The sequence below is a fragment of the Miscanthus floridulus genome, chromosome 14, assembly GCF_019320115.1.
Source record: "Miscanthus floridulus cultivar M001 chromosome 14, ASM1932011v1, whole genome shotgun sequence".
NCBI classification, from domain to species: Eukaryota; Viridiplantae; Streptophyta; class Magnoliopsida; order Poales; family Poaceae; genus Miscanthus; species Miscanthus floridulus.
In genome coordinates, this window is record NC_089593.1 from 72,352,852 (window position 1) to 72,423,088 (window position 70,237).

General features: G+C 50.1%; 2 protein-coding genes across 6 annotated transcripts in view; both read right to left on the bottom strand.

Annotated features, from left to right (window-relative positions):
* Nucleotides 1-20,921: 20,921 nt before the first annotated feature.
* LOC136504960 (uncharacterized) lies at nt 20,922-37,495 on the bottom strand. 3 transcript variants are annotated; one of them, XM_066500015.1, is made up of 17 exons: nt 37,221-37,495; nt 37,057-37,133; nt 36,396-36,461; nt 36,204-36,275; nt 35,710-35,782; nt 35,393-35,430; nt 35,193-35,303; nt 24,868-24,987; nt 24,698-24,778; nt 24,536-24,604; nt 24,339-24,416; nt 24,065-24,229; nt 23,302-23,409; nt 23,142-23,210; nt 22,996-23,058; nt 22,793-22,911; nt 20,922-21,693 (listed from the first exon to the last, which is right to left on the bottom strand). In XM_066500015.1, the coding sequence occupies exons 1-17, from the start codon at nt 37,252-37,254 to the stop codon at nt 21,216-21,218; spliced, it is 1,821 nt and encodes a 606-aa protein (XP_066356112.1). In that variant the 5' UTR covers nt 37,255-37,495; the 3' UTR covers nt 20,922-21,215. The 3 variants fall into 3 exon arrangements, with proteins under 3 accessions (XP_066356112.1, XP_066356110.1, XP_066356111.1); XM_066500013.1 differs by having other exon boundaries at nt 20,922-21,699; XM_066500014.1 differs by having other exon boundaries at nt 20,922-21,699; nt 24,536-24,600; nt 24,694-24,778.
* An 18,422-nt stretch (nt 37,496-55,917) lies between these two features.
* The window catches only part of LOC136504733 (uncharacterized), a 16,593-nt gene continuing 2,273 nt past the window's right edge, over nt 55,918-70,237 (bottom strand). Inside the window, exons 7-17 of one of the 3 annotated variants that reach the window (XM_066499715.1) lie at nt 70,208-70,237; nt 59,863-59,982; nt 59,693-59,773; nt 59,531-59,599; nt 59,334-59,411; nt 59,060-59,224; nt 58,298-58,405; nt 58,138-58,206; nt 57,992-58,054; nt 57,789-57,907; nt 55,918-56,689 (exon numbers count right to left, since the gene is read on the bottom strand). The exon at nt 70,208-70,237 is cut by the window's right edge and continues 81 nt beyond it. In XM_066499715.1, the coding sequence (XP_066355812.1) occupies nt 56,212-56,689; nt 57,789-57,907; nt 57,992-58,054; nt 58,138-58,206; nt 58,298-58,405; nt 59,060-59,224; nt 59,334-59,411; nt 59,531-59,599; nt 59,693-59,773; nt 59,863-59,982; nt 70,208-70,237 (1,380 nt within the window). In that variant the 3' untranslated portion in view covers nt 55,918-56,211. Of the gene's footprint in view, nt 56,696-57,788; nt 57,908-57,991; nt 58,055-58,137; nt 58,207-58,297; nt 58,406-59,059; nt 59,225-59,333; nt 59,412-59,530; nt 59,600-59,688; nt 59,774-59,862; nt 59,983-70,207 lie in introns of all 3 variants that reach the window. The other 2 variants (XM_066499713.1, XM_066499714.1) reach the window with 2 other exon arrangements.

Consider the following 70,237-nt stretch of genomic DNA (forward strand, 5'->3'; position numbering starts at 1 on the left):
AGAACATCGCCATCAGGAGAGTGACCTCATCATCATCATCAGTCTACGCCAGATGAGCCTCAGTCTTCTTCTCCTACTTGTGATTTGGGCACTCCTTTGCAGAATGACCTGTCTTCCCGCAGCGTCGGTAGGCGTTGGGGTCGACCTTCTTCTTTTTCTTCTCCGAAGAAGCCTTGCCACGGCATTTGCCATCTCCACCGTGGCTGGAGGAGGCTTCCTCGGACTTCCTCTCCTTCATCTGGGTAGACCACTCCTCCTCTGTCAGTAGCAGCTTATCACTATCCGTCGTTGCTGTCGCCTGCTCTAGGTGCTCATCCACCAGTCACATCCTCAATGGTGAGGGTGGACAGATCCAGCATCGTCTCTATGGAGAGAGCGATCTGGATGTACTTCGCCGGCATAGAGTGGAGGTACTTGGAGACCATCTCTTCTTCATTGATGGTGACACCGTGGCTCCTTAGCTTGCTGATGAGCGTCTGCAGGCAAAGAGAGAAGTACTCCACCGATTCACCATCCTTGAACTTGAGGTTGGCGTACTCCTGCTTCAACAGCTGGGCCGTCGCCTTCTTTGCACGGTCGGAACCGATGCGCATCGCCGCAATGGTCTCCCATGCCTCCTTAATAGAGCTCTTCGCCCCCAACGGCTCCTTATACTTCGCTGGCATAGCAGCGAGGATAGCCTCCAACTCTGACATGTCGTCTTCTTCGTTGTCGGTGCCCTTATCAACAGCATTCTAGAGCCGTCGGGCTCTGAGCTTGACCTTCATGGTCACCGCCCACTCGCCATAGTTGGTGCGAGTCAGCGTCGGCCAACTGGTGCCACTGACCTCCCGCACTATGCGCACAATGACCTCCTGTCGTGGCTGGACAGCCACAGCAGCGCCGCTGCTGTCGCCCAACTCCAAACCATCCGTTATCACCAGCGGTTAGTCCGACGACGGTGTTTGTACGGCTCTGATACTATTTGTTGGCCCCTGGATCTTTGAAACAGGTGAGCCGATCACTCACCGGTGTTGCCGACCACACACTATGGCTAGAGGTAGAAGAAGATATTGAGAACAGTGCACACACACTTAGCACAAGCACCAGCGTTGGCCGAAGTCCTGCCTTTTGGTTTGTGGCAACTGAACTGAGTATTACATAGCCCTTTGGATGAAATATATACAACTCTAGTTGTACCTCTACCAGGTACATAGTTGTTGGCCAACTACGTACTTCTGAGTACAAGAGTACACCAACTACCTACTCCTAAGGTACATGGTACACCAACTACCTACTTCTAAGGTACAGAGTATACCAACTACTCCTAGGAGTACAAAGCTTATTGTCAGCGTTTCGGACTGAGGGGGTCCTTAACCAACGAGTGAATTTGTGCTGCGTGCCCCTAATCCCCGATGGTGATGCAAAGAGACACAAGGTTTATACTGGTTTAGGCAATCGACGCCCTACGTCCAGTCTGAGAGATCGATCTTGTATTCCTTGCACCGAAGTGCTCGTAGTAGGGGGTTACAAGCTAGGTGAGAGAGGGAGCTAGCCCCAGGTCTCGGTGGGGGTGGTGCGAGCGGCTTGAGGCATTGTTCTCAAGCAGCGTAGAAGTGTGTGGTTCTATTGGTGAGTTCCTCTTTCTGCTCGTTGTTCTCCTGTCCTTAGAAATGGCCCCGGTCCCTCCCTTTTATACTCTAAGGGAGAACCAGGAACGTACATATGTTGCTACATAGCGTTCTATGAATGGGGATGGCGTGTCCGAGCCCTGCAGTCGGCCACTGTTGTGGTATGGTCGATGGAGTGGCTCTGTCCTTGTCGTGCAGAAGTGATGCGTCGATCATACTTGATCTTGTGCGTCGTGGGGCTCCAGTACAGCTTGAGGCAGGACATGACGGGTGACGTGCCGGTCATCGTGCGATGACATCGTAGGGAGCCGAGGCTCAGCAGATGTCAAGGCCGAGCCATCGTGGGGGGCTCAACGGACATAGATCCTCAGGCTACCGAGCCCCTGAAGCAAACTGCCGAGGCTTTGGAGGGAATTATTGATCCTAGGTACTGATTCCGAGGCCACAGTATCCCGGATGTGGCTCCCCACGCCGCGTTGTTCTCGGAGCAGGAGTTGGTAGCACAGTGAGGCATGGGCGTCAACCATGTGCATAGCGGTGGGCACAGTGGCAGGTAACCCCTGCCTAGTCCTGCCTCCCGCCCCATCGGCCATTCTGCTGTACTGTGCCGAGCATGCGGCCGATGTCAGTGGCAGCAGTTGGCTGAGTTAATGTGACGCAACGTTTTGTTAGAGGGACAGGTGAAGGAAGAGGCAGCGGAGTGTTGCCGAGCCCGCCTCGCGTGAGGCGGAGGGTCGGCGACCCAGCCGAGGCCTACGACGAGAGGGGGTCGGTCGAGGCCTTTGGTGGGGGATCGCCCGAGGCCAGCGGTGTGCGGGCCTCGAGCGATATGGAGAATTGGCCGAGGCCTTTGGTGAGAGGTCGCCCGAGGCCAGCGATGAGGGGGCCTTGGGCGAGTCGGAGAGTCAGCCGAGGCCAGCGGTTGTTAGCTGGTTTCGATCTTTACGAAGTCTAAGCAGTCGTTTTTTGGTTCTTGCTTAGGGTACCCCTTCTCATGGTATCAGACAGTAGCCCCAAGCCTTGGGGGAGTGGAGGCACCCCCCCTAAGGTTCTGACGAGAATTGGCTCTTGATAGTTCCTGTTGGGATGGTGTTTCGTACTCAAGGTTTTGGTGGGTGTGCGCGAGCGCACCCACCGGGTGTAGCCCCCGAGGCCCTGGAAGAGTGATTTCACTTCTTCAGGGGCTTTTTTCTCTTTTGAGTGAGGGGTTTTCATTGTGTTTGCCGAGCCCGTGGATGCGAGTTCGGATCACTGGGCCTCAACGATGCTGCGGGAAGAGCCCCTTTGCCTCTGCCTGGAGCGAGAGGGCCGTCAGGGGTTCCCTCGGCTTTTTGTACGACCCTCGTGCTTCCTTTTCGCTTGGAAGGAGGGGTGGAAGCTGCCATGCTACCCTCGGTGGGCGCGAGCGCTGGCATTTCCGGTGAGCTGTTATCGGGTAAGTCCGAGTGGAGGCCTGTACCCCGTTCGCTGGGGGTCGGCTAGCGGTCCGGAGACGCGCTCCAAGAGTACCGGAGGGTTTCTCTAGTGGGTGCTGAGGCCGTTCGCTGGGCCTCGGTGGCTCGGTGCCTCCCTATGGTGGGATCCCATTCGGAGACCTCCCTGCCGGTCTCAGACACGACACAGGGTGTCCCAAGCGTTTCGCTTGCTTGGGCCTCAGCCTCGTATAGGCTCGCCCGTAGTCGCCCCTGGCTCTGTTGCCCTGGGGCGGCTGTCGAAACCCCTAAGGGCCCAGCCTTCGAACCCCTAGACCGTAATGGGCTTGGGTCGCTTGTCTTTATCTTGGGTGCGGGAAGAGCCCCCGAGCCTCCGCACGGAGCGAGAGGGCGGTTAGGGGTCCTCCTGACTTTTTTGTCCGTCCCCCGCACGTCCTTTTCGCTCGGACGGGGGGTTGTTTGCCGAGCCCACTCGTGTGCGAGCCTGAGCCGCTGGGTCTCGGCAAAGTTGCAGGAGGAGCCCCCGAGTCTCTCGCACGGAGCGAGAGAGCGGTCAAAGGTCCCCCTGGCTTTTGGTTCGCCCCTCGCGCGTGAGGGTCTGTCTATCGAGCCCCCTCGGGTGCGAGCCTAGGTCGCGGGGTCTCGGCGTCTTTGTAGAAGGAGCTCCCTAGCCTTTGCACGGAGCAAGAGGGCCGTCAGGAGTTCTTTTGGCTTTTTGAATGACCCTCGCGCTTCCTTTTTGCTCGGAAGGAGGGTTTGTTTTGCCGAGCCCCCTCGTGTGCGAGCCTAAGTCGCTGGGCCTCGGCAATGTTTTGCAGGAAGAGTCCCTTAGCCTCTACGTGGAGCAAGAGGGCCATCAGGGGTTCTCCTGACTTTTTGTTCAACCCTCGCGCTTCCTTTTCGCTCGGAAGGAGGGGTGGAATGTGCCACGCTACCCTCGGTGGGCGCGAGCGATGGCATTTCTGGTGAGCTGTTATCGAGTAAGTCCGAGTGGAGGCCCGTACCCCGTTCGCTGGGGGTCGGCTAGCGGTTCAGAGATGCGCTCCAAGAGTACTAGAGGGTTTCTCTAGTGGGTGCCGAGGCCATTCGCTGGGCCTCGGTGGCTCGGTGCCTCCCTATGGTGGGATCCCATTCGGAGACCTCCCTGCCGGTCTCGGACACGACACAGGGCATCCCAAGCGTTTCGCTTGCTTGGGCCTCGGCCTCGTACAGGCTCGCCCATAGTCGCCCCTGACTCTGTTGCCCTGGGACGGCTGTCGAAACCCCTAAGGGCCTAGCCTTTGAACCCCTGGACCGTAGTGGGCTCGGTGCCCAGTTCCTTTGCCTGAAAGGAATCGAGTGGGGGTTATTTCTCTCCCTATGGCTAACAACGACAGGCGCGCCTTTTGAGGCGGCTTTTTTGGGGAGGCAAAATGGCACCTGCTGCTGCTGCGGTTGGACGCGATGTGGTGTCAGCCGACGGGACGTAATCGTATGCGCAATTAATGAGGAGGGAGTGGGCGCGTGGGTGGTAAGACCGGATCTAGATAACCGCAGCAGATTTTTGGGGGAAACTTCCTCGATTTCGTCGCCCACGATTTGCTCCCTTCCCTGCATAAATACGAAATGAGCCTTGCCCCTTCTCCCCTTACCTTGCCTGTGTCTGCCTTTGCTGCCTTCTAGCTATTGCTAAAGAAAAACAGAGAGCATCAGGAAGAAGGGAGAGAGGGGGGAGTGAGAGGCAGGAGGCGAGCCTTATCGCCGTAGTCATGACCTCCACCGCGCGCATGGCCAACATCGTGGTCCTCCTGGTGGACCCATGGGATCAGTCTGATGTGACCATGGGAGTGCTGCAGTCGCTCGTCGACGACGGTCTCCTCTGCCCGATCACCGATCCCAGCAGGCCGGAGTGGATGGCTCCGGGAGGCGAACCAGAGCCGAGGCCTCGCGATGGCTACATCGTGAGCTTCGTGTCCTTCCACGAGCGTGGTTTCGGCCTTCCGGCGGATCGGTTCATGCGGGCGCTCCCGCATTACTATGGCGTGGAGCTCCACAACTTCAACCCCAACTCCATTGCGCAGGCAGCCACCTTCGTCGCCATCTGTGAGGGGTATCTGGGAATCCCTCCCCATTGGGAGCTGTGGCTTCACCTATTTCGGGCGACGCATACCACTAGGCCGACGGGTATGACGGGCATGAGGAAGGCAACGAGGACCGGCGGCTGCACTCTCCAAGGGCGTCAGGACCGGCTGAACCTCTACATCCCAGCCCAACTCACGTCGTCTAATCATCGCTGGTACTCCAGCTGGTTCTACCTCCGCAATGACGACGGCGGGCTTCCTCCTTATACTAGGAGGGTAGTGGAGGTCCAGCCGAAGCACTGGCGGTATGGCGTCCTGAGCGAGGAGCAACATAGGCTGCGGCCACTGCTGAAGGCGCTGGAGAGGCTGCGTGATCGTGGCCTTACGACGGCAGTGGCGATGACGGCCTTCCATCACCGGAGGGTGCTGCCGCTGATGGCGTGGCGGCGACGTTTGTTCGAGATGACGCCGGACGAGCCGATTGACGGCATCCGGATGTCCGCCACGCCCCTCTCCGACGAGGAGGTTCTTCACCGGGTGAACGAGGCGGTCGAGGGGCAGCAGAAGATTGGCGGCTTGTCCCTGTTCCTGATGCGCCCGACACCGGGGGTACCTTTCCCTGGTGAGTCATGTGCGGCTGCAGCCTCCGAGGCCTCCTTGTTCCTCTCCTTGGCCTGAGCCCTTATTCGTATTCATCGTTTTTTGTAGGGGATGAGGGACATACGAGCCTCCCCACCGCTCGTCCCTAAAGACGCACAGCGGTGGGCGGTGAACCGGGCGTACGCGGAGGCCCAGAAGAAGAAGGACGCTAAGACAGCAAAGCGTAAGAAGAAGATCGTTGAGTGCGACGCTCTGGAAAAGCGTCGCCGGAAGCAGAAGCTCGAGAGTCTCCCAGTGGAGGCGTCTCCGTCGACGTCGGTGGAGGGTTTGAGCGGCGACGATGGTGGTGAGGTGGAGCGGGGTCCCCTCGACCGCCTCCCTGACATCAAGGAGATGGTTCTTGGGGCGTCGGATGGTGGTCCGGCGTCCCAAGGAGGAGGAGGAGACGGCGACTCGGGGCAGATGAGCGCCTGCCCCGTGGTCGAGGCCGATACGCCTGAGACGAGGGCGTTGGGAAAGCGCGCCGTCAGCCCGCTGGGCTCGACGGTAGAGGTGGAGCAGGCGGCTGTGGGGCCGGCTCCACCGGGGGTTGAGCGAGCGCCGGAGTCCGGTGAAGGTCGACCGGCCTCGGCGGATACGGGGGCCGCGCCACCGCCGCCGTTGCAGAGGAGGGATGCGGTGAAGAAGCGGTTGAGCATCCGCTCGGGGTGAGTATTTCGCTAGTGAAGTCTCTTAACATCTCCGGCTTTTGTTTTGGTCACAGGTCTGACCGTGTTTTGCCCTCAGCCGGAAGCATCAGGCGAAAGTGCCTGCCTTTGCGCCGCGCAAGGTGCTCAAGGTGGGCACGGGTTCCATCGCCCCAGGGGCGGTGGAGGCACAGGAGTTGGTCGCCCAGGTAGGGGCTACCCAGGTGGCTGTGGGGCGAGAGGAGGAGGAGGAGCCTACACTCCACGAGGCCGTAGCACCTACAGCTGTCGAGGCCACTGTGGGTGCGGTCGAGACCCCCTCGGCCATGGAGGCCACCGAGGGCGAGGTCGAGGTCGAGGCCCCCTCGGTTGTTGAGGCCACCAAGGGCGGGGTCGAGGTCGAGGCCCCCTCGGTTGTTGAGGCCACCGAGGGCGAGGTCGAGGTCAAGGCCTCCACGGTTGCCGAGGCCCTCCGGACCTCAGGGGCCGAGGTGGTGGAGATCGCGGCGCCCGGGAACTTCAGGGCCAAAGTGGTGGAGGCCGGAGTGAGCGCGGTGAGGGTGGTGGCCCTGGAGGTGGAGATGGAGGCGAGGCAAGCCTCAACCCTGCCGCCAATTTAGAGCGCGCTTCCGGTACAGGGGAGCGCCCGGGAGGCGGAGGTCCGCCCGATCCCTGCCAACAATGCTTCTCGGGGGAAGGGGGTGGCCGATGCCTGGGCAGCTAGCGCCGTGGAACAGCCGGCTTCGGCTTCGGGTGAGGGAAGTGCGGCCCTCGTGCGAGTGCGGCCTGAGCCGTACGGGTAGGATCACCCGCGCGTCTGGTGGTGGAGCCGGGATGACCCCGAGGGGGAGCCCATCTTTGCACTTGAGGACGTGGCTGAGGGGGGTTGCTGGGACACCCTCGAGCAGTACCGCAGCCTAGCAGAACGGTCGCTGCGGACAGCGCTGTCCGTCGTGGCCAATGACCTGCCCGGGGTCTCGCGGGTACGTATCCCCCTTTTCTCGTGTGATGTCGTCTTTCTCCGGGTTTATTCGTAGTGCTCAACTTGTGTTCTGCCTATCCAGGAGCTCGAGGCCCGGTCCTTCGGGAAGTCACTGTTCCTTCGGCGGGAGAGGGGCATCTGGGATGAGCTCTGTCGACAGAGGGAGCTGCTCGCCCATGCCAACGAGCTTCTGTCGACGCGGAGCATGGAGGCGGAGGATCTCCGTCTTCGCTGTGACAACCGGGAGGCTGAGGCAGCCACGGCTCAAGGGCAGGTCACCCCTTTGGCGGCACGGGTCAAGGAGCTAGAGGAGGAACTTACCCGTGTGGCCGACGAGCGAGACGCCTCCAACTCCCAGGCGGAAGAAGTGAGGGCCACCGCCGTAGCCACCGCCGGGCAGCTGGGTGTGGAGCAGCGGGCGCATGAGCTGACGAAAGGTGCCTTGGCAGAGGCTACCAAGGCGGCCGAGGCTTCCTAAGGCGAGGCCCTAAAATGGAGGGAAAATGCCGAGGGTGAGTCCTGTTCCCTTTGTTTCGTTCGTCTTTTCATGCGTTCGACACCTGACTTCTTGTCGCGACGCAGAACTGGAGAAGGAGGCTTCCAGGGTAGCCGAGGCCTCTCATGTTGAGCTCCAGCGCTGGAAGGAGAAGGCCAAGGGTGAGTCCCGCAGGCCTCGCGCCCCTGTTTGGCTTGTTTTCTTTGACGCTTAATCCCATTCTACTTGTTTTGGCGCAGGGTTGGACGATGAGGTCTCGCGGTTGACCGAGGCCTCCATCGCGCTGCAGACAGTGCTCGATCGTGAGATCGAGGAGCACAACATGCTGCAGAGCGCCGCTTGCGCCGTCTACGAGGCCCTAGAGATGGAGGGGGTTCAATCGGGCAGCTCCCTTAGGAGCCACCTGACTGCGTTGATTGGCCAAGCGCGTCAGCAACTGCGAGAGGCGCTACACACAGGCGTCAAACGCGCCCTGGCCGTCGTCTCCTCGCACTACGCCGGCGTCGATGTCGAAGGCGTCAGTGATGGCTATGTCCTATCCGAGGATGCCGTCGAGGCCGAGGAGGAGCTGACGAGGCTAGAAGCGGTAGTCGAGGGCCCCGGCGCGGCATTGGCGAAGCTGTTCGAAGAGGAGGTGGTCCCTCCTTCGTCGTCTGCCAACGCGGGAGACCCTGCGCCTTGACCTAGGCCGAGGGGGCCATGTAATAAGTTAGATTTATTACTGTATCGTGACGTTTGTGGCCGTCGAGGCCTTTGTGAGGTGCTTGTATATATACGTTTTTTCTAATCGTTTTATTGTATTTCCGAGCCTCTGTCCTCTGTCTCGCCTCTGAACGTATCATCTGTAAAAACTCCCTTGGAGCCTAAGTTGTCCCTCGGGTAAAAGGTGGTGAGGGAGTTGCCGTAGCTCGGAGGCGTAGGTCATTCTCATAGCTCGGCCGGCCTTTTAGCCTTGAGACATACTTTTGGTCCTTAGGTTCTTTACAAATGGTCTGTTAGAGCGCGCTAGAGAGAGTTTGGCGTAGGAATTTGACTGAAAATCGATTAAGAAATGGTGTCCAGGACTTAGGGGGGTTCCCCCCCTTCTAGCCCCCGAGGGAGGCTCGGCCCTGCGGAGGCATGGCCGAGTCTCCCTTGAAGCGTTATCGTAAAGCGTTTTACCTTCTGTTCTGATTTCTAGACAAGTCCTTTGAAAAAACCCCCTTGGAGCCTGGGCTGCCTCTCGAGTGAAAGGTGGTGAGGGAGTTGCCGTAGCCCGGAGGCATAGGCTTATCTCTCGGCTCGGCCAGCCTTTTGCTCTTGAGGCGAACCTCCGGTCCTTAGGTTTTTTTGTAATCGACTTGTCCTAGTACGGGACAGGTTCCCCTTGATGGGGGTTTCTCGAAAAATTAGGACAACTAAAGACGCTTCTTTAATGTATTTCGAGAAACAAAATATACAATGCTTGGAAATTTAAGGGTAGAAGCGACGTAGCTGTTCTATGTTCCAAGCGTTGGTGAGGACTTCGCCCTTTTCATTGGCTAACTTGTAGGTCCTGGGCTTCAGCACTTGAGCGACGATGTACGGCCCTTCCCAGGGTGGGGTCAGCTTGTGGCGGCCCTTGTTGCTCTGCCTCAGTCTCAGCACCAGGTCGCCCACCTTCAGGTCTCGGCTTTGGACGTGCGGGGCTTGGTAGCATCGTAGGGCTTGTTGGTACCTGGCTGAGTGTAGCAGCGCGATGTCTCGGGCTTCCTCCAGTTGGTCGAGGGCGTCTTCGCGGGCAGTGCGGTTGCTTTGCTCGTTGTACGCCTGTAGCCTCGGGGAACCGTATTCTAAGTCAGTGGGGAGGATGGCCTCGGCTCCATAGACCAGGAAGAACGGTGTGAATCCCGTGGCTCGGCTCGGGGTGTTTCTTAGGCTCCAGACGACTGACGGGAGTTTGGCAAGCCATTTCTTGCCAAACTTCTTCAACCGGTTGAAATTCTTGGCTTAAGGCCTTGTAGGATCATGCCGTTGGTACGCTCTACTTGGCCATTCGTCCTAGGGTGTCCTACGGCCGACCAGGCCACCCGGATGTGGTGGTCGTCGTAGAACGTCAAGAACTTGCGACCGGTGAATTGTGTCCCATTGTCAGTGATGATGGTGTTAGGAACCCCGAACCTGTGGATGATGTCAGTGAAGAATAGAACCACTTGCTCGGATTTGATTTGCGTGATCGGGCGAGCCTTGATCCACTTGGAGAACTTGTCGATGGCTACCAGCAGGTGGGTGTAGCCCCTGGGGGCCTTCTGCAGAGGCCCAACCATGTCTAGACCCCACACAGCGAATGGCCATGTGACGGGGATGGTTTGGAGGGCTTGGGCCGGGAGGTGCGTCTGCCGCGCATAGTACTGACATCCCTTGTAGGAGTGTACTAGCTTGGTGGCATTGGCAACCGCCGTTGGCCAGTAGAAACCTTGGCGAAAGGCATTTCCGACGAGTGTCTGAGGCGCCGCATGGTGCCCACAGGCTCCCATGTGCAAGTCCCAAAGCAGGGCCTGGCCTGCCTCGGTAGTGATGCATCATTGGAGGACGTCTGACGGGCTTTGCCTGTACAACTCCCGGTCGCAGAGGACGTAAGTTTTGGCTTGTCGTGCAAGCCATCGGGCTTTGGTCCTGTCTGTAGGGAGCTCTCCCCGGATGAGGTAATCAAGGAGCGGGGCTCGCCAGTCCATACCCTAGTCGGCCTCGGGAGGCTCTGCTTCGATTTCCATGACTTCAGGCTCGACTGCGGAGGTCTCAGCGGTAGAGGGGGCCTCGGGCCCTTCGACAGGCTTGACCGGTGAGCCATCTTTCGCCGCTGAGGTGCAATCGATGGAAGGTTTGCGAAGGTCTCTAGCGAAGATGTTTGGGGAGACCGGGGCCCTCGCCGACGCCATCTTTGCCAATTCGTCCGTGGCTTCGTTGTACTTTCGCGCAACGTGGTTGAGTTCGAGACCGTCGAACTTGTTCTCTAGGCGACGTACTACCGTGCAGTACGCCTTCATTTTGGGGTCATGGCAGCTTGACTCTTTCATCACCTGATCGACGACGAGCTGCGAATCACCCCGTACGTCGAGACGTCGCACTCCAAGTTCGATGGTGATTTGTAGGCCGTTGACGAGGGCCTCATATTCGGCCACGTTGTTGGAGGCGGCGAAGTGAAGCCAGATCATGTAGTGCATGTGTACTCCGAGGGGCGAGACCAGGAGCAGGCCCGCGCTAGCCCTAGTCTTCATCAGAGACCCGTCGAAGTACATGGTCCAGCATTCTGATTGGATCTGAGCGGGTGGCAGCTGTGTGTCGGTCCACTCGGCTACAAAGTCAGCCAGGACCTGTGATTTGATCGCTTTCCGAGGTGCGAAAGACAAGGTCTCCCCCATGAGTTCGATAGCCCACTTGGCTATTCTACCTGAGGCCTCTCGGTTTTGGATTATCTCTCCTAGAGGAAAAGACGACACCACAGTCACCGGGTGGGACTCGAAGTAGTGACGCAGCTTGCGTCGAGCCAAGACTACGGCGTAAACCAGCTTCTGGATGTGGGGGTAACGCGTCTTAGTCTCAGAGAGCACTTCGCTGATGAAGTAGACAGGTCGTTGGACAGGTAGAGCATGTCCCTTCTCCTACCTCTCGACTACTACGGCCGCGCTGACCACTTGGGTCATCGTGGTGACGTAGAGTAAGAGGTGCTCGCCCTCGGTGGGTGGAACCAGGACAGGGGGGTTGGTGAGCAGTGCTTTGAGCCTGGCGAGGGCTTCCTCGGCCTCGGTGGTCCAAGAAAAGCGCTTGGACTTTCTCAAGAGGCGGTACAAGGGGCAGGCCTTTTTCGCCGAGGCGCGAGATGAAGCGGCTTAGGGCCGCAAGGCATCCCATGACCCTCTGCACCCCTTTGAGGTCTTGGATCGGGCCCATGTTGGTCACGGCCGAGACCTTCTCCGGGTTGGCCTCGATACCACGTTCCGAGACTATGAACCCCAAGAGCATGCCTCGGGGAACCCCGAAGACACACTTCTCGGGGTTGAGCTTGATGCCCTTCTCTCTGAGACATGTGAAGGCAACCTCCAAGTCGCCGACGAGATCACCGGCCTTCCTGGACTTGACTACGATGTCATCCACATAGGCCTCGACGGTTCGCCCGATGTGTTCGCCAAAGACTTGGAGCATGCACCGCTGGTAAGTAGCCCCTGCGTTTCTGAAGGCCGAACGGCATGGTTACATAGCAGTACATGCCGAATGGAGTGATGAAAGAAGTCGCGAGCTGGTCGGACTCTTTCATCTTGATTTGGTGGTAACCGGAATACTGCATCAAGGAAGGAGAGGGTTTCGCATCCTGCAGTGGAGTCGACGATTTGGTCAATTCGTGGTAGTGGGAATGGGACCTTCGGGCACGCTTTATTTAGACCAGTGTAGTCCACTGCACATCCTCCACTTGCCACTTTTCTTCCTGACTAATACAGGGTTAGCCAACCACTCTGGATGGAATACTTCCTTGATGAACCCGGCTGCCATGAGCTTCTGCACTTCTTCGCCGAATGGCCCTGCGCTTCTCCTCAGTCGAACCGGCGCTAGGCGCTGCTTCGCCGGCCTGGAGCCCGCATGGATATCTAAGGCATGCTCGGCGACCTCCCTTGGTATGCCCGGCATGTCCGAGGGACTCCATGTGAACATATCGACATTCGCACGGAGAAAGTCGACGAGCACGGCCTCCTATTTGCTGTCGAGGGTGGCGCTGATCTTCAGTCCTCGGCCGTTGGGGACGGTGGGATCGATAGGGACGAGCTTGACGGCCTCCGTGGGCTCGAAGGTCCCGACGCGCCGCTTGGCGTTGGGAACCTCACTACCAAGCTGGTCGAGATTGGCGATGAGGGTCTCGGCCTCCATGATGGCCTCGGCGTACTCGATGCACTCGATGTCGTAGTCGTATGCATGTTCGTACGTGGACTTGATGGTGATGATGCCGTTGGGGCCTGGCATCTTGAGCTTGAGGTAGGTGTAGTTGGAGACCGCCATGAACTTGGCGTAGCATGGGCGCCCCAAGATGGTGTGGTAAGCCCCCTTGAATCCAACCACCTCGAAGGTGAGGACCTCCTTGCGGTAGTTGGAGGGAGTGCCAAAGCAGACGGGTAAGTCGATGCGCCCGAGGGGTCAGTGTGCGCTTTCCTGGCACGACGCCGTGGAAGGGCGTGGAACCGCCTCGGAGCCATGACTGGTCGAGCTCCAGGAGCTCCAGAGTGTTGACGTAGAGGATGTTGAGGCCGCTGCCTCCGTCCATGAGCACTTTGGTAAGCCGGGTGTTGCCGACGATCGGGTCGACGACAAGCGGGTACTGCCCGGGGTTTGGAACATAATCGGGGTGGTCATCCCGATCAAAGGTGATTGCCTCCCGAGACCAATCGAGGTACCGGGGGGTGGCCACCTTGACCGAGAAGACCTCCCGGCGTTCCCTCTTTCGCTGGCGCGCCGTGAGGCATGCCGAGGGTCCGCCAAAGATCATGAAGGCGTTGCGTACCTCGGGGAACCCATCATCTTTATCGCCGTCCCTCTCGCCGGCGCCCCTTTTCCTGGCGTCATCGTCGTCAGGGAGCCCAAGCCTGGCGTAGTAACGCCGGAGCATGGTGCACTCCTCGAGGGCATGCTTCACCGGACCTTGATGGTAAGGACAGGGCTTCTTAAGCATGTCATCAAATAGCCTGGGGCCTCGAGGGCCTCGGGGATTCCTGCGATCTGCTGTGGCGACATGGCCGGCCTCGAGGACCTCCTGCTTCCCTGGGTGACCCTTCTTCTTTCTCTTGGGGACGCGGGTGGGTGAGGCCTCGAGGGCCTCGTCCTTCTGCTTCCCCTTGGCGTCGTTGTTGGGGAAGATGGCCCCAACCGCCTCTTCGCCTGAGGCGAAGTTGGTGGCGAATGTCGAGGACTGCGGCCGCTGTGGTTGGTACGTTCCGGCCCAATTCTCGGACCAGGTCTCGGCAGGAGGTGCCAGAGAGGAATGCTTGGATGATTTCTGAGTCACCGACGCGGGGCAACTCGGTGCATTTCTTGGAGAAGCATCGGATGAAATCTCGAAGAGATTCGTCTGGCTTCTAGCGGCAACCTTTGAGGTCCCAGGAGTTCCTGGGGCGCACGTAGGTGCCCTGGAAATTCCCGACGAAGACCCTCACCAAGTCGTGCCAGTCGTGGATCTGTGCGGGGGGAAGGTGTTCGAGCCAGGCTCACGCTGAGTCTGACAAGAACAAAGGGAGGTTGCGGATGATGAGCAGGTCATCGTCCGCACCACCTAGCTGACAAGCCAGGCGATAATCGGCTAGCCATAGCTCGGGGTTCGTCTCGCCGCTATACTTTGTGAGGTTGGCAGGTTGCCGGAACCGGGCTGGGAAGTGAGCGTTGCGGATGGCTCTACTAAAGACCCGAGGGCCAGGTGGCTCGGGAGAGGACTGCGGTCCTCTTCGCTGTCGTAGTGGCCGCCTCGGTGTGGGTGGTAGCCCCGGGTGGCTCCGTCGTCGTGGCGCCATTGCCTGCCAACTACTTCGTGGTCGCCTTGTGCCTCGCGTTGGTCTCCAGGTCGATCGCGCACCGAGGGGGCCCTGTTGGCCGTCGGCGTGCGAGCGGGCTCGGGACGGACCGAGGCATCCTGGCCCCGGTGAGGTTGCGCCGTGGGTTGCTCCGAAGTGCCTCCACGCCGGCGGGAGGCGGAACTTTCGGCCTGCTGCACCGCAGCGGTCTCGAGGAGGTCGCGGAGCTCTCCGCGGACCCGTCGCCCCTCGGTGGTGGAGGGCTCAGGCATTGCTCGGACCAGCATCGCAGCCGCTGCGACATTCTGGCTAGCGCGATTAAAGATTGGGGGTGGCTCACCCCCCTCGTTGTCGTTGATGCGGTGATGGACGTCACGGGCCCTCCGTCGGGCTCCTCCGCCCTCACCGTGCCCTTGCTGCTCCTGCTCGAGAGTGTCCCGAAGCTGTTGCAGAAGGAGTCGGTCTTGTTCGACCTTGGCTTGAAGCTCGCGGAGCTACTCCAGGTCTGGGCGTCGATGCTCCCCGCGGACGGGATTCTCGTTCCGTGCTGCCGGGGCTTCGAGACGCGGAGGTGTGGCATCACCCGCCCTTGCCCAGGGCAGGGGAATGGTTGCCTGTCCTCTCGTCCTCTTCGCCCGCCCTTGGCATCCCGAGCCCGACGTGGAAGCACTCACGAGACGGATCATAAGTCCCTTCGTCGTCGGAGTCGGAGTAGCCGAAGCAGTAGTCGCTTGCAGTCATGAAGCGGCGCATGGCTTCGGGGTCACAAAGACTGGAGAAGTCTGCTCCGGCCCACGCCTCGTCTTCTTCCGAGGAGTCGGCGTGGGCGTGCGCCGATGTTGCGGGGGAGAAGTCGAGGGCGAAACGTTGGTGGAGTCCTGAGGGCTCTGCGTGCTTGGAAGCGTAGGCGGAAGCGAAGGCGGCGGCGGCGTTTATCAACCCGAAGGGGTACGGGGATGGTGCCATTGCCGGGCGCCGCTCCGTCGGGGCCTGGCCCCTCAGGAGGTGGCGGGACAGAACTCGATGACGAGGCGTCGCCGTGCGTCGCCGGAATCTTTTCCTTGCCCAAGCTCAGGTTAGATAAGTCCCTCGACCAGGGACTCTGTACCAACAGCTGGGCAAGGGATACCGGCGGAGCGCGGCGCGTTGCCCCGAGCTTGCGTGGTGTCGGGGCGGTCCCGCTCGCGTCGCGCCTGGCGAGTGCTACGGGAGCCGCGGCCCGGACGCTGCCTGCGCCTGGGCTGCGGGTCTATGGTAACGTCGTCGGGCAGTGGAGCTCGAGGGTGTGAGGAGTACCATATCGTATCCACATCCTAGAGACATGAACTCTAGGCTCCCGAACCATACCACCGTGCCGAGACGCAACGGTCGTACGGGGTCTGCCATCCTGGAACTTGCTGGGACGATGAAGCTAACACGCAGCGAGCCCCTACCTGGCGCGCCAACTGTCGGCGTTTCGGACCGGGGGGGTCCTTAACCAACGAGTGAATTTAGTGCTGCGTGCCCCTAATCCCCGATGGTGATGCAAAGAGACACAAGGTTTATACTGGTTCAGGCAATCGACGCCCTACGTCCTAGTCTGAGAGATCGATCTTGTATTCCTTGCACCGGAGTGCTCGTAGTAGGGGGTTACAAGCTAGGTGAGAGAGGGAGCTAGCCCCAGGTCTCGGCGGGGGTGGTGCGAGCTGCTTGAGGCGTTGTTCTCAAGCAGCGTAGAAGTGTGTGGTTCTATTGGTGAGTTCCTCTTTCTGCTCGTTGTTCTCCTGTCCCTAGAAATGGCCCCGGTCCCTCCCTTTTATACTCTAAGGGAGAACCAGGAACGTACATATGTTGCTACATAGCGTTCTATGAATGGGGATGGCGTGTCCGAGCCCTGCAGCCGGCCACTGTTGTGGTATGGTCGATGGAGTGGCTCCGTCCTTGTCGTGCAGAAGTGACGCGCCGATCATACTTGATCTTGTGCGTCGTGGGGCTCCAGTACAGCTTGAGGCAGGACATGGCGGGTGACGTGCCGGTCATCGTGCGATGACGTCGTAGGGAGCCGAGGCTCTGCAGATGCCGAGGCCGAGCCATCGTGGGGGGGCTCGGCGGACATGGATCCTCAGGCTGCCGAGCCCCTGAAGCAAACTGCCGAGGCTTTGGAGGGAATTATTGGTCCTGGGTACTGATTCCTGAGGCCACAGTATCCCGGACGTGGCTCCCCACGCCGCGTTGTTCTCAGAGCAGGAGTTGGCAGCACAGTGAGGCATGGGCGTCAACCATGTGCATAGCGGTGGGCACAGTGGCGGGTAACCCCTGCCCAGTCCTGCCTCCCGTCCCGTCGGCCATTCCGCTGTACTGTGCCGAGCATGCGGCCGATGTCAGTGGCAGCAGTTGGCTGAGTTAATGCGACGCGACGTTTTGTCAGAGGGACAGGTGAAGGAAGAGGCAGCGGAGTGTTGCCGAGCCCGCCTCGCGTGAGGCGGAGGGTCGGCGACCCGGCCGAGGCCTGCGACGAGAGGGGGTCGGCCGAGGCCTTCGGTGGGGGATCGCCCGAGGCCAGCGGTGAGGGGGCCTCGAGCGATACGGAGAATTGGCCGAGGCCTTTGGTGAGAGGTCGCCCGAGGCCAGCGATGAGGGGGCCTCGGGCGAGTCGGAGAGTCGGCCGAGGCCTAGCGGTTGTTAGCTGGTTTCGATCTTTACGAAGTCTAAGCAGTCGTTTTTTGGTTCTTGCTTAGGGTACCTCTTCTCACGGTATCCGACACTTATCTCAGCCCACTACGAAGACATGACTGATGTAATAGCTACCAACTAATGTACTAGAGGTGGCCTATTGCTATACTGTTACAGCTATAGGAACTGGTCGGCAGAGCCGAGCAGTCCCCAACTCCCAACAAGAAGTGGTCGGCCGAGCCGACCAGTCTCCAACCAAGGAGAAATGGGGAGCAGCAGATTTTGTCTAACAACTACTCCCTAACCGTTTCCTCTGTTCACATCACCACCACGCATATATCAGCAATTCAGCATCTTGCTGTCAGTCTGTCACTGACCTTTTGGATAGGGACCAGCACTAGTTGGATTCAGACATCCGAATTGTAGCTTCAAGTTGGTCAATAGAGCTAGCTGTTTGAATGCTGTGCATATCGGAATGTTCCTTTCCTTCCAGGTGCAAATTTACCTTCACATTCTGATTTTCAGAAAGTTCAAATTATCCATATAGCTCAGTTCACGGATTCCTATTTGTAAACATTTTGTGCCAGAAGAAATCACAAAGCAGTATAGCACAGCATAACTGAACAGAATCTTCAGTGGGCACCAATGCTAAAGCTGAAGATATGCATGGCAAAATCAAGCGGCAAACGGAAAAAGTAGAAGAATAGCTGCACAATCTTGTGTGTGGGAAGAATTATGCAAACAAAATCAGGCAAGCAAATACTGCCAGTGTGTACTCTGATGTTGGGTGGGTAGGTCCAATATCCCTGCTGATGACAGCATAACCAACACATTTCCTCTCCCAGAAAAAAAAGGCATATATGATATATAACAACCGTTTTTATTAGGGTCCTGGGCCCCAGAACATATATCCATGCATGGACTAAGTAGTTGCTGGGCACAGCCACAGCTGCTTGCCTTTCTTGTAATGTACAGTATTCCCCTGATGATTAGGGGGTGAGTGTGCTGATGCTTTCTTCCAGCTCTTTGCACTGTTTTTTTTTTTCAATTCAATGACTCAATCAGCAGCAGTGACCTCTCATCATCATGGCCAAGTTCGTTGGGCATGTTCTCCTTGGTGGCATCGCCTGGATGTGCTGAATTTAAATTTATATTGTTTTCTTTGTACATGAGTGCTGCGGCAACTTGCATTGGCTAGTGTTTGGATCATGCTAAATTATGCCACGACAAAATGCCTTTTTTTTTTGTTATGGATAGTTTCCCCTGGTAGATGGTTGATTTTGATATAAATAAAGCCTGAATTCTTTTTTTTTGGTTGCCCATCCTTTGTACTGTTACGTAGTATTAGGAGTATGAGATTCTCTCAAAGGGAACAATGCTATGAAATTATGTGGAATAATAGCACGTGAACAGCTAGTGCCATATGGATAGAGATGGGATTAGCAATTTGTGGAATGTTACTGTAGAGAGAATCGCCATGATTCACAATTTCACAAATGGGTCTGAGAAGTCCGTCCGTATGTGATGAGGATACTGTCAAGTTGGGCGGTAGGGTCAATGATAGAGGGTTACCCTACCATAATGCAAAGCCAGCGTGTATCCATTAATCTTAATCCAATGCAAATGATGGAGCATCTGATCTGACTTGCAACAATATTTCTTGCAATTCATCAACTTCCTACTGCTTAATGGATGCAATTAAAAAAAAGTGTCGTTCTTGTGTTTTTTCATTGAAAAGATTTTTTTATTTGATTCAAGTCATCAATCATCAAAAATTCCATCCACAACACCAATAATATATCGGAAGTGCTAGCGCTCGGACGTCCGGATAGACGCCCACGTCCGGACGCCCGCACGTTGCACTCCGTTTCGCGCTCCACATGGGGCCCGCGTCTGCCCGAGCGACAAAGGGGGGAAGGGCGCGCGGCGTCTCCGATTCAGAAGGACCTGACCGCGGCCTCGTATGGATGCCTTGCCGACGCCGGAAGAGACAATGTAGCAGAAGGGGGGGAGGAGAGATGCAACACCCGATCTACTTTTGAAACATCCAAATACAAATAGTTGCAACATACGTCTAAAGACATTTAAAACACTTGAAACATGCTTCTAAAACACTTGAGAGAAACACCTGAAAACACTTGAAAAACCATTGCAACATGCATCCGGAACATACCTCTGAAACATCTGAAACACTCGAAACATACTCTTGCAACATGCCTCTGAAAACAATTGCAACATATGCAACATGTGCAATATTGCCCGATTTACTTTTGCAATATCAATATGAAACAAATGCAACATACATCTGAAACGCCTGAAACACTTGAAACATACATATGCAACATAGGGGGCGAGAGAGAGCCTGGCGCGGTGAGCACCATGGCCGCCGGGGTGGGGGAAGCACGGTCGCTGGGGTGAGAGAGGGCGCCGCCGGGGGTGGGGAGGGCATAGCGCCCGGGTGGGGGAGAGCCGCCGACTCCCTACAACACCGCCGTGTCACCTCTAAAGGATCTCACTCGTGCTCCATGAATCTCGCCCGTGCGGGGGGAGAGAGCCGCCGAATCTGCGGGCGTTGAGGGCTCCCGGTGGGGAGGACGCCAGGGTGGGGCGAGGGGCGCCGCCGGGGTGGGGGAAGGAGCTGCCGGGGTGGGTGAGGACGCCGCCGCCGGCCAGGGAGGCAGCCATGGCCACGCGTCGGGGTAGGGGAAGGCGCGCGCTGGGTTGGGTGAGGGCGCCGCTGCAGGCCATGGATGGAGCGGGCGACACATGCGATGGAGGTGGTGAGAGGCGAGCGAGCCAATGGATGAGTGGAGGATAAGCGCAGTGGGGATTTTTTTAATAGAGAGCGGATGAGTGGAAGGAGCTGCGTCCGACACCCCGGACGTCTGGTAAGTAGCATTATGGATAATATATATTTGTTAGGCCCTGTTTGTTTTCCCTCCGGCGAAAGTTAGCCCTGTCATATCGAATATTTGGACACATGCATGGAGTATTAAATATAGACTAATTATGAAACTAAATGCACAGATTGAGACTAATTTGCGAACGAATTTTTTAAGCCTAATTAGTCCATGATTTGACAATGTGGTGCTACAGTAAACATGTGCTAATGATAGATTAATTAGACTTAATAAATTCGTCTCATGGATTACTGAGAACTTATGTAATTTGTTTTTTTATTACTATCCGAATACTCAACGTGACATCCATTACCTATGTGACACCCCTAAACTTTAGCCCCTGAATTTAAACACCCCCTTACTCTGTTTGAAATTATAGTTCATTTTAGCTCTATACAAGTCAAATCCCTCTACCCTTGACCGAGCTTTTAGAGAAAAAATAGTATATCAAACATCTACAACTTCAAATGGATGCACCATCTAGTCATATTACATGAGAAATTAATTAAACAAAATTGATATTATAGAAGTTGATGCATTTAAACTTGATCAGAATTTGAGAAGTTTGACTTGGGACAATACTAAAATGACATATAATTTAAGATGAACAGAGTATGTAATTTTAGCACGCAAAGGTTGCGGATGCTGAGACTTCCTCTCGAAATTTCGTTGGTACGCATAGCAGAAGTGGCATTATCATGCAAGGGCATGTGAACGTTCAAGCAGTGGAAGAGAAGGTAGTATCATTAGGGCATGTGTCCAAATCAGCATATTGGTTGACATTCTCCAGATGAGTATATATGAGAAAGGCATATGGTCCCTTGATCAGCATCCAAAGTGAACAAATAACTTCTACAAAGTCAATGAAACATTTGGCAATACGTAAAGACAAATCGGTAAAATAGCGCTTGCAATATACGTAGCAGTTGAAATTCTGCATTGCCACACCTACTTTATTGATACCTTAAGAAAATACCAAAAAATGGCTTTCCCCGGTTCACGTTGTTGAATTTTTAATTGATCTATAAAAAAGGTATTCTTGAATGTTTTACCAAACAATAACTAGCGTCATGGGCACAAAAGTTCTTATGACAATTCAGTGCCAAGATGATTCATCAAATATAAATAAAGCATGCTATTATTGGATCATGCATGGTGCTCGGGATACATGATCTGTAGGCCAGAAGCAACATCACACACAGGCACTTGGCAGATAAGAAGAGTGTTATCCAGATCTAGCTTTGTTTCAGGAGCATGATCTTATCTGGCATAGTACTTCAACAAATCTGATCAGTACAAGCTTCCTGAGCGGCGCTGGTTTGGATCTGGCCTGATGGGCTCCCCTGTGAAGGGATCAAACTTGTAAGGTTCACCTGTGAAGGGATCAAACCTTACTTGTTGGCGTTCTGCCGAATATTCAGCGGGTGACCTGGAGCGGAAATCTGAGCCTAAGTCCGTGTTGTACCCTGCAGCAGGCAGGAATCTCCTTTCCCTAGAAAGAACAGCTTCTTCAGCTGATCTTTCAATATTTGAACTATGCTCTTGTATGTATCTTCGATCAAGATGCTTTCCAGTGTTGTGTCTTGATTCAAACGCTAATCTTGGTTCTGGGTTCATTCTGATGTCAATTTCGTCATGTCGCAGACGTGGTTCTGGGTTTCTTACAATGGTGGATCTTTCTTCAGCATATCTTCTAATCCTTGACTGAGACACTGGTGGATCGTCTACGTAATATGTTGAAGGATGATGGCCTGAGGAATTGTATCTACTGCTCCTGCAAGTAAAGTGGAGATTACCATCCGAGCTTGAATACCACAAGCACCATTTACAGTAAGCCAGCCAGAGCAGAGGAGCATAGATTTTAAGGCGTCGCCTAGTCGTCCGAGCGGGATTCCAAACGGGGTGTCGCGGTCGCCGCGCCCTCATCGCGTATGGCGTCGCCTCGCGGTTGAAGGCGTCGCCTAGGCGTCGCTTTCGCTGAGGCGGACGCCGCTGGACGGAAAAACGCGCGGGAAAGAGCAGCACCGCGCGCTCGCACGGGAAAAGAGCGGAGCTATGCGCGCGCGTGGGAAAAGCAGCAGCTGCATGCCTACACCTCCCGCCAACCCAATCCCCATCGCGTCAGTTGAGAGAAGGAGAGGGAGAGGGAAAGGAAGGAGAGAGGAAGAGAGAGGAGGGCGGCGGCGCACCTGGAATCCGGCGCCGGCGCAGCGTAGGCGACTGCCCCTACGCGAGTCCGGCCCGTCCGCGACCCGCCTACGCGAGTGCGACTCCGTCCCGTCCGCGACTCCAGCCCTATCCGCGACCGACTCCCGCTCCGTCCGCCGCAACCCGCGAGCAGCCCCGCGACCGACTCCGGCCCCGTCCCCAACCGCGACTCTGCTCTGCGAGCACGCGATTGGCAGTTACGTCCTCCCCTCCTCTTTCCTCTGCTGCTCTGCGGCTCTCCTCTTGCTCCCCCTTCTTCCTCTGCTCTTCCTCCGCCTCGTTCCCATGCTCTGCTCCTTCCTGTGCTCTACTTTGCTTTCTCTGCTCTGCTCGTTTCTCCTATTTATGTGTTACAGTTTGATAGTTGGAATGGATAGCTCACAGGTGTGCTCTTCTGATGTGGTTGCCTAATTGCTGTGAATAATTAATATATGCTTGACTGTTTCTCTCTGACGTCTGAACTTTGCTGCATAAGAGAGGTTAATTTATTGATCTGTGTCATTGTTATATGTGCCTCTGAGGCTCTGATTGTGAACAGCAGTATGTGTATAGCGTCGCCTCAACGCGTGCCTAATTCGCCTAGGCGTCTGGAAGGGGGTGGAGCGCCACACCTCACCTTACCACCTTAAAAACTATGAGAGGAGTGAGTGCAAACCTACCCGGGTGTCACAAAATCATAATCTTCATCTGGGTATCGCTTGCTATGTATTTCTGGATTTCTTGGCAAATAAGTAGTACCGTGCAATGTATGTGTTAAGCCAAAGGCCTCAGCCTGGTGCTGCAAGTCAAAACAAGATATTGAAGGAAAGAAAAGGAGAAAAGAGCAAAAAGGAAAGGTGGATGATATTGAGTGAGGTAGTACCTTAGCAATCAATGATGCAAAATAATGTCCTTTATTGCGTTTATCTCCACCCGATATCAAAAACTGCATGTGCTTCTTGGTGAGGATTAATGATAACATGGTTCAGGTAAGGGCTCAAAAATCATTTATGTAAAACAACTGAATACCTGATTAAGGACAGCAAGAGCAGATGACTCAGGAAGCTCATTGAGGCTTTTTACACAATGGATGTCAATCTGAAGAAAGGAAGATGGAAAAGAACATCATGCTTCATGGTTCATACATTAAAAGGGAACAAATGGAGACCTCCCTGTACAAATCACTTACATCATATTGAGTACCAATTCCTAGACGTAGAATTCGAAGCAAGACTTCCTTGACAGCTGAAGGTAATGAATTAACAGCTGATTCATAGGGGTCAGAGGCATCAGCCGCCTAATAAGAGAGAAACACACAGAAAACATTGTCACAAACATGAACAAACACACCATCCTTTCTCCTTACTGCAATATGAAATTTATTCCATTCAACTAAGCATGCTTACCAAAAAAACATGTATTCAAATACTAGAAAACTGCTAATTCAGATGGTCAATGCTGGGATATCTGATGCTCAGTTTTGTTATATCATAAATAAGCAAGAACTCAAGCTACAAAAACTGGAAATGGCTGTGCTTCTAGCCTATTTAACCTACCCAACAGGAGAGGCTTCCAGTAAAATAATTGCACTTCTAGCCTTCAAAGCCAGAGTTGAGCAGCAAACTATCATACAGAATCTGATGTCTTCATATTATATTTGTACAGAGAAGACAAATAGATCATAAGACCACCTAGAGGTAGCAGACTGATGCGCAGTTCACTTCTAAAACAACTATAGCATCCACAAAATGAAGGTGACAAATAACAAGTGAACCAAAGCTCTACTGAGTCACTGGCTAGCTAAGATGAACATTTCAAGACTTAGTAGCTCAGGTCATTTCAGATTTAATTATAGGAAGTTCTATCTTTACTCAAAAGTCAAAACTCACTTGTTAGTTTTTAACATTAAAAGGAAGAAAAAGAAAAGACAACATGTTGATTATCATACATACATAATTAGATAATCTTGGAGCTTTCACTTGACGATCAAGTGAATCATGTCCATATCTTCCATGAGAATAATCTTGCCTATCTCCTGATACATTTGATCTTCTAGTTCTCACTTCTTCACGAGATCGCTTCTTGTCATTGTCTGCCACAGGTCGAGCAACTGACACCTATTGAGAAAAAAAACATGAGATTAATTTGTCAAATCCAAAGTAGAAAGATCAAACAAGCAGCAAGAAGCTAGTGATAATCCCAAACAGATAACATTGTTATTCATGCCTGGATCCTGAAAGACGGTCCTCGATTAGGTCCTCTCACCGTTTTACCATCCATTTCTTCTATAGCATTTTCAAGCTCCTGTAATTGATAATATATAGTTTTTTTTATAGCAATCAATCCAATACAGCTGTTTAAAAAATATCCAAGCACATTAAGTGCCCGAAAGCATACTCTTCAGAATTATGATAAACACTTACTGAACGATTGGCGAAGTGAACAAAACCAACTGGGCCTTGTCCTCTTCTTGAGATAGCAACCCGTACTACCTGGTTGCACATCCGTCACAGTTATTCAGCATTGCATGTAATATTGGTTAGTCGAAATTGCAAAAAATGTGACAGACATCTTGGTGCACCAACCTCACCGAACTGTTCAAAAAGCTTTCTCAAGTACTCCTCGTTAACATCTTCTGGCAGGTTCCCAACAAAAGCAGACTTAATCTGAGAGTACACAGAACAGAAATCACGATCAAAAGTTCTAACAGAAGATAACTATATTTATATCGAGGAAAACCCTTTTTCTACATTACCTTGGCCATTTCATCAGGATCCACATGAGATTCTTTATCAGCCCAATTTATCGCAGGATGCAAAATATCGCCAAGCATAAAATCTGTTCTTGAACCGATACGGATTACACGTGCTGCAGCCTGTGATTGATAGTTTCAGGAGGAATGAAATCAAAGGAAGCTGGCTTGAGCAGAAAGCAAAGGACCTAAGAACATCTTCACCAAGATGTTATTAGATATGTCTTTTCCACGCATCTCAGTGGCGAAAACTCAGATCAGTGATGACTGATGAATCAAGATCTTATCTAGATAACATACTTGTATTTTGTATGTGGCAGCTGTGATTGATATCAAATAAGATTTGCAGAGTAACATAATGGCAGATCCAAATTACTGTGGTGTAGTAATGAAGCCAAGAGAAGGGAATCAAGTATCAGCATGGGAGATATAATTTCACAGCCACAGAACACAGCTAGATTTGGGAATAAACTGAAAAACGATCAACTAGGAAATTCCTAAGAGGATCATCAAGCGACGTACGGTCGCCAAAACCCTGGTTGCCCCGTCGTTGGGTAGCTGACATAAGAGGACCTCTCTCTGTCCAGGTTCTTACAGAATATCTCTTATGGGACTTGATGGAAGGTTTCTCGCTGCAGCAGAATGATGCCAATCAGCATTGTTTGGAGGCTTACTAGGAATGGTTCTTACTCTAGCAAAGTCGGCCTGCAATGCCTTTTTCCTTGGTTCCATCCGCTTTGCTCCTTGGAAACGAATTTGGAAATATTGGGCTCCTCTTCGCTGCAAGTTCTTCATTTGGCTTGCATTAAAGAACTGTTCTCGAATGGCGGACCAGCTCACTAAAAGAGGACTCCCCACCCGGCTACTTGCCCCTTCTGTAATCAAGAGGAGGAGACCATACGACACCTATTGGTTTCATGTGTTTTCGCCTGGCAAATCTGGTTCATCATTTTGCAGATTGCACAAAATTGGCTTGGCCTCCATTGCACCCCAACCATCAACTCATAGATTCTGAAGCTGGTGGTACCAGGCACTGGCAGTTAAAGAGGTAACAATGGAAAAAAAAAGGGGGTTCAATTCACTGGCAATATTGGTGGCTTGGGAAATCTGGAAGTACAGGGCGACTGTGTTTTTAATGGCTCTACTCCAAGCATTACAACGGTGTTGCAAGCAGTCACTTATGAGTGCATCCTTTGGTGCTCAGCCGGAGCAAAGGACCTCCTGAAGCTTCTTGGAAGGCCTTTGGGAGGGGCTCAGGCAATAGTGTGGTAGTTCTGGTCATGTTGCTTTTGGCTTTTGGTCTTTACTTTCAGTATGCCCTAGTTTTCTAGAGTGTTGTGGGTGTTTGACTGTGTGAGTGTTGTTTGGTATTTCTTCCTGTTTCAGACCTTTCTTCTTAATGAAATGATATGCAGCTCTCCTGTCTGTTCAAGAAGAAAAAAGAAGGGGGAGGGGGGGGGTAGTGTTATATAGTCTACTTTTACTTGAATTAAAGAAATATATAGGCAAGTCAAAGAATGCCAAATAATTTCTTCTAAATATAATGAAGCGCAGTTCTCCTGCGTTTTTGCGGGGGGGGGGGGGGGGGGGAAAGAATGCCAAATAATAACGGATGCCAACACAAGCAACAGAAGAAGCTGCCAAGTAACAGTGTTGCTTCAATCATCGGTAACCTTCAGGTCTTCATAACTGAACTGTTAAACTTCATTGCAGCCATTAATTTATTGTAAGCTCTTATTTGACTCTTGGTCTGAGAGAGAGAAAGAGGATCTGCAAAGAAACTTTCTACATCACATGGAAGTAGATGACTAATGAGATATATGTTGATTTCCCCATCCGTGTTTCTAAATGTCCTACATATGGATTTTGGGTTTTGCTGTTGCTAAAAACTCAGGCTAGATGGTGATGGAGCTAGTCACTTTTTTGGACGGATAAATGGCTTCATGATCGATGTATTGCTGATATTGCCCCACATTTGTTTGATCTCATTCGTAAGAGACGAGCAAATAAACGCACTGTCCTGGAAGGCCTCACAAACCAGACTTGGATCTTGGATCTGCAAGGTGTACTTTGTCTAATGTGGAATTCCTTGAGCTCTGCGACACTCTGTCTAATGTGGAACTACAGTCTGGTGTGGAAGATTCTCATATTTGGAAACTCAGCTCAAGTGCACAGTATACAGGGGTTTATTCCAGGGATCAGTGAGACTATTCTCTTGGGAGGGGATCTGGAAGACTTGGGCACCGGCCAAATGTCGCGTCTTCATGTGGTTTGTCGCACACAATAGATGCTGGACAGCAGATAGGCTAGCAAGGCGGGGTCTTGACCATCCCTCTCGTTGCCTTCTTTGTAACCAAGATGCTGAGACTATAAATCACCTTCTGGTTTTTGCACAAGATTTTTGGTTTGGCCAGCTGCAGAAGGTTGGCATGCGAAGCATCTCGCCCCAGACAGGTGAAACATCCTTTGGGGCCTGATGGGACAGAGCTAGCAGGGCTGGTGGTGGACTGGCAAGAGAAGGCTTGAACTCTATTGTCATTTTAGGAGCTTGGACACTCTGGAATCATAGAAATCACTGTGCATTCGATGGAGAGTCACCAAATCTAAATAGAGTTTTAACTCTTGCTTCCGATGAGTTGAGGTTCTGGGGGACTGCAGGTGCCAGGGGTATATCTTACCTGACTGGCCTGCTGCCTGAATGATTGTTTTTGTAGGTCAGGGGTCATTGTAAACTGTTCTCAAGGCGATTAGTTTTCTCTTAGAGTCCAAGGCGTGAGTGTGTGGTGTTGTATGGGGTTTCTTTCCCCCTTTTTATTCTTCTTAATATAATGATACGCAGTTCTCCTGTGTGTTCGAGAAAAAAAAACTCAGGCTAAACTTTGGAACTACATTACCTCTGCAGCATTATGTGTTTTCAACACAGCTTCTCACAGGTCTCTAGAGAACAAAGGTCATCCAGATAAACAAATGATAATAAAGGCCGATGATTTCATGTAGTTAATTACTAGTGAGCATGGAATACAGTTTGTGATGCAGATCAGAAAAGGCAAGCATGCAAGTATTCCTTTGGCTTGGCTAACCAATCATCATCCTTCCAGACAGTGTTTCATCAGATATAGCGCAGACACGCGGCATCACGGGATCCAGGCAGGTGGCGCGATCTGCGGGAGCGGGGAAGACGAACAACGGCGCAGATCTCGCGGGGCTTGAGGAAGAGGGTGGTGCGGTTGAAGACTTCTTTGGCCAGCTGTGGTTCATCCCCTCCGACTCCCCCTCCCCTGGCGGCCAGGTTAGGGTTCGACACCATGGTTTGCACCGTGATGGGGGAGACCTAGTCTGGATCCGCAAGGATCTCTGGGAGTCCAGAAATTTCTAAGTCAGTGATTGTTTCCCGGTTGGAGCTAGAGTTTGCTGGTTTGGTTCTCCGAAGAAATTCAGTTTTGCATCTGATTTTTGGGGGAAAGGAGTCAAGGATTCGTTCGTGTCGAAGTTGAAAGGGGTGATGGCCAATCGTGGTAGGGGTGGGAGAGCTCCACAGAGGCCGAGAAGTCCTGAGGAAGATTGGGGCTGGGGTGAGGGAGGCTGGTACCAGAACCCGCCTCCGTTCTACCAGCCGCCGATGAGTCCGCCTCCGATGGGGCCGTTTCCTCCACCGCAATCAGGTCCGTTCGGATTCTTCCCAAATCAACTTCACAATCAGCAGTACTACAACCAGGGGCAATATTCTGGGCAGAATCAGTTCAATGCTTTTGGGCAGAGAGGTCAGGGTCCTCGTCCTGGTGGTAGAGGGGCTCCAGGTAATCGAGGGAGGTTTCAGCAGGGCCAGCAACAAGGCCGTCAGCAACCTCAACAATCACAGCCACAACAACAACCAAAAGCTTTGGACAATCAGGCAAATACACAGGAACAAAATCCTACTACTCATCAAGAGGTAGATCAGAATACTGCTCAGGTGATAGAGGGTGATAAGTCTGGAAGTAACAGGGCGTCTCAAGTGGTTTGTTACAACTGTGGGGAACCAGGACACTTTGTTTCCACTTGTTCCAAACCCAAAGTATGTTTTGTGTGTTTTCATCAGGATCACATAGCTGAGAAGTGACCCAGGTGGAGTGAGCCTGAACAAGTGGTGCAGTTTATGGGTAGTGCTTGTAAGGGCCTGGGATTCTTCCATGTGAATGTATCTCGAGATGAAGATAGGTTTAATTTGTGGACTGGATATGATAACTGCGGAGTTTTCACAATAGAAGAAGGTGAGATGGACCAGGAGACTATTCTGAAGTATCTTAGGGAGTTATTTGATGCAGATTGGCCCTGGCAATTAAGGAGCATGGATGAGTTCAGTTATCTGGTGAGATTTCCTCCGGGGCAGAGAGTGGACAGGATAGTGATCAACAAGATTTCATACTTCTACTTAGAGAAAGGTACAGTGATGGCTTCTTTAAAGGTGTGGAATGGAAATATTGAGCCAGTGAGTAGCTTGACTGAGGTTTGGGTGCAAGTCAGGGGCATTCCTCCTAAATGGTGCGATTGGGTCACTTTCAGGCAAGTTGCTTCTACAATTGGGAAATTGGTGGAGGTGGACTGGCAATCTCTTTTTGCTAGTTTCTTTGCAATGGAGAGAGTTAAAGTGAAATGCAGAGACCCAGTTAAAATTCCCCAAAAGAGCATGGAAATGAAGGATGAGCTTTTTGTGAAAAGCTTCAAAACAGAAGGCTTTGAGCAGATATCTGAGAAGACTGGGAAGGATGGAGATGATGGTGGTGATGATGGTGATGGTGATACAGATTTGGATGAGGATGACCTGCTATCTGATGAAGAGAAAGAGAAGGAGGGTGACCCTACCAGTCCTAAAAATGACAAACCCTCTGATTTTGCAAATCAAGGGAAGAAAGTAGGCGAACCTCTGGATAAGCAATCTAAGCAGTCTATGCCGAGTGGGAGTAAGACAGTAAGAAACCTTAGTCAGCTCTTTGCGGTGGAGATGCTAGATAATGATGTCAACAGAGAAGCAATGGAATCTTCATGCATCAGTCTCCTAAAAGCTATGGAAATAGAGGACAGGGAGGAAGTGTGGGTAGAGGATGTTGGTGAGACTTTTGAACCAGAAGAAGAAAGCCTGAATCTGCCATCTGAGTGGCTGTATGGATACTCTGATAGTAGTGGTCAGCTAGATCAGCCTTTACTGAATCAAGAGAGTACTGAGAGTAATGCCAACAGTTCTGATATTCAACAAATTGATACTGTACCTGGGGTTGAGGTCCAAGGAAAAGTTGGTAAAGTAGCTAGTTCTAAACCAAGGAAGAGGGGTTGGGGTCCTGTGCTACCAGAAAGGAAAAGCAAACGAGCTCCACTGAGCAGGGTGAATATGCTGGAAAAAGCACAAGTACTCTCAAAAGAAAGAACAACCTGGAAATTGAGAAAGGTAAAAAAGTTTCAAAACAAATTTCTACTTCTTTGTTAGAAATAGCTTCTAGTATTGATCTTGACGTTCCAGCAGAGGAACTGTCTAAGCAAAAAGTAGTCAATCAAGTTCTAGAATTAGAGATAGAAAGAAATAATAGTTTTAGTGTTGAATGTAGTGCTGTAGACTGCCCTGCTAAGGTAGACATAAAGGAAAAGCTGACTTCTGTTGGAAGTCAACAGAAAGTTGATTCTGATCATATAGGATGTAGTTTCTCTGCAGTAAATGGAAACTCTCTTGATGTTAGTGGAACTGCTGGTTCCAACTATCAGAGATCTTCTGGAAAAGATAATAGGGGCTCAGATCCCACAACTCCTGATGGGAGGATTAGTGAGGCTGAGGACTTGAACATTTTAGAGGCTGAGATTGAGAAAGCCTGGAATAAAGTAGTTAATAGGAAGAAGAGCAAGAAAAGGAAATGATAGGTCTCTTTTGGAATATAAGAGGTTTGGGCAAAATAGGAAGATTACCTGCTTTAATTAATAGGATTAGAAGTACTAGAGCTGATTTTGTAGGTGTCATGGAAACTAAGAAGGAGTCTTTCACTCCTGGTTATCTTAGATCTCTTACTGGTAATGTGCCTTTTGATTGGTTCTATCTTCCTGCCAAAAAGTCTGCTGGTGGCATTCTGGTTGGTAGCAACAGTGATAAATTTTCTGTTACTTTAATTTCTACTTTAGAGTTTTCTGTTAGCATTATGTTGCAGGATACAAAGATGGGTTTTAGCTGGAAATTAGTAGTAGTTTATGGTTCCCCTTATGAGGAGGGGAAGGAATCTTTTATAAAAGAATTACATTCTATTATGGAGTCCTGGCAAGGACCGGTCATTTTAGGTGGTGACTTTAATATGCTTCGTTTCGTTTCTGACAAAAACAATGCTAGGATTAATTATAGATGGGCTGATGCTTTTAACGAATGGGTGCATAAGTGGGCTCTGTTGGAACTCAATGCATCCAATAGAAAATTCACTTGGACCAATAACCAAGACAATTTGGTAATGGCCAAAATAGATAGAATTTTTGTGTCTACTGAGTGGGATAGTGGCTTTCCTTTAGCAACTGTTAAGTGTCTAGATAGAACAGTGATCATAATCCTCTGGTCTTGGAAACTACGTTTTAGATTTGAAAAGTGGTGGTTCTACCAAGAGGTTTTTTCTGACATTGTCGAGAAAGCTTGGAATACTCCATGTAATTTGGCTAATAGTTTAGATAAATGGCAATTCAAAATTAGGACTCTTCGAAGGTTTGTTAGGGGTTGGGCTATGAATGAAGTGTCTAGGCTGAACAAATATAAAAATGAGCTTGCTTTGGAATATAATGATTTGGAAGTCGAGTTGGATTTGATTAAGGAAGCTGTTTGGAGTTGCTATGCTGATGGTGCTCCTGGTCCTTAGGGGCTCTCATTTATGTTTTATCACAAATTCTGGGATTTGATTAAGGCTGATTTGGTTGGTATGTTTAATGATTTTCATAGAGGGGATAGCTAGATCCATGAAGAATTTTAGACCTATCAGTCTTATTAACTGTAGTTTTAAGGTGTTCTCCAAAGTGTTAACTCTTAGATTAGGAAAGATTATGAATAGATTGATTTCTCCTCAACAGAGTGCCTTTATTCAGGGTAGGTATATTTTAGAGAGTGTTGTGATTGCTCACGAATTAGTGTGCGGTCTTAGCAAATCAGGTGAACCTGGGATAATCCTGAAGTTAGACTATGAGAAGGCTTATGATAGAGTTAATTGGGACTTTTTGTTTGAAATCCTTAGAACTAGAGGTTTCAGTAATACTTGGATTGACTGGATTAGACATCTAGACATAGGTGGCTCTGTGGGAGTCAATCTTAATGGTGAGGAAAGTAGTTTTTTCAAACCTGGGAAGGGGTTAAGGCAGGGCGATCCTATCTCTCCCTTGCTTTTTAACTTAGTAGGTGATGTTCTCACAAAAATGCTCCAGAAGGGGGCTGATTGCTGAAAACTTTAGAGTAGGTGGTATTGTGTCGTTGCAGTATGCAGACGACCCCATTCTTTTTTCCAGAGTTGAGGAGGAATATACTATGAACCTGAAAGGTATTCTCATTTGGTTTGAACAGTTGTCTGGCATGAGGATCAATTTTCATAAAAGTGAATTAATCCCGATGAATGTTGAACCTGAAGTAGTTCATAGTCTTGCTCATCTGTTCTCCTGTCCGGTTGGTAGCTTACCTATCAAATATTTAGGGGTTCCTCTGCATTTTGGGAAGCTCAGTAGGGAGGACATTCAGCCTCTAGTAGATAAAATGTTGAAAAAGCTGGCCGGCTGGAGAGGTAGACTGTTGTCCTATGCAGGAAAACTAGTTCTGATTAAGTCTTGTTTAGCTAGTATTCCTGTATACTTACTCTCGTTTGTTAAATTTCCTAAATGGGCCATTAGAATTCTAGACTCACATCTGGGTAACTGCTTATGGGATGATAGCCCTACTGCCCGCAAAATTCATTTGGCCAACTGGGAAAATGTGAGTATGATGAAAGAGTATGGAGGTCTAGGTGTTCCTAACTTGAGAGATTTAAATTTGTGTCTCTTAGCCTCTTGGATCAAAAGGTATAATTTAGATGGTGATAAGATGTGGAGGCAATTTTTAGATTTCAAGTACAAAACCGCTAGACCAAACATCTTTTATAGCTCCTCCACTGGTGCTTCTGAATTCTTTAAAGGTATGATGAGAGCTGCTTCTGCAGCAAAAATGGGTTATAGATGGCGTATAGGAAATGGTAATAAGTGCAAATTTTGGGAAGATAATTGGTTAGGTACTTCTAGTCTAGCTATTCAATACTGGGAGATCTATGTGTTAATTAATGAGAAGGATGCTACTGTTGCATCCCTTTGGGATGGCAGTGATCTGAAATGTACTTTTAGAAGATGTGTTTATGGTAGATTATACAATCTTTGGTTAGAAGTAGTCCAGTTAGCTTCTACTATCATTTTTACTGATGAGGAAGATTCTCTAATTTGGCAGTTTAATTCTCAGGGTGTTTACTCTTCACAGTCCTTATACAAAGTCATTAATTTTAGGGGAATTTCTCCTGTATATGTTCCTGCTGTTTGGGCACTGAAGGTCCCACCTAGAGTCCATTTTTTCCTATGGTTATTGTCGAAGAATAAAGTTCTGACTAGGGATAATTTGAGTATTAGGAAGAAGATCAAGGATCCTACTTGTTTGTTTTGTTCAGAGGCTGAAACTGTCAATCATTTATATTTTGACTGCGTAGTAGCAAAGCAACTTTGGTCCATTCTTTCTGAAATCTTAAATAAGCAAGTTGGTACAGACTTTGTGTCTATAGGAACTACGTGGATTAGCAATAGGAAATTTGTAGTGGAGAATATTTTTTGTGCTGCTGCCCTGTGGGGGCTGTGGAAACTAAGAAATAGCCTGTGTTTTCAGGGAATACTCTGGGTCGATGTGCGAGTGCTGGTACTGAAGGTAACAGCTATGCTGCACAATTGGAGTTCTCTATGTCCGAAGGAGGTCCCAGAATTTCTGGATCGCCTGGACAAGCTGAAAAGCTTCGCTACAAGACCTCACCGACTACCTGGTTGAGTCAGGTTAATGACCAATGGGAACATGTCTTATATCAAGCTGGGGCTGATTGGAAGAACAATGCTTTACCTGATGAAGTTAAAGCCCTGCTGGCAAATGGGGATGACCTGGAGAAGATGGTGCATGAAAGGAACTGGATTAACTTTTCGAGCCTTGCGGAAGCCTGGGGAATGTAGTGTCTGATGCCAGTAGTTACACTTGCTGTTCTTGTGCTTTCTGTTTTGCCTGTTGAGGCTTTATGTGCTCAGGTGGAATTCTGAACTCTGAGATTTTGTAAGGCGCTAAACGGTTTGGCCTTTGCAATATAAAGGCCGGGGGCCACCCTTGAACTCTAAAAAAATAGCGCCACCCAGTGAACTAGGAAGATTGGGAATTCATTTCAGATAAACACTGGCAGTGGTCATTGTCTCTGCCTCCTATACTTTGTAATGAATTTCAACCATGGATATAAATGTAAATGTAAAGAGCATATCAAAGATACAAGATATGACTTAGATGAAAATTCTGGCATGTCTTTTTCTATATGGCCAGTACCAAATTTTTCTCTACAACTGTGTTGAACAAATGATTCTTCAATGTCGGTGGCTTCTTCAAAAGTACCCACAATGCAACAGGAAATTTTCATGTGAAAACAGTAACATTAAAATCCATTCTTTGCAACATTAGTCAGTCATTTATGACATGATAGATGGAGAAATTATGTTGCCATATAAATCCAAAATCAATGTCAAGTATACAAGTCAGAGATGTGAATTCCTTCGCTTGTCAGAAGATCATAAGGTATTTTGCCATAGAATCCAAAATCAACGTCAAGTATACAAGTCAAAGATGTGAATTCCTTAGCTTGTCAGCAGATCGTAAGGTACTTTGATAATTTGGTGCCAATTCATCATTTGGCTCCATATTTTGATTAGGACATAGGGGCACTAAGGATATATAATCACTTGATCATGCATGAGACAAATGGCACATGTGCTCTTTTGCTACTAGAAAGGACGATAGACTAAGGTAATTTGCACATATCTTGATATTTGCATAAGATTCTTTTATCCAAATAAACTGAAAAGAAACAAGAGGCAATAATATTTGACCAATACCTGCAAGATAAATCAGTTGACAGAGCTATGATCAACTATACAAAAAACTACCTTTCCAAAAGGAAAATTTAAACTAATAGGATAAAATGAACAAAATATGAGAAAGAAATCTGAACATCGTAAAACAATATTTAAATTAATGGCAAATGCAGAATGTACTAAGAAAAGAAAACTTTTCCACCAGTGAGGCAAAGACTTACTGCATGAGAAGAAAATCTCACGAATGCAAAGCCTCGATTAATATTCCTCTTGTTTGACGAACCATGATTTGAAGCCATTGCAAGGTCAACCGAAACAACATCTTTGAATGTCTGGCAAAATATGTTTGTCCAAGTGAAATTATTTTGAGAAGTATATATATAAATGAAATCTATGATTGATAGGTATATCAAGGTTCTACCTTGCGAATCAATTCTTCAAATTCTTCTAAAGTCCACTCTGGCAAAACAATAAGGGAAAGCAGTCATTAGCACTTAGATGACAATTTTGATTTTCTGTGTATTTTCACAACAAAATTCTGCAGATCAACATGTTGACAAGCGCTCTGCACTGCTACATTGGGTTGTCTAAGACGATGGACAGGTATTACAGATTTTTCTTGCCATTGACATGACATTGATACTAACAAATGATTCCTCAAATATATTGGCGTGTATTTTTCTTTCAGGGAAATTTACTGCATCATGATTCTTGATTTTCACCATGAGTGGAGTTTACCTTTGCAAAGATTTCCAAAGAAAACCGTATCTTGATCCATTGACAGATCAACATCAAGCCTCTTTCCTTGAAGCTGGTAAAGAACCAACAGCAAATATGTTATGAATGTCAAGTTTCATACATGAGACACAGTGCTATTCTTTACATCTGTTATAATGAAAAGGCACACTACCATCTCAGATCTCACTCTGGAGTCTGGACCCAAGGTCTATAGAAAAGGAAATAAAATAAAACAAACTTGTGATTAATAGAAATGTGAAGAAACCAAAAAGCAGTTGCTGCAGGCAACATTATGAAACTGCTACGTATAACAAAATATTAACGACGGGAAAGCAAAAGTTGCTACATATAGATGTGAACTAGACACAGGGGAAAAAATGATTGAACGTAATGGCAGACTGGTACATATTAGCACAAGTTAAGCATTGTTAGAACACATGTGACTAAACACAATAGATTTGTAAGCATTATTAGAACAAGTTAAGCATTCTTACCTCAATACCATTCTTTTGCCTTTTGGCCGTATAAGCATAGTCCCTCTTTGAAAACCTAACAAAACCATATCCCTGAAAAGATTTCAGGACAGAAAAATGACGTTAGTGTTTCATGACAAAGTGTAAAAAAAACGATGTCTAAAAGACTGAAATCATATACTGCAATGTCTAAATTTTACACTTGTACCAGACCTTTGAATGGCCATTCTGATCTTTCATTATACGCACGTCAATAATCTCTCCGCATGAAGAAAATATCTGTTAATGCATATACAAGTCAGTGCCACAACAAAGAAAATGCAAGAAAACTTCCTTTACACATGAACCATTGATTCCAACTTAACTACTTCAGACAGAAGAGAACAAACAAGTTGGACAGCAGCATTCTAAATATGAGTTAAGTTCAACATTGAAATATGAAATAAATTAAATATTCTAATCTTCACAACATGGCATACTTGGCTTATTACTAGATATTACTATTCCACTAAAAAAAGTACAGAATAAACCAAAGGGTCAAATGGGCAACTGTAGTTTTTCAGATTCAGCGATTCTCATCTAGATTACAGAAAAAATGTAAACCCCTCCTCCCCTTTAGGCAGGTATCAGGCAATGATATCTAACCACAGAATCTACAATGGCACCAGCTCTCCTGGCAGGTACACATCTAACTCTGATTTGCAATTTAGACGCTACTTTTACAAACCAGCCCAAATGCAACAAATACAGGTCTGATTCAACCTCTGTATGTCTAAAATTTTCAACACCATCAAACTGCTAATAGTGCACAGAAGCAGCCTTCTATCTCATGTGGGTAAACTACAACCAGAAGAAACAGAAGCAGCAAACCAACCTCCCGGAGCGTGCTTTCCGTGGCCGACCGCGGCAGCCCGCCGACGAATACCTCGGCGCCCTTCGCCGTCGGGCGATCTGCGCATAACCACACAGCACACAAAAACCGCGGTCATTGGCATAGAAATCTCCCCCTCAATACATCAAAAACAAAATGACACTCACCTCGCTCATCGTAGCCGCCCCGCGGCGGCGCCATCTTTACCCTTGAAAAAAACAGAGGAGGGGAAAGGGGCGGGGCTATCTCGCCAAAATCGGCACCAAATCAGACGCCGCTGCGACCGGACGGATCGGCGGCGCCTCCCGGGTTTCGAATCCGGCCGAGCCCCCCGCGAATCGGATCGAATGGAGAACGAATCTTCACGGATTCGGTGGTGAGCCGGGGACTGGAGAGAGCCTACGAGACTTACCCGTTTTATCGCCTCCTTTTTTTTATTTCTTTTCGGAAAATTCGGAGTTAAGTGGGTTTTGACTTTTGAGCGAATGTACTTTTATGAGGCACTGGGCCCGGGCTGTCAGATAACGTTGATAGGCCGGCCCAGTTGATGCAAAACGAGATGGGCGATTTGATCGTGGGTCAGTGGTGTAATTTTCTCTTGGAATTCCTTTTCTCTTTCACCTCTCAAATCAAAGGAGAAACTACTGATACTGGGAGGATTTGTGAAAAAAATATACTGTATTTAAATCCTTTTATATTGTGTTAAACTGTGAAAAAGTCTACTTAACCCATCGACTATTAGTGGTTGTCTACTTTATCCCATCAACTATAAAATCAAGTATTCTAGTCCTCAAAATATTGAAATCGTCTAAATAGACGGTTTTCAAGGTGGTTTTGCTGATGTGGCGTATTAAAAAAATCTATATAACCCCATAATATATCAATAGTTGACTGCATGACCCCCTCAACTATAAAACATGATATTATAGCCTATAAAGCATCAAATAATGTTCAAATGATTCACTAGATGATCTTTAGGGTTATGTGGACACCGTATCCCGACAGATTGGCTTAAACACACATGCTTGCACGCAGGCCATTTGTTGCCTCCAACTCTCTACTCTTTCTAGACTAACACACCGTCCAACGAGCAGCATGTGACATCTTGTCTCCTGCTCCACCTTCCATCACTCGTCGATGCATTGAGCTCAAACATGCCACGCCTACATCATCGTCATTCAGCCCCTCCCACATCCTCCATCCGATCGTCCTTCAATTTTTTAGGTATAATAGCCTAGGAGGAGAAAGCGAGAGGAGCGAGGAGTCGGGTGACAAGGGCGCAAGCGTAGTGCATGTGCTCAATGTCGTCGAGGAGTGCATGAGGTGGAGTAGGAAACAAGGTGGTGTTCATCGGGTAGTAGCACAAAATTAAAAAAGAGTTCAAAGAGGGTGACAGCCCATAAGTCTATGGCAAGCATGTGTGCTTATGTTAGTGTGGTGATACATGACCATTATTTGAACATTATTAGATGCTTTAAAGGCTACAATATCATATTTTATAATTGAGGGGTCATACAGTCAACCCTAGATATGCTAGGGGTTATGTAGACTTTTAATATGTCACTTTAGCAAAACTATCTTAGGGGTTTATTTACACGGTTTTCAATAGTTTGTAGGGTAAAGTACCTGATTTTATAACTGATGGGGTGAAGTAGACAACCACCAATAATTGAGTGGGTTAAATAGACTTTCCCCCGTCAAAACTGCCAGGCTAAAAAGTAGTTGAAAGTATCGAAGCTTGTCATGCAATGCTCCCTCAAAATAAAAACTTTGCTACTACTACAACAATTTCGATCACTTGCAACGAACCACCTAATTTCTTCGCTCTAGGAGTGGATGGACACCGCTGCTGCGGCCGTTGACCGAGTAGGCTCTGCTGCGTTTTGGATGTGTGCCGTTGTTTGGCTTGGCAGCTGTTGGCCTGTTGTGACCAATCTTCAGTTCAATTGGATTCCCCCTGCCCGGCCAATTTGGGACAACCGACCTAGCCACCAAAGTTTTGCCAGCAGCCAAGATTGGCGGACATCCAAATGTGTCCTCAGTGGCTTCCTCCCGGTTGTTTCTAAGTGCCTATGTGTCGTGTTACGAATTAGAACGGCAATCCCTCCAAAACGGACACTACAATAACTGCGCCAACCACTCTGCATGTGCACCACTCTGCAGTGTTCTCAGTCGGTTTTGTTCTCTTTCTCACAGTACTGAGGTTGTTCAGTTGTTGCTAATAATTCAGTCTGAATATATTCTACTACAAAGCAAGTAATCCATGCTTATCGTGCCGCAAGGATTTAAGCTCTTTAGGTCACCATCGATGGATGAGGAAAATGAACTTTGGACAGCTACGTCCATCTCTTTGTGAAAGTGCCATCTGAATATACATCAGTAGAAATGTACAAGCAGGAACTAGTAGTACAGCACAAACAAGAACCATGTGTATTGTAATTTGCAAAAATGGGCCACAAATTATAAGCGGCAAAAGGGCGCTACTAATTATATAGATACATGTTTTGATGCATGGTATTCTCTCTTTCTTTTTGTTTATTTCAGAAAAAAAAATGCAGTTTCTACTTGCTAGCAGCTACCAAGGCAACTACTTTCAAAGGCAACCACGGCAACTACTTTCAAAGCTCATCGCGCCTTTGAGATGGGCCTCATCAACCTGGAGTGAAATCTTGGCTCCCTGGGAATTGTAGGAAGCTTCACTGACCTGCATTTTCACATAAAAAGATTTAGCTGAATATAGTTTGAAAACAAAACAGTTGCAGGTACTTGCATTTAATTATATGGAAATGTACATGAAACTATGGTTTGAGTTAATTTAGACCTTCTTGGATGCTGAGGTTGTGAGATTGAGTGATTGATCATGCAAAAAAAATTGACAGATCATCAGAGAAGGCAAAAGGATTAGAAATTCAGTACCTTTTTGGCACAAAGGGCTTGGAGAAGTCCGGCATTGGATGTGCTCTTGGAACCCTACTCCTTCCTTAGCTGCTTGATCTCAATCTCCTCATCCAACTGCACAAGAATACATCGTACTGATGGATAAGTCTCATGTGTGGCTGGTCTTTGTGGGGCTGTGGCTGCTCACATGGTCCTTGTGGCTGTTTTTCTATTTATAGGACAACATCTTAGACTAGAGGACATCATCTTAGACTAGAGGACAACATCTTAGCTAGGACAACATATTAGCATCTTAGGACTAGCATCTGACATATGCTTGGCTGCTAGCAGCCTATAAATATGTAACCCCAACCCCTCAGGTTGGTAGACATTTGTGTGAGTTTATGTGAGAAATAGACAAAAAAATTGCCCCAACTCCTAGTGTCATCATCTCTCGATGAGAGTAAGAATTCTCCTACTACCAAGAGTGAGAATTCAGCGGCTAACAACTGGTATCGGAGCCGTATTAATCCTGTAGCCTGCGCATCTCTTGCTCATCTTCTCTCCCAGCCCCACAACAGCCCAGCTGTTGGGCAGCAGCAGCTCCTCCGGCCGCTCCTATTCACTCTCCTCTCCCAGCTCGTCTGAAGCAGCCCTCTCCCCACGCAGCAGCCCACCCGGTAGCGCGTCATGTCCGCGGGCAGTCTCAGTGCTCGGTCGCCTCGAGCACGCGGCGTCGGTAGGAGGCTGGACTTGCCGCGGCAGAGGAACGCGAGCGAGCGGCGACAGAGACCGCTGCAGCGGCGGCAAGGGCGTCGATGCTGGCAGCAAGCGGGGAGTGGCAGAGCGGAGCGGAGGCGGAAGCGGCGGCGGCGGCGAATGCAGTGCATGCGGCGGCAGTGGAGGTCGAGGCTCTGCGCGCGGCAGCATCGGCAGCTCCATTTCCACTGACGACACTGCCGACGCGGATCTCGAGCTGCTAGAGAGGGAGGCAGAGCGGCGGGGGCGCAGTGGGCAGCCGCGCACGAGAGCGGGCGGCAGCCCAGATAGGCGGGACGCGCTGGCGGTGCTCCTAGAGGAGGCGCACACGGACGGTGGCGCTCCTGGGGCAGCCGCGCACGCCCACGAGCGTGGCGGCAGCCCAGACAGGCGCGGACACGCTGGCGGCGCTCCTGGAGGAGGCGCGCACGGCGACGGTGCTCCTGGAGGAGGCGCGCACGGCAACGGTGGCGGACGGGTCGATGGAGAGCGCGGCCTTCACAGGCAGCGTGGCTCTCTCTCCTCGGATCGGTACCGACGGGTCGATGGAGAGCGCGGCCTTCACAGGCAGCGTGGCTCTCTCTCCCCAGATCGGTACCGTGGTTACCACGGGCTCCAGGCTGTTGTTAGGGACGTCGGTCCCAGCGGTGGGTGGCCTACCCTCGCTAAGACCAACTACGTCGAGTGGGCTGCGGTGATGAGGGTAAAGCTCCAGGTGCGGCACATGTGGGAGACAGTCCGGTACGGCGACGTCGACTACGACCTAGATCGACGGGCGCTGGATGCTCTCATCGCTGTAGTCCCGCCCGAGATGCAGTTCTCGCTTACCAGCAAGCGGACTGCTAAGGAGGCTTGGGACGCCATCGCTGCGGCACGCATCGGCAGCGACCGCGCCCGCAAGTCCACACTGCAGGCACTTCGCAAGGAGTGGGAGAACCTGGCCTTCAAGCCCGTGAGGACGTTGATGACTTTGCTCTCCGTCTCAACACTCTATTGCAGAAGATGGTGCAGTTCGGCGACGACACCTACGGTGAGGAGAGAGCTGTCGAAAAGCTCTTCCACTGCGTCCCCGAGAAGTACAAGCAGATGGCTCGCTCGATCGAGTCTCTGCTGGATCTCTCCACGATGTTGATCGAGGAGGCGATAGGTCGCCTCAAGGTCATCGATAGCGATGAGCCACAGTCCCTCTCAGGGCCCATCACCACTGGCGGGAAGCTCCTTCTCACTCGGGAGCAGTGGCTTGCCAGCCAAGGTGATCGAAGGAAGGGGGAGCCTTCTTCCGTGACAGGCGGCCGCAAGCGTGGCAAGCCACGCAAGGCGGCAGAGACGCCCAGGCCGGGGCGCGAGGACGTGCCGAGGGTGATGCCCGCGGAGGCGCCCAGGGCGCGCCGCCGACAGGCACAAGCCGGCACGAGATGACACCTGCCGCAACTACGGCCAGCTTGGCCATTGGGCCAAGGACTGTCGACAGCCACAACGCGGCCAGGCCCACGTCGCATAGGCGGAGGAGGAGCCGGCTCTGTCATGGCACATGCCAACATCGAGCTACCTCCAGCGGCACCGGCCGCAGCGGCTCTCCTCCACCTTGACGAGCCAAAAGCACACGCCCTCCTCAGCGACAGCTCCGGCAACGACAAGATTGACGGGTGGTGCCTCGACACCGGCGCCACCCATCACATGACCGGTCGTGGGAGTTCTTCACCGAGCTTGACCCTAGCGTCGAGGCTCCGTCAAGTTTGGGGATGCCTCCGGCGTGGAGATCAAGGGCATCGGCTCCGTCATCTTCACCACCGTGTCTGGTGAGCACAGGCTGCTCACCGGAGTCTACTACATCCCCGCGTTGAAGAACTCCATCATCAGCTTGGGACAGCTGGATGAGAACGGTTCGCGCGTGGTGGTTGAGGATGGAGTCATGAGGATTTGGGATTGTCGTCGTCGCCTTCTTGCCAAGGTATCCAGAAGCGCAAATCGACTCTATGTCCTTAACGTGCAGGTGGCACAACTCCTCTATCTCGCTGCTCGTCGGGACGACGAGGCGTGGCAGTGGCACGAGCGTTTCGGGCACCTTCACTTTGAGGCCCTGAAGTGGCTCAGTGCCACGGAGATGGTGCGAGGCCTGTCGTGCCTCGACCATGTGGAGCAGCTCTGCGACATTACGTGTTGACGAAGCAGAGGCGACTCCCCTTTCTACAACGGGCTAGCTTTCGAGCCAAGGAGAGGCTCGAGCTTGTGCACGGGGACTTGTGTGGCCTGGTGACACAGGCCACACCGGGAGGACGACGCTACTCCTGCTGCTCGTCGATGACCTCTCCCGCTACATGTGGGTGATGGTCCTCGGCAGCAAGGGAGAGGCTGCGGACACCATCAGGCGCGCGCAGGCTGCTGCGGAGGCGGAGTGCGGCCGCAAGCTGTGCGTGCTACGCACCGACAGCGGCGACAAATTCACGGCGGCTGAATTCGCGTCGTACTACGCTGACGAGGGCATTCAACGCCACTACTCCGCGCCGTACAGCTCGCAGCAGAACGGCGTCGTCGAGCGGCACAACCAGACGGTTGTGGGGATGGCTCAGGCCCTCCTCAAGTAGAGGGGGATGCCGGCTGTCTTCTGGGGAGAGGCGGTGGTGACGACCGTCTACATCCTCAACCGCTCGACGGCAGGACGCCGTACGAGGCTTGGCATGGGCGCAAGCCGGCGGTCTCCCACTTGCGGGTCTTCGGCTGCCTCGCGTTCGCCAAGGAGCTTGGCCACATCAGCAAGCTCGACGACAGGAGCACTCCGGGAGTGTTCATCGGCTACGCGGAGGGCTCGAAGGCCTACCGCATCCTCGACCCGAAGACACAGCGTGTGCGCACGGCGCGCGACGTTGTGTTCGACGAAGGGCGAGGATGGGCGTGGGACAAGGCGGTGGACGACGGCTCGGCTCCGACGTACGACGACTTCACTGTCGAGTACGTCCACTTCGAGGGAGCTGGGGGAGTAGGCAGCTCTTCTTCGGCGAGCGCGTCTACCCCAGTCCCCGAGCCTCCACCGACCCCGGCGCCTGCTACTCCGACAGCACCACGCTCTCCAGCCAGGACCTCGGCTGCGATGAGTTCTTCGCCGGCTCCACCACAGCCGGCAACGCCACGCACTCCAGCACCGACAGGCACCTCTCCGGGCACGTCTACTCCACCACCAGCTCGTGTCGAGCACGGCCCGGTTGAGCTCGCTACTCCGCTCTCTCACGACGAGGAGCGTCGACGCGTACCACGACGGCGAGCCGTTGCGGTACCGTACGATGGAGAACCTTCTCGGCGACCAGCCGTGCCGGGACTGGTGCCTCACGACCTGGAGGCGCAGTTGCACCTTGCGTGTGACGACGGCGAGCCTCGGTCGTTCGCAGAGGCCGAGAGACACGCGGCATGGCGCGCCGCGATGCAGTTGGAGATGGATGCGGTTGAGAAGAACCGCACCTGGGAGCTTGCTGACCTTCCTCGTGGTCATCGCGCGATCACCCTTAAGTGGGTGTACAAGCTGAAGAGGGATGAAGCCGGTGCCATCGTCAAGCACAAGGCTCGCTTGGTGGCACGAGGTTTCGTGCAGCAGGAGGGGGTCGACTTCGACGACGCCTTTGCTCCCGTGGCACAGACGACGCCTGCGACTCCTCCTTGTGCTAGCTGCCCAGGAGGGCTGGGTGTCATTCAATGGACGTCAAGTCGGCGTTCCTTACAGCGACTGAAGGAGGAGGTCTACGTGCACCAGTCGTCGGGTTTTGCGATCCCAGCAAGGAGGGCAAGGTGCTCCGCCTGCGCAAGGCCCTCTATGGCTTGCGGCAGGCACCGAGGCGTGGAATGCCAAGTAGATTCCACGCTAAAGGGGATGGGCTTCGAAGCAAAGCACGCACGAGGCGGCCATCTACCGACGGGGCAATGGAGGAAATGCCCTGCTGGTGATGTCTACGTGGACGACTTGGTGATCACCGGCACCAAGGATGCGGAGGTGGCGGCATTCAAGGAAGAGAGAAGGCCACCTTCCAGATGAGTGACTTGGGGCCTCTCTCCTTCTACCTGGGAATCGAGGTGCACCAGGATATCTGGGATCACGCTTCGACAGACCGCCTACGCCAAGCGTGTCGTTGAGCTAGCTGGGCTCACCGACTGCAACCCAGCTCTCACTCTGATGGAGGAGAGGCTGAAGCTGAGCCGCGACAGCACAACGGAGGAGGTGACGCTACGTAGTACGGCGTCTTGTGGGGAGCCTTCGCTACCTCGCCCCACACGGTCGGACTTGGCATTCTCTGTCGGCTACGTTAGTCGGTTCATGCAGCGACCGACGATGGAGCACAACAGGCTGTGAAGAGGATCATCCGCTACGTTGCGGGGACTCTCGACCACGGCCTCTATACCCAAGGTGCCCTGGGGCGGCACACTTCATCGGGTAAGCGACAGCGACCACGCCAGTGACATCGACACAACAGCACGAGCGAGACTCTTCTTTCTCGGCAAGTGCCTCGTTAGCTGGCAGTCGGTTCAAGCAGGGGTGGTGGCCCTGTCCAGCTGCGAGGCCGAGTACATAGCGGCCTCCACCGCTTCGACTCAGGCGCTCTGGCTCGCTCGACTGCTTGGTGATCTCCTCGGCAGAGAAACTAGAGCGTGGAGCTCAGGGTGACAGCAATCCGCTCTGGCCCTAGCAAAGAACCCCTGTTCCACGAACGCAGCAATCCGGGTGAGGTACCACTTCATCCGAGGCTGTTGGAGGAAGGGAGCATCAAGGCGAGCATACCTCCAACACCCAAGGACCAGCTGTAGACCTGCTCACCAAGCCCATGGGAGAATCAAGTTCCTTGGGCTCTGCTCGGACCGAATGGTTCACTCTCCCACAGACGACGCTAAGTAGGGGGGGAGAATGATGGATAAGTCTCGCGGAGGTCTCAGGGTAGAGGGGGCCTCGGGCCCTTCGACAGGCTTGACCGGTGAGCCATCTTTCGCCGCTGAGGTGCAATCGATGGAAGGTTTGCGAAGGTCTCTAGCGAAGATGTTTGGGGGAGAGGGGCCCTCGCCGACGCCATCTTTGCCAATTCGTCCGTGGCTTCGTTGTACTTTCGCGCAACGTGGTTGAGTTCGAGACCGTCGAACTTGTTCTCTAGGCGACGTTACCTTGCAGTACGCCTCATTTTGGGGTCATGGCAGCTTGACTCTTTCATCACCTGATCGACGACGAGCTGCGAATCACCCCGTACGTCGAGACGTCGCACTCCAAGTTCGATGGTGATTTGTAGGCCGTTGACGAGGGCCTCATATTCGGCCACGTTGTTGGAGGCGGCGAAGTGAAGCCAGATCATGTAGTGCATGTGTACTCCGAGGGGCGAGACCAGGAGCAGGCCCGCGCTATAGCCCTAGTCTTCATCAGAGACCCGTCGAAGTACATGGTCCAGCATTCTGATTGGATCTGAGCGGGTGGCATGTGTGTCGGTCCACTCGGCTACAAAGTCGGCCAGGACCTGTGATTTGATCGCTTTCCGAGGCGCGAAAGACAAGGTCTCCCCATGAGTTCGACAGCCCACTTGGCTATTCTACCCGAGGCCTCCCGGTTTTGGATTATCTCTCCCAGAGGAAAAGACGACACCACAGTCACCGGGTGGGACTCGAAGTAGTGACGCAGCTTGCGTCGAGCCAAGACTACGGCGTAAACCAGCTTCTGGATGTGGGGGTAACGCGTCTTAGTCTCGGAGAGCACTTCGCTGATGAAGTAGACAGGTCGTTGGACGGGTAGAGCATGTCCCTTCTCCTGCCTCTGACTACTACGGCCGCGCTGACCACTTGGGTCGTCGCGGTGACGTAGAGTAAGAGGTGCTCGCCCTCGGTGGGGGAACCAGGACGGGGGGTTGGTGAGCAGTGCTTTGAGCCTGGCGAGGGCTTCCTCGGCCTCGGTGGTCCAAGAAAAGCGCTCGGACTTTCTCAAGAGGCGGTACAGGGGCAGGCCTTTTTCGCCGAGGGCGAGATGAAGCGGCTTAGGGCCGCAAGGCATCCCATGACCCTCTGCACCCCTTTGAGGTCTCGGATCGGGCCCATGTTGGTCACGGCCGAGACCTTCTCCGGGTTGGCCTCGATACCACGTTCCGAGACTATGAATCCCAAGAGCATGCCTCGGGGAACCCCGAAGACACACTTCTCGGGGTTGAGCTTGATGCCCTTCTCTCTGAGACATGTGAAGGCAACCTCCAAGTCGCCGACGAGATCACCGGCCTTCCTGGACTTGACTACGATGTCATCCACGTAGGCCTCGACGGTTCGCCCGATGTGTTCGCCAAAGACTTGGATCATGCACCGCTGGTAAGTAGCCCCTGCGTTTCTGAGGCCGAACGGCATGGTTACGTAGCAGTACATGCCGAATGGAGTGATGAAAGAAGTCGCGAGCTGGTCGGACTCTTTCATCTTGATTTGGTGGTAACCGGAATACGCATCAAGGAAGGAGAGGGTTTCGCATCCTGCAGTGGAGTCGACGATTTGGTCAATTCGTGGTAGTGGGAATGGGACCTTCGGGCACGCTTTATTTAGACCAGTGTAGTCCACGCACATCCTCCACTTGCCACTTTTCTTCCTGACTAATACAGGGTTAGCCAACCACTCTGGATGGAATACTTCCTTGATGAACCCGGCTGCCATGAGCTTCTGCACTTCTTCGCCGATGGCCCTGCGCTTCTCCTCGTCGAACCGGCGCAGGCGCTGCTTGCCGGCCTGGAGCCCGCCATGGATATCTAAGGCATGCCCGGCTGACCTCCCTTGGTATGCCCGGGCAGTCGCCGAGGGACTCCATGTGAACATATCGACGTTCGCACGGAGAAAGTCGACGAGCACGGCCTCCTATTTGCTGTCGAGGGTGGCGCTGATCTTCAGTCCTCGGCCGTTGGGGACGGTGGGATCGACAGGGACGAGCTTGACGGCCTCCGCGGGCTCGAAGGTCCCGACGCGCCGCTTGGCGTCGGGAACCTCGCTACCAAGCTGGTCGAGATTGGCGATGAGGGTCTCGGCCTCCACGATGGCCTCGGCGTACTCGATGCACTCGACGTCGCAGTCGTATGCATGTTCGTACGTGGAGACTTGAGTGATGATGCCGTTGGGGCCTGGCATCTTGAGCTTGAGGTAGGTGTAGTTGGGGACCGCCATGAACTTGGCGTAGCACGGGCGCCCCAAGATGGCGTGGTAAGCCCCCTTGAATCCAACCACCTCGAAGGTGAGGACCTCCTTGCGGTAGTTGGAGGGAGTGCCAAAGCAGACGGGTAAGTCGATGCGACCGAGGGGTCATGTGCGCTTTCCTGGCACGATGCCGTGGAAGGGCGTGGAACCGCCTATGGAGCCATGACTGGTCGAGCTCCAGAGCTCTAGAGTGTTGTACGTAGAGGATGTTGAGGCCGCTGCCTCCTATCCATGAGCAACTTGGTAAGTCGGGTGTTGCCGACGATCGGTGTCGAGACAAGCGGGTACTACCCGGGGTTTGGAACATAATCGGGGTGGTCCATCACGATCACAAGGGTGATTGCCTCCCGAGGGACCAATCAGTGGGTTTGCGTGGGGTACCAGGGGGTGGCCACCTTGCCGAGAAGACCTTCCCGGCGTTCCCTCTTTCGTCTGGCGCGCCGTCGAGGCATGCCGAGGGTCGCAAAAGATCATGAAGGCGTTGCGTACCTCGGGGACCCATCATCTTTATCGCCGTCCCTCTCGCCGACGCCCCCTTTTCCTGGCGTCATCATCGTCAGGGAGCCCAAGCCTGGCGTAGTAACGCCGGAGCATGGTGCACTCCTCGAGGGCATGCTTCACCGGACCTTGATGGTAAGGACAGGGCTTCTTAAGCATGTCATCAAATAGCCTGGGGCCTCGAGGGCCTCGGGGATCCTACGATCTGCTGTGGCGACATGGCCGGCTCGAGGACCTCCTGCTTCCCTGGGTGTCCCTTCTCTTTCTCTTGGGGACGCGGGTGGGTGAGGCCTCGGGGGCCTCGTCCTTCTGCTTCCCCTTGGCGTCGTTGTTGGGGAAGATGGCCCCAACCGCCTCTTCGCCCGAGGCGAAGTTGGTGGCAGATGTCGAGGAGTGCGGCCGCTGTGGGTTGGTACGTTCCCGGCCCAATTCTCGGACCAGGTCTCGGCAGGAGGTGCCAGAGAGGAATGCTTGGATGATTTCTGAGTCACCGACGTCGGGCAACTCGGTGCATTTCTTGGAGAAGCTCGGATGAAATCTCGAAGAGATTCGTCCTGGCTTCTGAGCGGCAACCTTTGAGGTCCCAGGAGTTCCCGGGGCGCACGTAGGTGCCCTGGAAATTCCCTAACGAAGACCCTCACCAAGTCGTGCCAGTCGTGGATCTGTGCGGGGGGAAGGTGTTCGAGCCAGGCTCACGCTGAGTCTGACAAGAACAAAGGGAGGTTGCGGATGATGAGCAGGTCATCGTCCGCACCACCTAGCTGACAAGCCAGGCGATAATTGGCTAGCCATAGTTCGGGGTTCGTCTCGCCGCTATACTTTGTGAGGTTGGCAGGTTGCCGGAACGGGTGGGAATGAGGGAAGTGAGCGTTGCGGATGGCTCTACTAAAGACCCGAGGGCCAGGTGGCTCGGGAGGACTGCGGTCCTCTTCGCTGTCGTAGTGGCCGCCTCGGTGTGGGTGGTAGCCCCGGGTTGGCTCCGTCGTCGTGGCGCCATTGCCTGCCAACTACTTCGTGGTCGCCTTGTGCCTCGCGTTGGTCTCCAGGTCGATCGCGCACCGAGGGGGCCCTGTTGGCCGTCGGCGTCGCGAGCAGGGCTCGGGACGGACCGAGGCATCCTGGCCCTCGGTTGAGGTTGCGCCGTGGGTTGCTCCGAAGTGCCTCCACGCCGGCGGGAGGCGGAACTTTCTGCCTGCTGCACCGCAGCGGTCTCGAGGAGGTCGCGGAGCTCTCCGCGGGACCCGTCGCCCCTTGGTGGTGGAGGGCTCAGGCATTGCTCGGACCAGCATAGCAGCCGCTGCGACATTCTGGCTAGCGCGATTAAAGATTGGGGGTGGCTCACCCCCCTCATTGTCGTTGATGTGCGGTGATGGACGTCACGGGCCCTTCCGTTCGGGCTCCTCCGCCCTCACCGTGCCCTTGCTGCTCCTGCTCGAGAGTGTCCCGAAGCTGTTGCAGAAGGAGTCAGGTCTTGTTCGGACCTTGGCTTGAAGCTCGCGGAGCTACTCCAGGTCTGGGCGTCGATGCTCCCCAGCGGACGGGATTCTCGTTCCGTGCTGCGAGGGGGCTTCGAGACGCTGGAGGTGTGGCATCACCCGCCCTTGCCCAGGGCAGGGAATGGTTGCCTGTCCTCTCGTCCTCTTCGCCCGCCCTTGGCATCCCGAGCCCGACGTGGAAGCACTCACGAGACGGATCATAAGTCCCTTCGTCGTCGGAGTCGGAGTAGCCGAAGCAGTAGTCGCTTGCAGTCATGAAGCGGCGCATGGCTTCGGGGTCACAAAGACTGGAGAAGTCTGCTCCGGCCCACGCCTCGTCTTCTTCCGAGGAGTCGGCTGTGGGCGTGCGCCGATGTTGCGGGGAGAAGTCGAGGGCGAAACGTTGGTGGAGTCCTGAGGGCTCTGCGTGCTTGGAAGCGTAGGCGGAAGCGAAGGCGGCGGCGGCGTTTATCAACCCGAAGGGGTACGGGGATGGTGCCATTGCCGGGCGCCGCTCCGTCGGGGCCGGCCCCTCAGGAGGTGGCGGGACAGAACTCGATGACGAGGCGTCGCCGTGCGTCGCCGGAATCTTTTCCTTGCCCAAGCTCAGGTTGGATAAGTCCTCGACCAGGGACTCCGTACCAACAGCCGGGCAAGGGGATACCGGCGGAGCGCGGTGCGTTGCCCCGAGCTTGCGTGGGTGTCGGGGCGGTCCCGCTCGCGTCGCGCCTGGCGAGTGCTACGGGAGCCGCGGCCCGGACGCTGCCTGTGCCTGGGCTGTGGGTCTATGGTACCGTCGTTGGGCAGTGGAGCTCGAGGTGTGAGGAGTACCATATCGTATCCACATCCTAGAGACATGAACTCTAGGCTCCCGAACCATACCACCGTGCCGAGACGCAACGGTCGTACGGGGTCTGCCATCTGGAACTTGCTGGGACGATGAAGCTAACACGCAGCGAGCCCCTACCTGGCGCGCCAACTGTCGGCGTTTCGGACCGGGGGGGGTCCTTAACCAACGAGTGAATTTATGTTGCGTGCCCCTAATCCCCGATGGTGATGCAAAGAGACACAAGGTTTATATTGGTTCAGGCAATCGACGCCCTACGTCTAGTCTGAGAGATCGATCTTGTATTCCTTGCACCGGAGTGCTCGTAGTAGGGGGTTACAAGCTAGGTGAGAGAGGGAGCTAGCCCCAGGTCCTCGGCGGGGGTGGTGCGAGCGGCTTGAGGCGTTGTTCTCAAGCAGCATAGAAGTGTGTGGTTCTATTGGTGAGTTCCTCTTTCTGCTCGTTGTTCTCCTGTCCTTAGAAATGGCCCCGGTCCCTCCCTTTTATACTCTAAGGGAGAACCAGGAACGTACATATGTTGCTACATAGCGTTCTATGAATGGGGATGGCGTGTCCGAGCTCTGCAGCCGGCCACTGTTGTGGTATGGTCGATGGAGTGGCTCCGTCCTTGTCGTGCAGAAGTGACGTACCGATCATACTTGATCTTGTGCGTCGTGGGGCTCCAGTACAGCTTGAGGCAGGACATGACGGGTGACGTGGCAGGTCATCGTGCGATGACGTCGTAGGGAGCCGAGGCTCAGCAGATGCCGAGGCCGAGCCATCGTGGGGGGCTCGGCGGACATGGATCCTCAGGCTGCCGAGCCCCTGAAGCAAACTGCTGAGGCTTTGGAGGGAATTATTGGTCCTGGGTACTGATTCTGAGGCCACAGTATCCCGGACGTGGCTCCCCACGCCGCGTTGTTCTCAGAGCAGGAGTTGGCAGCACAGTGAGGCATGGGCGTCAACCATGTGCATAGCGGTGGGCACAGTGGCGGGTAACCCCTACCCAGTCCTGCCTCCCGTCCCGTCGGCCATTCCGCTGTACTGTGCCGAGCATGCGGCCGATGTCAGTGGCAGCAGTTGGCTGAGTTAATGCGACGCGACGTTTTGTCAGAGGGACAGGTGAAGGAAGAGGCAGCGGAGTGTTGCCGAGCCCGCCTCGCGTGAGGCGGAGGGTCGGCGACCCGGCCGAGGCCTGCGACGAGAGGGGTCGGCCGAGGCCTTCGGTGGGGGATCGCCCGAGGCCAGCGGTGAGGGGGCCTCGAGCGATACGGAGAATTGGCCGAGGCCTTTGGTGAGAGGTCGCCCGAGGCCAGCGATGAGGGGGCCTCGGGCGCGAGTCGGAGAGTCGGCCGAGGCTAGCGGTTGTTAGCTGGTTTCGATCTTTACGAAGTCTAAGCAGTCGTTTTTTGGTTCTTGCTTAGGGTACCTCTTCTCACGGTATCCGACACTTATCTCAGCCCACTACGAAGACATGACTGATGTAATAGCTACCAACTAATGTACTAGAGGTGGCCTATTGCTATACTGTTACAGCTATAGGAACTGGTCGGCAGAGCCGAGCAGTCCCCAACTCCCAATAAGGAGTGGTCGGCCGAGCCGACCAGTCTCCAACCAAAAGAAATGGGGAGCAGCAGATTTTGTCAAACAACTACTCCCTAACCGTTTCCTCTGTTCACATCACCACCACGCATATATCAGCAATTCAGCATCTTGCTGTCAGTCTGTCACTGACCTTTTGGATAGGGACCAGCACTAGTTGGATTCAGACATCCGAATTGTAGCTTCAAGTTGGTCAATAGAGCTAGCTGTTTGAATGCTGTGCATATCGGAATGTTCCTTTCCTTCCAGGTGCAAATTTACCTTCACATTCTGATTTTCAGAAAGTTCAAATTATCCATATAGCTCAGTTCACGGATTCCTATTTGTAAACATTTTGTGCCAGAAGAAATCACAAAGCAGTATAGCACAGCATAACTGAACAGAATCTTCAGTGGGCACCAATGCTAAAGCTGAAGATATGCATGGCAAAATCAAGCGGCAAACGGAAAAAGTAGAAGAATAGCTGCACAATCTTGTGTGTGGGAAGAATTATGCAAACAAAATCAGGCAAGCAAATACTGCCAGTGTGTACTCTGATGTTGGGTGGGTAGGTCCAATATCCCTGCTGATGACAGCATAACCAACACATTTCCTCTCCCAGAAAAAAAAGGCATATATGATATATAACAACCGTTTTTATTAGGGTTCTGGGCCCCAGAACATATATCCATGCATGGACTAAGTAGTTGCTGGGCACAGCCACAGCTGCTTGCCTTTCTTGTAATGTACAGTATTCCCCTGATGATTAGGGGGTGAGTGTGCTGATGCTTTCTTCCAGCTCTTTGCACTGTTTTTTTTTTTGCCATTCAATGACTCAATCAGCAGCAGTGACCTCTCATCATCATGGCCTAAGTTCGTTGGGCATGTTCTCCTTGGTGGCATCGACTGGATGTGCTGAATTTAAATTTATATTGTTTTCTTTGTACATGAGTGCTGCGGCAACTTGCATTGGCTAGTGTTTGGATCATGCTAAATTATGCCACGACAAAATGCCTTCCTTTTTTTTTTTGTTATGGATAGTTTCCCCTGGTAGATGGTTGATTTGATATGAATAAAGCCTGAATTCTTTTTTTTTGGTTGCCCATCCTTTGTACTGTTACGTAGTATTAGGAGTATGAGATTCTCTCAAAGGGAACAGTGCTATGAAATTATGTGGAATAATAGCACGTGAACAGCTAGTGCCATATGGATAGAGATGGGATTAGCAATTTGTGGAATGTTACTGTAGAGAGAATCGCCATGATTCACAATTTCACAAATGGGTCTGAGAAGTCCGTCCGTATGTGATGAGGATACTGTCAAGTTGGGCGGTAGGTCAATGATAGAGGGTTACCCTACCATAATGCAAAGCCAGCGTGTATCCATTAATCTTAATCCAATGCAAATGATGGAGCATCTGATCTGACTTGCAACAATATTTCTTGCAATTCATCAACTTCCTACTGCTTAATGGATGCAATTAAAAAAATGTGTCGTTCTTGTGTTTTTTCATTGAAAAGATTTTTTTATTTGATTCAAGTCATCAATCATCAAAAATTCCATCCACAACACCAATAATATATCGGAAGTGCTAGCGCTCGGACGTCCGGATAGACGCCCACGTCCGGACGCCCGCACGTTGCACTCCGTTTCGCGCTCCACATGGGGCCCGCGTCTGCCCGAGCGACAAAAGGGGGAAGGGCGCGCGGCGTCTCCGATTCAGAAGGACCTGACCGCGGCCTCGTATGGATGCCTTGCCGACGCCGGAAGAGACAATGCAGCAGAAGGTGGGGAGGAGAGATGCAACACCCGATCTACTTTTGAAACATCCAAATACAAATAGTTGCAACATACGTCTAAAGACATTTAAAACACTTGAAACATGCTTCTAAAACACTTGAGAGAAACACCTGAAAACACTTGAAAAACCATTGCAACATGCATCCGGAACATACCTCTGAAACATCTGAAACACTCGAAACATACTCTTGCAACATGCCTCTGAAAACAATTGCAACATATGCAACATGTGCAATATTGCCCGATTTACTTTTGCAATATCAATATGAAACAAATGCAACATACATCTGAAACGCCTGAAACACTTGAAACATACATATGCAACATAGGGGGCGAGAGAGAGCCTGGCGCGGTGAGCGCCATGGCCGCCGGGGTGGGGGAAGCACGGTCGCTGGGGTGAGAGAGGGCGCCGCCGGGGGTGGGGAGGGCATAGCGCCCGGGTGGGGGAGAGCCGCCGACTCCCTACAACACCGCCGCGTCACCTCTAAAGGATCTCACTCGTGCTCCATGAATCTCGCCCGTGCGGGGGGAGAGAGCCGCCGAATCTGCGGGCGTTGAGGGCTCCCGGTGGGGAGGACGCCAGGGTGGGGCGAGGGGCGCGCCGGGGTGGGGGAAGGAGCTGCCGGGGTGGGTGAGGACGCCGCCGCCGGCCAGGGAGGCAGCCATGGCCACGCGTCGGGGTAGGGGAAGGCGCGCGCTGGGTTGGGTGAGGGCGCCGCTGCAGGCCATGGATGGAGCGGGCGACACACGCGATGGAGGTGGTGAGAGGCGAGCGAGCCAATGGATGAGTGGAGGATAAGCGCAGTGGGGATTTTTTTAATAGAGAGCGGATGAGTGGAGGAGCTGCGTCCGACACCCCGGACGTCTGGTAAGTAGCATTATGGATAATATATATTTGTTAGGCCCTGTTTGTTTTCCTCCGGCGAAAGTTTAGCCCTGTCATATCGAATATTTGGACACATGCATGGAGTATTAAATATAGACTAATTATGAAACTAAATGCACATATTGAGACTAATTTGCGAACGAATTTTTTAAGCCTAATTAGTCATGATTTGACAATGTGGTGCTACAGTAAACATGTGCTAATGATAGATTAATTAGACTTAATAAATTCGTCTCACTGGTACTGAGAACTTATGTAATTTGTTTTTTTATTACTATCCGAATACTCAACGTGACATCCCTTCATGTGACATCCCTAAACTTTAGCCCCTGAATTTAAACACCCCCTTACTCTGTTTGAAATTATAGTTCATTTTAGCTCTATACAAGTCAAATCCCTCTACCCTTGACCGAGCTTTTAGAGAAAAAATAGTATATCAAACATCTACAACTTCAAATGGATGCACCATCTAGTCATATTACATGAGAAATTAATTAAACAAAATTGATATTATAGAAGTTGATGCATTTAAACTTGATCAGAATTTGAGAAGTTTGACTTGGGACAATACTAAAATGACATATAATTTAAGATGAACAGAGTATGTAATTTTAGCACGCAAAGGTTGCGGATGCTGAGACTTTCCTCTCGAAATTTCGTTGGTACGCATAGCAGAAGTGGCATTATCATGCAAGGGCATGTGAACGTTCAAGCAGTGGAAGAGAAGGTAGTATCATTAGGGCATGTGTCCAAATCAGCATATTGGTTGACATTCTCCAGATGAGTATATATGAGAAAGGCATATGGTCCCTTGATCAGCATCCAAAGTGAACAAATAACTTCTACAAAGTCAATGAAACATTTGGCAATACGTAAAGACAAATCGGTAAAATAGCGCTTGCAATATACGTAGCAGTTGAAATTCTGCATTGCCACACCTACTTTATTGATACCTTAAGAAAATACCAAAAAATGGCTTTCCCCGGTTCACGTTGTTGAATTTTTAATTGATCTATAAAAAAGGTATTCTTGAATGTTTTACCAAACAATAACTAGCGTCATGGGCACAAAAGTTCTTATGACAATTCAGTGCCAAGATGATTCATCAAATATAAATAAAGCATGCTATTATTGGATCATGCATGGTGCTCGGGATACATGATCTGTAGGCCAGAAGCAACATCACACACAGGCACTTGGCAGATAAGAAGAGTGTTATCCAGATCTAGCTTTGTTTCAGGAGCATGATCTTATCTGGCATAGTACTTCAACAAATCTGATCAGTACAAGCTTCCTGAGCGGCGCTGGTTTGGATCTGGCCTGATGGGCTCCCCTGTGAAGGGATCAAACTTGTAAGGTTCACCTGTGAAGGGATCAAACCTTACTTGTTGGCGTTCTGCCGAATATTCAGCGGGTGACCTGGAGCGGAAATCTGAGCCTAAGTCCGTGTTGTACCCTGCAGCAGGCAGGAATCTCCTTTCCCTAGAAAGAACAGCTTCTTCAGCTGATCTTTCAATATTTGAACTATGCTCTTGTATGTATCTTCGATCAAGATGCTTTCCAGTGTTGTGTCTTGATTCAAACGCTAATCTTGGTTCTGGGTTCATTCTGATGTCAATTTCGTCATGTCGCAGACGTGGTTCTGGGTTTCTTACAATGGTGGATCTTTCTTCAGCATATCTTCTAATCCTTGACTGAGACACTGGTGGATCGTCTACGTAATATGTTGAAGGATGATGGCCTGAGGAATTGTATCTACTGCTCCTGCAAGTAAAGTGGAGATTACCATCCGAGCTTGAATACCACAAGCACCATTTACAGTAAGCCAGCCAGAGCAGAGGAGCATAGATTTTAAGGCGTCGCCTAGTCGTCCGAGCGGGATTCCAAACGGGGTGTCGCGGTCGCCGCGCCCTCATCGCGTATGGCGTCGCCTCGCGGTTGAAGGCGTCGCCTAGGCGTCGCTTTCGCTGAGGCGGACGCCGCTGGACGGAAAAACGCGCGGGAAAGAGCAGCACCGCGCGCTCGCACGGGAAAAGAGCGGAGCTATGCGCGCGCGTGGGAAAAGCAGCAGCTGCATGCCTACACCTCCCGCCAACCCAATCCCCATCGCGTCAGTTGAGAGAAGGAGAGGGAGAGGGAAAGGAAGGAGAGAGGAAGAGAGAGGAGGGCGGCGGCGCACCTGGAATCCGGCGCCGGCGCAGCGTAGGCGACTGCCCCTACGCGAGTCCGGCCCGTCCGCGACCCGCCTACGCGAGTGCGACTCCGTCCCGTCCGCGACTCCAGCCCTATCCGCGACCGACTCCCGCTCCGTCCGCCGCAACCCGCGAGCAGCCCCGCGACCGACTCCGGCCCCGTCCCCAACCGCGACTCTGCTCTGCGAGCACGCGATTGGCAGTTACGTCCTCCCCTCCTCTTTCCTCTGCTGCTCTGCGGCTCTCCTCTTGCTCCCCCTTCTTCCTCTGCTCTTCCTCCGCCTCGTTCCCATGCTCTGCTCCTTCCTGTGCTCTACTTTGCTTTCTCTGCTCTGCTCGTTTCTCCTATTTATGTGTTACAGTTTGATAGTTGGAATGGATAGCTCACAGGTGTGCTCTTCTGATGTGGTTGCCTAATTGCTGTGAATAATTAATATATGCTTGACTGTTTCTCTCTGACGTCTGAACTTTGCTGCATAAGAGAGGTTAATTTATTGATCTGTGTCATTGTTATATGTGCCTCTGAGGCTCTGATTGTGAACAGCAGTATGTGTATAGCGTCGCCTCAACGCGTGCCTAATTCGCCTAGGCGTCTGGAAGGGGGTGGAGCGCCACACCTCACCTTACCACCTTAAAAACTATGAGAGGAGTGAGTGCAAACCTACCCGGGTGTCACAAAATCATAATCTTCATCTGGGTATCGCTTGCTATGTATTTCTGGATTTCTTGGCAAATAAGTAGTACCGTGCAATGTATGTGTTAAGCCAAAGGCCTCAGCCTGGTGCTGCAAGTCAAAACAAGATATTGAAGGAAAGAAAAGGAGAAAAGAGCAAAAAGGAAAGGTGGATGATATTGAGTGAGGTAGTACCTTAGCAATCAATGATGCAAAATAATGTCCTTTATTGCGTTTATCTCCACCCGATATCAAAAACTGCATGTGCTTCTTGGTGAGGATTAATGATAACATGGTTCAGGTAAGGGCTCAAAAATCATTTATGTAAAACAACTGAATACCTGATTAAGGACAGCAAGAGCAGATGACTCAGGAAGCTCATTGAGGCTTTTTACACAATGGATGTCAATCTGAAGAAAGGAAGATGGAAAAGAACATCATGCTTCATGGTTCATACATTAAAAGGGAACAAATGGAGACCTCCCTGTACAAATCACTTACATCATATTGAGTACCAATTCCTAGACGTAGAATTCGAAGCAAGACTTCCTTGACAGCTGAAGGTAATGAATTAACAGCTGATTCATAGGGGTCAGAGGCATCAGCCGCCTAATAAGAGAGAAACACACAGAAAACATTGTCACAAACATGAACAAACACACCATCCTTTCTCCTTACTGCAATATGAAATTTATTCCATTCAACTAAGCATGCTTACCAAAAAAACATGTATTCAAATACTAGAAAACTGCTAATTCAGATGGTCAATGCTGGGATATCTGATGCTCAGTTTTGTTATATCATAAATAAGCAAGAACTCAAGCTACAAAAACTGGAAATGGCTGTGCTTCTAGCCTATTTAACCTACCCAACAGGAGAGCTTCCAGTAAAATAATTGCACTTCTAGCCTTCAAAGCCAGAGTTGAGCAGCAAACTATCATACAGAATCTGATGTCTTCATATTATATTTGTACAGAGAAGACAAATAGATCATAAGACCACCTAGAGGTAGCAGACTGATGCGCAGTTCACTTCTAAAACAACTATAGCATCCACAAAATGAAGGTGACAAATAACAAGTGAACCAAAGCTCTACTGAGTCACTGGCTAGCTAAGATGAACATTTCAAGACTTAGTAGCTCAGGTCATTTCAGATTTAATTATAGGAAGTTCTATCTTTACTCAAAAGTCAAAACTCACTTGTTAGTTTTTAACATTAAAAGGAAGAAAAAGAAAAGACAACATGTTGATTATCATACATACATAATTAGATAATCTTGGAGCTTTCACTTGACGATCAAGTGAATCATGTCCATATCTTCCATGAGAATAATCTTGCCTATCTCCTGATACATTTGATCTTCTAGTTCTCACTTCTTCACGAGATCGCTTCTTGTCATTGTCTGCCACAGGTCGAGCAACTGACACCTATTGAGAAAAAAAACATGAGATTAATTTGTCAAATCCAAAGTAGAAAGATCAAACAAGCAGCAAGAAGCTAGTGATAATCCCAAACAGATAACATTGTTATTCATGCCTGGATCCTGAAAGACGGTCCTCGATTAGGTCCTCTCACCGTTTTACCATCCATTTCTTCTATAGCATTTTCAAGCTCCTGTAATTGATAATATATAGTTTTTTTTATAGCAATCAATCCAATACAGCTGTTTAAAAAATATCCAAGCACATTAAGTGCCCGAAAGCATACTCTTCAGAATTATGATAAACACTTACTGAACGATTGGCGAAGTGAACAAAACCAACTGGGCCTTGTCCTCTTCTTGAGATAGCAACCCGTACTACCTGGTTGCACATCCGTCACAGTTGTTCAGCATTGCATGTAATATTGGTTAGTCGAAATTGCAAAAAATGTGACAGACATCTTGGTGCACCAACCTCACCGAACTGTTCAAAAAGCTTTCTCAAGTACTCCTCGTTAACATCTTCTGGCAGGTTCCCAACAAAAGCAGACTTAATCTGAGAGTACACAGAACAGAAATCACGATCAAAAGTTCTAACAGAAGATAACTATATTTATATCGAGGAAAACCCTTTTTCTACATTACCTTGGCCATTTCATCAGGATCCACATGAGACTCTTTATCAGCCCAATTTATCGCAGGATGCAAAATATCGCCAAGCATAAAATCTGTTCTTGAACCGATACGGATTACACGTGCTGCAGCCTGTGATTGATAGTTTCAGGAGGAATGAAATCAAAGGAAGCTGGCTTGAGCAGAAAGCAAAGGACCTAAGAACATCTTCACCAAGATGTTATTAGATATGTCTTTTCCACGCATCTCAGTGGCGAAAACTCAGATCAGTGATGACTGATGAATCAAGATCTTATCTAGATAACATACTTGTATTTTGTATGTGGCAGCTGTGATTGATATCAAATAAGATTTGCAGAGTAACATAATGGCAGATCCAAATTACTGTGGTGTAGTAATGAAGCCAAGAGAAGGGAATCAAGTATCAGCATGGGAGATATAATTTCACAGCCACAGAACACAGCTAGATTTGGGAATAAACTGAAAAACGATCAACTAGGAAATTCCTAAGAGGATCATCAAGCGACGTACGGTCGCCAAAACCCTGGTTGCCCCGTCGTTGGGTAGCTGACATAAGAGGACCTCTCTCTGTCCAGGTTCTTACAGAATATCTCTTATGGGACTTGATGGAAGGTTTCTCGCTGCAGCAGAATGATGCCAATCAGCATTGTTTGGAGGCTTACTAGGAATGGTTCTTACTCTAGCAAAGTCGGCCTGCAATGCCTTTTTCCTTGGTTCCATCCGCTTTGCTCCTTGGAAACGAATTTGGAAATATTGGGCTCCTCTTCGCTGCAAGTTCTTCATTTGGCTTGCATTAAAGAACTGTTCTCGAATGGCGGACCAGCTCACTAAAAGAGGACTCCCCACCCGGCTACTTGCCCCTTCTGTAATCAAGAGGAGGAGACCATACGACACCTATTGGTTTCATGTGTTTTCGCCTGGCAAATCTGGTTCATCATTTTGCAGATTGCACAAAATTGGCTTGGCCTCCATTGCACCCCAACCATCAACTCATAGATTCTGAAGCTGGTGGTACCAGGCACTGGCAGTTAAAGAGGTAACAATGGACAAAAAAAGGGGTTCAATTCACTGGCAATATTGGTGGCTTGGGAAATCTGGAAGTACAGGGCGACTGTGTTTTTAATGGCTCTACTCCAAGCATTACAACGGTGTTGCAAGCAGTCACTTATGAGTGCATCCTTTGGTGCTCAGCCGGAGCAAAGGACCTCCTGAAGCTTCTTGGAAGGCCTTTGGGAGGGGCTCAGGCAATAGTGTGGTAGTTCTGGTCATGTTGCTTTTGGCTTTTGGTCTTTACTTTCAGTATGCCCTAGTTTTCTAGAGTGTTGTGGGTGTTTGACTGTGTGAGTGTTGTTTGGTATTTCTTCCTGTTTCAGACCTTTCTTCTTAATGAAATGATATGCAGCTCTCCTGTCTGTTCAAGAAGAAAAAAGAAGGGGGAGGGGGGGGGTAGTGTTATATAGTCTACTTTTACTTGAATTAAAGAAATATATAGGCAAGTCAAAGAATGCCAAATAATTTCTTCTAAATATAATGAAGCGCAGTTCTCCTGCGTTTTTGCGGGGGGGGGGGGGGGGGGGGGAAAGAATGCCAAATAATAACGGATGCCAACACAAGCAACAGAAGAAGCTGCCAAGTAACAGTGTTGCTTCAATCATCGGTAACCTTCAGGTCTTCATAACTGAACTGTTAAACTTCATTGCAGCCATTAATTTATTGTAAGCTCTTATTTGACTCTTGGTCTGAGAGAGAGAAAGAGGATCTGCAAAGGAAACTTTCTACATCACATGGAAGTAGATGACTAATGAGATATATGTTGATTTCCCCATCCGTGTTTCTAAATGTCCTACATATGGATTTTGGGTTTTGCTGTTGCTAAAAACTCAGGCTAGATGGTGATGGAGCTAGTCACTTTTTTGGACGGATAAATGGCTTCATGATCGATGTATTGCTGATATTGCCCCACATTTGTTTGATCTCATTCCTAAGAGACGAGCAAATAAACGCACTGTCCTGGAAGGCCTCACAAACCAGACTTGGATCTTGGATCTGCAAGGTGCACTTTGTCTAATGTGGAATTCCTTGAGCTCTGCGACACTCTGTCTAATGTGGAACTACAGTCTGGTGTGGAAGATTCTCATATTTGGAAACTCAGCTCAAGTGGACAGTATACAGCAAAATTGGCATATAGGGGTTTATTCCAGGGATCAGTGAGACTATTCTCTTGGGAGGGGATCTGGAAGACTTGGGCACCGGCCAAATGTCGCGTCTTCATGTGGCTTGTCGCACACAATAGATGCTGGACAGCAGATAGGCTAGCAAGGCGGGGTCTTGACCATCCCTCTCGTTGCCTTCTTTGTGACCAAGATGCTGAGACTATAAATCACCTTCTGGTTTTTGCACAAGATTTTTGGTTTGGCCAGCTGCAGAAGGTTGGCATGCGAAGCATCTCGCCCCAGACAGGTGAAACATCCTTTGGGGCCTGGTGGGACAGAGCTAGCAGGGCTGGTGGTGGACTGGCAAGAGAAGGCTTGAACTCTATTGTCATTTTAGGAGCTTGGACACTCTGGAATCATAGAAATCACTGTGCATTCGATGGAGAGTCACCAAATCTAAATAGAGTTTTAACTCTTGCTTCCGATGAGTTGAGGTTCTGGGGGACTGCAGGTGCCAGGGGTATATCTTACCTGACTGGCCTGCTGCCTGAATGATTGTTTTTGTAGGTCAGGGGTCATTGTAAACTGTTCTCAAGGCGATTAGTTTTCTCTTAGAGTCCAAGGCGTGAGTGTGTGGTGTTGTATGGGGTTTCTTTCCCCCTTTTTATTCTTCTTAATATAATGATACGCAGTTCTCCTGTGTGTTCGAGAAAAAAAAACTCAGGCTAAACTTTGGAACTACATTACCTCTGCAGCATTATGTGTTTTCAACACAGCTTCTCACAGGTCTCTAGAGAACAAAGGTCATCCAGATAAACAAATGATAATAAAGGCCGATGATTTCATGTAGTTAATTACTAGTGAGCATGGAATACAGTTTGTGATGCAGATCAGAAAAGGCAAGCATGCAAGTATTCCTTTGGCTTGGCTAACCAATCATCATCCTTCCAGACAGTGTTTCATCAGATATAGCGCAGACACGCGGCATCACGGGATCCAGGCAGGTGGCGCGATCTGCGGGAGCGGGGAAGACGAACAACGGCGCAGATCTCGCGGGGCTTGAGGAAGAGGGTGGTGCGGTTGAAGACTTCTTTGGCCAGCTGTGGTTCATCCCCTCCGACTCCCCCTCCCCTGGCGGCCAGGTTAGGGTTCGACACCATGGTTTGCACCGTGATGGGGGAGACCTAGTCTGGATCCGCAAGGATCTCTGGGAGTCCAGAAATTTCTAAGTCAGTGATTGTTTCCCGGTTGGAGCTAGAGTTTGCTGGTTTGGTTCTCCGAAGAAATTCAGTTTTGCATCTGATTTTTGGGGGAAAGGAGTCAAGGATTCGTTCGTGTCGAAGTTGAAAGGGGTGATGGCCAATCGTGGTAGGGGTGGGAGAGCTCCACAGAGGCCGAGAAGTCCTGAGGAAGATTGGGGCTGGGGTGAGGGAGGCTGGTACCAGAACCCGCCTCCGTTCTACCAGCCGCCGATGAGTCCGCCTCCGATGGGGCCGTTTCCTCCACCGCAATCAGGTCCGTTCGGATTCTTCCCAAATCAACTTCACAATCAGCAGTACTACAACCAGGGGCAATATTCTGGGCAGAATCAGTTCAATGCTTTTGGGCAGAGAGGTCAGGGTCCTCGTCCTGGTGGTAGAGGGGCTCCAGGTAATCGAGGGAGGTTTCAGCAGGGCCAGCAACAAGGCCGTCAGCAACCTCAACAATCACAGCCACAACAACAACCAAAAGCTTTGGACAATCAGGCAAATACACAGGAACAAAATCCTACTACTCATCAAGAGGTAGATCAGAATACTGCTCAGGTGATAGAGGGTGATAAGTCTGGAAGTAACAGGGCGTCTCAAGTGGTTTGTTACAACTGTGGGGAACCAGGACACTTTGTTTCCACTTGTTCCAAACCCAAAGTATGTTTTGTGTGTTTTCATCAGGATCACATAGCTGAGAAGTGACCCAGGTGGAGTGAGCCTGAACAAGTGGTGCAGTTTATGGGTAGTGCTTGTAAGGGCCTGGGATTCTTCCATGTGAATGTATCTCGAGATGAAGATAGGTTTAATTTGTGGACTGGATATGATAACTGCGGAGTTTTCACAATAGAAGAAGGTGAGATGGACCAGGAGACTATTCTGAAGTATCTTAGGGAGTTATTTGATGCAGATTGGCCCTGGCAATTAAGGAGCATGGATGAGTTCAGTTATCTGGTGAGATTTCCTCCGGGGCAGAGAGTGGACAGGATAGTGATCAACAAGATTTCATACTTCTACTTAGAGAAAGGTACAGTGATGGCTTCTTTAAAGGTGTGGAATGGAAATATTGAGCCAGTGAGTAGCTTGACTGAGGTTTGGGTGCAAGTCAGGGGCATTCCTCCTAAATGGTGCGATTGGGTCACTTTCAGGCAAGTTGCTTCTACAATTGGGAAATTGGTGGAGGTGGACTGGCAATCTCTTTTTGCTAGTTTCTTTGCAATGGAGAGAGTTAAAGTGAAATGCAGAGACCCAGTTAAAATTCCCCAAAAGAGCATGGAAATGAAGGATGAGCTTTTTGTGAAAAGCTTCAAAACAGAAGGCTTTGAGCAGATATCTGAGAAGACTGGGAAGGATGGAGATGATGGTGGTGATGATGGTGATGGTGATACAGATTTGGATGAGGATGACCTGCTATCTGATGAAGAGAAAGAGAAGGAGGGTGACCCTACCAGTCCTAAAAATGACAAACCCTCTGATTTTGCAAATCAAGGGAAGAAAGTAGGCGAACCTCTGGATAAGCAATCTAAGCAGTCTATGCCGAGTGGGAGTAAGACAGTAAGAAACCTTAGTCAGCTCTTTGCGGTGGAGATGCTAGATAATGATGTCAACAGAGAAGCAATGGAATCTTCATGCATCAGTCTCCTAAAAGCTATGGAAATAGAGGACAGGGAGGAAGTGTGGGTAGAGGATGTTGGTGAGACTTTTGAACCAGAAGAAGAAAGCCTGAATCTGCCATCTGAGTGGCTGTATGGATACTCTGATAGTAGTGGTCAGCTAGATCAGCCTTTACTGAATCAAGAGAGTACTGAGAGTAATGCCAACAGTTCTGATATTCAACAAATTGATACTGTACCTGGGGTTGAGGTCCAAGGAAAAGTTGGTAAAGTAGCTAGTTCTAAACCAAGGAAGAGGGGTTGGGGTCCTGTGCTACCAGAAAGGAAAAGCAAACGAGCTCCACTGAGCAGGGTGAATATGCTGGAAAAAGCACAAGTACTCTCAAAAGAAAGAACAACCTGGAAATTGAGAAAGGTAAAAAAGTTTCAAAACAAATTTCTACTTCTTTGTTAGAAATAGCTTCTAGTATTGATCTTGACGTTCCAGCAGAGGAACTGTCTAAGCAAAAAGTAGTCAATCAAGTTCTAGAATTAGAGATAGAAAGAAATAATAGTTTTAGTGTTGAATGTAGTGCTGTAGACTGCCCTGCTAAGGTAGACATAAAGGAAAAGCTGACTTCTGTTGGAAGTCAACAGAAAGTTGATTCTGATCATATAGGATGTAGTTTCTCTGCAGTAAATGGAAACTCTCTTGATGTTAGTGGAACTGCTGGTTCCAACTATCAGAGATCTTCTGGAAAAGATAATAGGGGCTCAGATCCCACAACTCCTGATGGGAGGATTAGTGAGGCTGAGGACTTGAACATTTTAGAGGCTGAGATTGAGAAAGCCTGGAATAAAGTAGTTAATAGGAAGAAGAGCAAGAAAAGGAAATGATAGGTCTCTTTTGGAATATAAGAGGTTTGGGCAAAATAGGAAGATTACCTGCTTTAATTAATAGGATTAGAAGTACTAGAGCTGATTTTGTAGGTGTCATGGAAACTAAGAAGGAGTCTTTCACTCCTGGTTATCTTAGATCTCTTACTGGTAATGTGCCTTTTGATTGGTTCTATCTTCCTGCCAAAAAGTCTGCTGGTGGCATTCTGGTTGGTAGCAACAGTGATAAATTTTCTGTTACTTTAATTTCTACTTTAGAGTTTTCTGTTAGCATTATGTTGCAGGATACAAAGATGGGTTTTAGCTGGAAATTAGTAGTAGTTTATGGTTCCCCTTATGAGGAGGGGAAGGAATCTTTTATAAAAGAATTACATTCTATTATGGAGTCCTGGCAAGGACCGGTCATTTTAGGTGGTGACTTTAATATGCTTCGTTTCGTTTCTGACAAAAACAATGCTAGGATTAATTATAGATGGGCTGATGCTTTTAACGAATGGGTGCATAAGTGGGCTCTGTTGGAACTCAATGCATCCAATAGAAAATTCACTTGGACCAATAACCAAGACAATTTGGTAATGGCCAAAATAGATAGAATTTTTGTGTCTACTGAGTGGGATAGTGGCTTTCCTTTAGCAACTGTTAAGTGTCTAGATAGAACAGTGATCATAATCCTCTGGTCTTGGAAACTAACGTTTTAGATTTGAAAAGTGGTGGTTCTACCAAGAGGTTTTTTCTGACATTGTCGAGAAAGCTTGGAATACTCCATGTAATTTGGCTAATAGTTTAGATAAATGGCAATTCAAAATTAGGACTCTTCGAAGGTTTGTTAGGGGTTGGGCTATGAATGAAGTGTCTAGGCTGAACAAATATAAAAATGAGCTTGCTTTGGAATATAATGATTTGGAAGTCGAGTTGGATTTGATTAAGGAAGCTGTTTGGAGTTGCTATGCTGATGGTGCTCCTGGTCCTTAGGGGCTCTCATTTATGTTTTATCACAAATTCTGGGATTTGATTAAGGCTGATTTGGTTGGTATGTTTAATGATTTTCATAGAGGGGATAGCTAGATCCATGAAGAATTTTAGACCTATCAGTCTTATTAACTGTAGTTTTAAGGTGTTCTCCAAAGTGTTAACTCTTAGATTAGGAAAGATTATGAATAGATTGATTTCTCCTCAACAGAGTGCCTTTATTCAGGGTAGGTATATTTTAGAGAGTGTTGTGATTGCTCACGAATTAGTGTGCGGTCTTAGCAAATCAGGTGAACCTGGGATAATCCTGAAGTTAGACTATGAGAAGGCTTATGATAGAGTTAATTGGGACTTTTTGTTTGAAATCCTTAGAACTAGAGGTTTCAGTAATACTTGGATTGACTGGATTAGACATCTAGACATAGGTGGCTCTGTGGGAGTCAATCTTAATGGTGAGGAAAGTAGTTTTTTCAAACCTGGGAAGGGGTTAAGGCAGGGCGATCCTATCTCTCCCTTGCTTTTTAACTTAGTAGGTGATGTTCTCACAAAAATGCTCCAGAAGGGGGCTGATTGCTGAAAACTTTAGAGTAGGTGGTATTGTGTCGTTGCAGTATGCAGACGACCCCATTCTTTTTTCCAGAGTTGAGGAGGAATATACTATGAACCTGAAAGGTATTCTCATTTGGTTTGAACAGTTGTCTGGCATGAGGATCAATTTTCATAAAAGTGAATTAATCCCGATGAATGTTGAACCTGAAGTAGTTCATAGTCTTGCTCATCTGTTCTCCTGTCCGGTTGGTAGCTTACCTATCAAATATTTAGGGGTTCCTCTGCATTTTGGGAAGCTCAGTAGGGAGGACATTCAGCCTCTAGTAGATAAAATGTTGAAAAAGCTGGCCGGCTGGAGAGGTAGACTGTTGTCCTATGCAGGAAAACTAGTTCTGATTAAGTCTTGTTTAGCTAGTATTCCTGTATACTTACTCTCGTTTGTTAAATTTCCTAAATGGGCCATTAGAATTCTAGACTCACATCTGGGTAACTGCTTATGGGATGATAGCCCTACTGCCCGCAAAATTCATTTGGCCAACTGGGAAAATGTGAGTATGATGAAAGAGTATGGAGGTCTAGGTGTTCCTAACTTGAGAGATTTAAATTTGTGTCTCTTAGCCTCTTGGATCAAAAGGTATAATTTAGATGGTGATAAGATGTGGAGGCAATTTTTAGATTTCAAGTACAAAACCGCTAGACCAAACATCTTTTATAGCTCCTCCACTGGTGCTTCTGAATTCTTTAAAGGTATGATGAGAGCTGCTTCTGCAGCAAAAATGGGTTATAGATGGCGTATAGGAAATGGTAATAAGTGCAAATTTTGGGAAGATAATTGGTTAGGTACTTCTAGTCTAGCTATTCAATACTGGGAGATCTATGTGTTAATTAATGAGAAGGATGCTACTGTTGCATCCCTTTGGGATGGCAGTGATCTGAAATGTACTTTTAGAAGATGTGTTTATGGTAGATTATACAATCTTTGGTTAGAAGTAGTCCAGTTAGCTTCTACTATCATTTTTACTGATGAGGAAGATTCTCTAATTTGGCAGTTTAATTCTCAGGGTGTTTACTCTTCACAGTCCTTATACAAAGTCATTAATTTTAGGGGAATTTCTCCTGTATATGTTCCTGCTGTTTGGGCACTGAAGGTCCCACCTAGAGTCCATTTTTTCCTATGGTTATTGTCGAAGAATAAAGTTCTGACTAGGGATAATTTGAGTATTAGGAAGAAGATCAAGGATCCTACTTGTTTGTTTTGTTCAGAGGCTGAAACTGTCAATCATTTATATTTTGACTGCGTAGTAGCAAAGCAACTTTGGTCCATTCTTTCTGAAATCTTAAATAAGCAAGTTGGTACAGACTTTGTGTCTATAGGAACTACGTGGATTAGCAATAGGAAATTTGTAGTGGAGAATATTTTTTGTGCTGCTGCCCTGTGGGGGCTGTGGAAACTAAGAAATAGCCTGTGTTTTCAGGGAATACTCTGGGTCGATGTGCGAGTGCTGGTACTGAAGGTAACAGCTATGCTGCACAATTGGAGTTCTCTATGTCCGAAGGAGGTCCCAGAATTTCTGGATCGCCTGGACAAGCTGAAAAGCTTCGCTACAAGACCTCACCGACTACCTGGTTGAGTCAGGTTAATGACCAATGGGAACATGTCTTATATCAAGCTGGGGCTGATTGGAAGAACAATGCTTTACCTGATGAAGTTAAAGCCCTGCTGGCAAATGGGGATGACCTGGAGAAGATGGTGCATGAAAGGAACTGGATTAACTTTTCGAGCCTTGCGGAAGCCTGGGGAATGTAGTGTCTGATGCCAGTAGTTACACTTGCTGTTCTTGTGCTTTCTGTTTTGCCTGTTGAGGCTTTATGTGCTCAGGTGGAATTCTGAACTCTGAGATTTTGTAAGGCGCTAAACGGTTTGGCCTTTGCAATATAAAGGCCGGGGGCCACCCTTGAACTCTAAAAAAATAGCGCCACCCAGTGAACTAGGAAGATTGGGAATTCATTTCAGATAAACACTGGCAGTGGTCATTGTCTCTGCCTCCTATACTTTGTAATGAATTTCAACCATGGATATAAATGTAAATGTAAAGAGCATATCAAAGATACAAGATATGACTTAGATGAAAATTCTGGCATGTCTTTTTTCTATATGGCCAGTACCAAATTTTTCTCTACAACTGTGTTGAACAAATGATTCTTCAATGTCGGTGGCTTCTTCAAAAGTACCCACAATGCAACAGGAAATTTTCATGTGAAAACAGTAACATTAAAATCCATTCTTTGCAACATTAGTCAGTCATTTATGACATGATAGATGGAGAAATTATGTTGCCATATAAATCCAAAATCAATGTCAAGTATACAAGTCAGAGATGTGAATTCCTTCGCTTGTCAGAAGATCATAAGGTATTTTGCCATAGAATCCAAAATCAACGTCAAGTATACAAGTCAAAGATGTGAATTCCTTAGCTTGTCAGCAGATCGTAAGGTACTTTGATAATTTGGTGCCAATTCATCATTTGGCTCCATATTTTGATTAGGACATAGGGGCACTAAGGATATATAATCACTTGATCATGCATGAGACAAATGGCACATGTGCTCTTTTGCTACTAGAAAGGACGATAGACTAAGGTAATTTGCACATATCTTGATATTTGCATAAGATTCTTTTATCCAAATAAACTGAAAAGAAACAAGAGGCAATAATATTTGACCAATACCTGCAAGATAAATCAGTTGACAGAGCTATGATCAACTATACAAAAAACTACCTTTCCAAAAGGAAAATTTAAACTAATAGGATAAAATGAACAAAATATGAGAAAGAAATCTGAACATCGTAAAACAATATTTAAATTAATGGCAAATGCAGAATGTACTAAGAAAAGAAAACTTTTCCACCAGTGAGGCAAAGACTTACTGCATGAGAAGAAAATCTCACGAATGCAAA

What these genes read in the sequence shown, in the direction of transcription:
- LOC136504960 (XM_066500013.1), bottom strand. Translation starts at nt 37,254, where the DNA reads ATGGCGCCGCCGCGGGGCGGCTACGATGAGCGAG. An exon ending in TTTTTGAACAGTTCGGTGAG is followed by an intron (nt 24,605 to 24,697) that starts GTTGGTGCACCA and finishes ATGTGCAACCAG; the next exon opens with GTAGTACGGGTTGCTATCTC. An exon ending in TTCACTTCGCCAATCGTTCA is followed by an intron (nt 24,417 to 24,535) that starts GTAAGTGTTTAT and finishes TATCAATTACAG; the next exon opens with GAGCTTGAAAATGCTATAGA.